The sequence below is a fragment of the Dermacentor albipictus genome, chromosome 8 (genome assembly GCF_038994185.2).
Source record: "Dermacentor albipictus isolate Rhodes 1998 colony chromosome 8, USDA_Dalb.pri_finalv2, whole genome shotgun sequence".
NCBI classification, from domain to species: domain Eukaryota; kingdom Metazoa; phylum Arthropoda; class Arachnida; order Ixodida; family Ixodidae; genus Dermacentor; species Dermacentor albipictus.
This window is the reverse complement of record NC_091828.1, coordinates 43378207-43450295: the sequence shown is the minus strand read 5'-3', so window position 1 is coordinate 43450295 and position 72089 is coordinate 43378207. Positions and strand designations below refer to the sequence as shown.

The window sequence follows — 72089 nt, the reverse complement described above, 5'->3', positions numbered from 1 at the left end:
AAGATTTTTATCCATCGCGAGAAGACGGAGAAGTTTCGCGCTGCCTTGACTCATCTGATCGGGTATCACAATGAGCATGACGACTTCTTGTTTGCAACTGTGATCGGGGACGAACCTTGGTGCCACTACTACGAGCCTGAAACACTACGGCAAAGCTTACAGTGGAAACATTCGAATTTACCACGCCCAAAGAACGTAAAGGCCATCACTTCCGCTGGAAAGGTGTTGTTGACTTTTTTTTTCGATCGACAGGGTCCATTACTGATAGAATTTGCTAAATCTTGAGAGGCTATCAATTGTTTCCGATATTGTGAAACGCCAGAACGGCAGCGTGTCGCTATCAAGAACGAACAACGTGGAAAATTGACGAATGGGGTCATCTTGTTCCACGACAATGCCTGTCCCCACGTCGCTTATGTGGTTAATACAAAACTGGCAAAGTTCAAGTGGGAAACGCTGCAACATCCGCCATACAGCTCAGACCTGTCACCTTGCGACTTCTACATTTTGGGGCAACCGAAAAAACAGCTCAAGGGAACCAGATACAGACTTTTTGAAGCAGCAACCCAAGGAGTTTTATAAGACGGGAATCACGCAACTCGTTAGTCAATAGGACAAATGTCTAAATTCTCATGAAGACTACTTTTAAATAAAGTACTCCGTTGTTGGCTCATTGCCCTCATATATCTTGCAGAACTCCTGCTTTTTATACGTGCTCTCTGTCGCGACTATAACTTCGGTGCAATTACTCACGATACACGACAAGGGACAGCTACTCCTGCGTAATACATTGGAACAAACGACAGCGTCATTGAGATTTTTCACTGGCCATTGCATATATACAAGAATGTGAGCACGGTTCTTGAATGACAAAGTTTCATTAACATATTTGCCCTCAACTTGTTAACTTCATTGCCTTTTAATTTTTCATATCAGCGGCATGCACTGCTTTCCTGGTTTCGAACTGATATAGTTCTAAAGTTCGTGTGATATTTTCTTTACTTAATAAATAGACAAAAAACATGGAAGCATTGACGTCAGTTATGTTGGGCATAATTTTTGGCACATACGAGTATAATATTTTACGAAAAAATACACATTTTACTTGTATTTACAGTGCGTAGCTTTCAAAAATTCATTTGCAGCATCTTTGGCAATGACAATGTAGTTATTATTCATGTATTGGATCCCTCGATAAATTGTTTAAGAGGAAGCTTTAGCTCGGGCCCAATCCGACGCGGCCTATTCAAATACTTGTAAAACGCAGAAACGCTTTTCTGAGATAATCCTGCTAATCGCTTTTATTGAAATTGGTTGCATTTGAGAGCGAAAGTTAAATCCTAGTGTCTGTTGGAAACAGAACTTCGATTTAGGGCCTGAATTTTGTTTAAAATATTTTGGAAAATTCAAAAGTTTGTAAACGTCGTGCTTCTATTTTCTCAAACTAATAGCTATGCATGAAGAACAGATATTGTGGTTCTGTAAACGGCATTTATTATAACAGTCAAAGCGGACAAGTTTGCTGTGTCAATTTGTATCTTACGTGAATTGGTTACGTTGTGTACAAGGGTTCTGCAAAAGCCGTATTTCCACAATACTGGATTTTTTTTTGAGATTCATGTGTAACATATCTATTTTGTCCGCTGTAGATGTACTATTAGATGCAATTCACAGAATTGTGATATCATTTTTCATTGTTGAGTCACGGAGTTTTAAACTTGATAGTTTCGTTTTCTGAAAATTTTCAATATTGGCCCATTTTTCATAAATAATTGACCACTTAAATGAAAAATTAGAATTCAATAGTCACTACAATTAAACTTTTTCTTTTAAATGCAACAAACCTCCTCAAATTTGGTTAAGTGATTGCAGGGAAAAACGAATTCCCCTTCTAAATGTACTTAAATAGGAGCACCCGAGCTAAAGCTTCCTCTTAAGGAGGAGGCTGAGCTGCAACGTGCAGCTATATATATATATATATATATATATATATATATATATATATATATCTTGGGCCAGTGGCGTAGCCCCCCCCGAACAAAATTTCTGGCTACGCCACTGCCTGGTAGCGTAGCTTCCATAGGAGCCCATACGTTCAAAACATGGCGGTCCATCGGCGGTCCATGGGGCTTAGCGCCATCTGTATGTGGTGGAAACACTTCCGGCGGAAGAAAAAATATTGTGACGCCATGTCCGTCGAAAGCAGAAGTGACGTCATTTTGTTTTCGAAGGCGCGACATTTGTTTTGTTGTCTTTCCTTTGGAGCTATATATTCAAATGCCCCGCCATTCGACTTGATGGGCGTTTCGAGCTTTCAGTGTAGAAAGCGATGCAGGAAAAGCCCAGCCGTACGCTTGTCGAAATCGCATCTCTGCACAGAACATACTTTCTTTGGAGGCCGACGAAAGCTTTAGGTGTAGAGTGCTGATCCTATTGTCGGATGCCAAGCCCGTCGGCCAGCGCAGTCGCACGAAAACAACTACACAATTATCTGGCGGTAGTAACTCACTACTTTTGACTGAACAGACTAAGAAGCGATGAAGCTACCCGCGTCACCAAATTCAAACAAACTTCGACAAGCAAAAAAGCACAAACGTTGAGGGGGGCGTATTTCAACAGGTGAACTTTACGAGTGCGCCTTTCTGCCCATTTCAAGACGTGCATTGCATTGCGAGTGATAGTGGCGTCAACGCCCCCTGTAGCGATGAGCGCTGAAAAGAAATGCATTTATTACTAGTAATAAAATAAAACTTGTATTTTCCTAACTCGTCACGAATATATAAAATTGACTACGAATTTTATTTTCGTTGAATGAATCTAACTGTGTCTCGTTTGAAATAAAAAAACGCTTTTTTCTTTCCCAATGCTTGTTCCCTCCAAACATAGTCGCGCTTCAATCGCTGCTCCCATAACCCCCCATGCTGATGTCGGTGACAATCTGTACTGAACCGCTTTTCGCCCGAAGCTTCGCGACCTATTTGAATCGACCTTGTAGACCACACGACGGTCACTCCGCTCGCTGCTGCTGCCGCGCTTCCTCACACCAGCGTTTTGACAGCGAGTGTCCGCGCCCATCGAGTGTAATGCGTTCAGGTTTGCTTGTGCACGCTGACACCACGCTTGTTAATTCAGTTAGTAAGCGAATGTTTCCAAGTTTATGCGGCCGATAAAACTACTATGATTACTTCGTATACCTGCCTACTAATTTGCTATCGCAATCGATGCTTCGCCGTTCGGGTGAAACTGTGACTTTTGAAACGTAGATCACCTTGGGGCTGCAGTAAACCTGAGGTGCTGCGATGAATTTGTAAATGAGCAATTGTGCAAGCGCTAACGCTCGCAAACATTATTCCATTTACGTAAAGTCAGAGATCTTGATGAAGTTTAAAGATCGCGAAATGTCGGTGGGTCGATTGCCGTTGGCGGCCAGCGGTAAAACCGAAGATGAGGCCGCGCAGGGGGACATGGGTAGGGCTTCTTAAAAAAAGTTTTCTCGGGCTTTACGAGCTGAACCACGATATGACCATGAGGCATGCCGTAGGGGGAGGGGGGGGGGGACTCCGGAATAATTTTGACCCTCTGAGGTTTGTTAACGTGCACCAAATACATGGCACACGCCGACGTTTAGGCATTTCGATCCCAATGAAATGTGGCCGTCGTGGCCAAGATTTCACACGCACCCTCGGCCACAAAAGCGCAACGCCAAAACCATTACACAATCATGGCAGGTCCTAGGGACTCTTTCAAGCCAGAGAAGTGTGGAGGGAAATTAGCTTTTGCACAAAGAATCAAGAATATGGATGATATCCAAGGGGTAGGGGGCTTAAATGCTGAAATACGAGGGTTGTTCTATAAAGGGTGTGACTGCCGCTCTGAAACCATTATCTTTGAAAATATTCTCAACAGGACGGGCCATGTGTCTGCTGTAGCTAAATTCAGGAGGCAAATCACATCACAACGGAATATGAAGATATTTACCCAGCAAGAACCGTGGCGAGCGTCCACCTTACAGAAGCGCTGCAACTTCAAAGAGGGTCAAACCAATAACGTTTGTAGAACTGGCGCAAAAGAACAGGAAAGAAATCATTAGCGCTGGGATTACTACAGGCATATGTGACTGTACAATATAGAGCATTATGTTTTGAGGAAGAGAAAAAATATCGAGAGATAGGGGAATGCTAAGCTGCAACGGAAGTTTTAAATCTTGGTTTGTTCAAGAATGGTATGTGATTATTCGTCGCCGCCTTTTTTTGCAAAAACAGATCGATAAATATCGTCATCAACAAATATTTATTTACGTTTTTTTCCCATACGTTAAATTAAAGGTTTTCACGGGATGTGTAAAGAAGCAATCCGCGTCACTTATTGTCGGGTTATGTCTCGCATTGGCGTATTACGCCACTTAAGGCGCCAGGTATTACTCCAAAGCTGTCGCTTGAATCATCAAGGTGACTTCATTTGTTTACCTAGCTGAACGCATTGTATTATTCGCATATGTTAATATATTTGCTTAGTAACAGAAACGGGAAATCATTAGATACATATAAAGGTTGGACGTAATAGTCGAGCGTATTAAGTGCACTGAGTTCCATGATTAGGCGGATCACGCAAAGCACCAAAGGCATGTCAATTAATTTAGAAGAAAGACGAAAGTGTCAGCACTGACTGTTTCAGTTACACGTTTCGATTTTCTCCGCTTCTTGTATTACGCGTGAGTACAGATGCATCTACAGCGATCGACGGGAGAGCCAGCAGTTCTTATGAATATTTTATATCATGTTTGCTTGATCACTTTTTTTTCTCATCCACGGCCATTGTAGCCCAACGCATGTGTAAAAAAAGTCAAACCGAAGACACACTGGAATTTCAGAGTAGTCATGGCGTCGTTTAAGAATTTCGCATAGACCAGTGTAGCCAGATATTGATCGAGTTAGCATCAGAAGAGTATGCGTGGCGCTGAACAGGCGTAAAAGATGCGTAAGTTTATTAAATACAATGTACCCGCTAGTGCTAGCATGGGTTAGCCGAATAATATCAACACTAACAGCTGATGTGCTAAGTAAGAATTATTGGTTGTGTCATACTATGCCGGAAGCCAAAAGCAGAGTCTCACATTTATGGCTGAATCCTTGAAAAGCCTATTTTTACCGGAAAGCTCTTAAAGGCTACTTTTCCCTCTGTCGTGTCCGTGCGTAGAGAAAAATCCCGAAGATAGTCCAATACAGGGCCAACCCGCTTCGTAAGTGAATCAGGCGTTAAGCACTCCCCATACGTGGGTCAATCCCTAAGATCACTTCAGAGCGATCCAGGCAGCAAGTAGCACCTGCCATGTGCTAAACCCGGACCTTGCATCTTTGCAGCATTTCCCAGTGAGCGGATCAACACGGATCGAGCGTCGCCGTGCCTGCTGAATCCTCTTCTGACGGCGCAGCTGTGAGGCATATCTACGAAAGATTGCTTAAGAAGAGAGTGACTCAACTGGTGGCCTACGACGGACCTATCACCCGAACGGCTGATCGCGCTGTCACCACAGCAGCTGGTGCGCGCAGCGGCTATTCTGGCAAACGACGCACCTTGGCTTTGCTATAAGAGCCCTGTCTGGATGGAGCCAGCATCACTTCAGAGCGATCCAGGCAGCAAGTAGCACCTGCCATGTGCTAAACCCGGACCTTGCATCTTTGCAGGTACGTAAGCGTTCAAACGTTCATCTCGAGTTCATATTATAGCTGCTGGATCGCTCTGCATTGTTACATTGTTGCTCTGTTGTAGGAAAATTGTAATGGGTGAAAATCCGCTGAAATCATTTGGACAGGTTCTTGCGGACAAACCGCCGGGTACCATTAAAGAACTAGCTAAAGTGTTGGTTGACATAACCTCAAAGCTGGAAAGTATAACAACAAGCATCAGAGCTGACATAAGAAGCTTAGTAGCAGACAACAAACAGTCCCAGAGGGACATGCAGGACATCAAGACATCCATGGATGTCATGAATAGGACATTTGAGCAACTAAGGACTGACGTGCACAACGTGCACCGCGAACTATCAGAAGTGAAACACAAGCAGGCTAGTATTATTGGCGATGTGCACCAGTTGCAGGGGGAAGTGAGGAAAATGCGACAGGAAATAATCGAGCTCAAGCAATACAGTCGTCGAAACAACTTGGAAATAAGAAATGTTCCAGTGTCGGCAGACGAATCGCTGCCAGACATGATGCAAAACATAGCGACTTGCTTGAAGATGGAACTTCGTACCGAAGATATCGATGTAGTGCATCGTGTTCCGACCAAAAACAAGGCTCAACAGAATATTTTGGTAAGGTTTACATCCATTGCAATCCGAGACAAAATGATAAGGAATGCCAAGAAAGAGAGATTGTCTACATCAGCCCTTGGCTTCCAACAGAATGAGCCCATATTCATTAATGAACACCTCTGCCAAGAGAATAAGATTCTTCTCGCAAAAGCTCGCCAAGCGAGAAGAGAGAAAAATTGGAAGTATGTATGGGTATCGCAGGCCAAAATTCTAATGCGGAAAACCGAGAATTCTCGTGTCTTGCACATCATTTCTGAAGAAGACCTGAAAAAGGTAGTTTAGAGCCTCTAGTGCTACGTCTTGTTTGCCACACCAATCATGGCGTTCTCAATCCGTGATGTTGAACGGGAATTCCACAAAACCCAGGGTATATCGATACTTCACTGTAACATTCGAAGTTTTCGAAGAAACAAAGATACATTGTGTTCCTTTTTGGCACAGCATAATTTTACCTTTGATGTAATTGGCTTAACGGAAACTTGGTTAAAAGAAGGTGAGCACATCTCCATTCCGGGATACAGTCTTGTTAGCAATCCCAGGAGTACAGTATCTCGTGGGGGTGGAGTGGCTCTACTAATCACGCAGACAGTACCCTTTAGGATAATCACCAATACTGAAATAAGTAACAATACGGTTGAATCTCTCTTTGTTCTTTTAGATTCAGGCATAGTTGTTGGTACAATATACCGTCCACCAAACTCGAGTCTGCCCATTTTTTATCAATCGTTGGAATCTATACTTTCCACCCTAAGCAGTAAAAGCTATGGTACCATCACTATTGTTGGCGACTTTAACATTGATATCAGCAAAGACACGAATTGTGAATACACGCACCTACTGGAATCATACAACTTCAAAAATACAATCCAAGAACCTACTAGATTGTCACCAAGTGCATCTACAACTATAGACCATGTATTGTGTAACAGTGATAACACACATTCTGGCGTATACGATACGATCGAGTCTCACGGACCACTGCCCTATTTTTGTGTTATTACACAGCGCAAATAATACCATTGCAAAAAAGACTATCTTGGCAAAACGCAGGATAAATTACAAAATACTGCGACAAAAAATTAAAAAAAAGCAATTTCAAGATGAATTTAGCAGTGACGCTCATATCGAATGCGCAAACTTTACAAATGCATTAGCCCACATGATATCTCAGAGTACCACATATAAACAAAACAAACACGAGGAACCTTTGTGCCCGTGGATGAATAACACCATACTTACAGCAATAAAAGAAAAGGACTGGTGGTACCAAAAATGGAAAAAACATAGAGATAACACCTATTATTTGCAAAATTATCGAATATCTCGTAACCACGTAGTAGCTGTTATCCGGAGGCGGAAAAAAGAATACAACGCATTCTTAATAAAACAAGCACAAGGCAATACCAAAAAAATGTGGGAAGTTATAAAAGCAGTAATTGATAAACCAAATAAAAAACCAATCGCTCCTGATCATGTCGATGCCAAGTGCGCCGACACTTTCAATGCGCATTTTACTAGCATTGGTCCAAAACTAGCGGAGCGTATTCCAGTTACTGAAAGCAATGTCGATTGCCCCATCATCCATGCATGTTTTTCCTTGGATCAAGTGGACGAGCATACCATAACCTCAATTATATCAGGCATGCCTTGCTACAAAGCTACTGGCCACGATGGCATTACTGTAAAAGCATTGAAAGACAATATGGATATTCTTGTGCCAGTACTCACTAAAATAATTAATAACTGTATAAGCCGAGGCACATACCCTGATATATTAAAGATAGCAAGAGTTTCTCCTATATATAAAAATGGTGACGTCAATGACCCTGGAAGCTATCGGCCTATCTCTGTGCTTAGCATAATAAATACTGTATTTGAAAAGGTAATCGCGGCTCAACTGAAGCACTACCTACACGAAAACAAGCTTCTAACAGATTCCCAACATGGATTTAGAGCCAATCGATCAACGTCATCAGCAGTGTTAGAATTAACCAAGAGTATATACACAGCTCTACACAAAAACGAGATTGCCGTAGGATTATTTTTAGATTTAAAGAAAGCATTTGACACGGTCTGTCATTCCATACTTCTAAGAAAATTACGAAATTATGGTTTTAGCGAAATTACAATGGACCTCTTTTCAAGCTACCTAAATGGTCGAAAACAATACGTAAAATTTGGCTCCTTTGTTTCCCAGTATACTACTGTAGTCACAGGAGTTCCGCAAGGATCAGTTTTGGGACCCATACTGTTCTCGCTATATGTAAACGACCTCCCAACAATACTAAAGTCATCAAAATGTATCATGTACGCTGACGATACCACGCTATTATTTTCGGGTAAATATCCTGGAATATTGCAGAACACTGTAAACAGCGAGTTATCCAACATATCAACTTGGTTTGCTTGTAATAAATTAGCACTTAACAGAGATAAGACAAAATACATAGTATTCAACTCCCGTTATTCCAGGGGTGACACAGTTGGCATGCACATTCACCTTCTAGGTGGAACAATAGAACAGCTCGATCACATAAAATATTTAGGGGTATTATTGGACTGCAACTTGAACTGGCGACCACATATATCTAGTATATGCGCGAAATTAGCTTCGGCTTGCTATTTATTAATAAAATGCAGGGAATATCTTGACCTGAGCGTACTTAAAGTTGTTTACTTTTCCATATTTCACTCTCACATCACATACTGTTCTGAATCATGGTCTAGCACATATAAAACATACATAGATCCCGTTTTTCGTTTACAGAAAAGGGCCTTGCGCATTATGACATACACAAGCCCACATGATAATACTGACATGCTGTTCTGTCGTCTCCGTATATTACCTTTATCTCTGGCATGCGAAATGAAAGTTGCCATTTTGATTAACAATATCTTACATGGGAATCACTCATTATCACCAAGCCTGTTTATTACACCTAATCGCAATACAAGGGGTGCAACAAATATAAATTTTAACCTACCGATCACTCGTAACACGTATGGCCAACGACTACTTGAGTTTCATGGTGCTAAAATTTGGAATACAGTACCTCTTGAGGTAAAAATGGCTAACAATTTCGTGTCTGCTGTTAAAAAGCTATACTTATCAAAAAGTACGTGATTTTTTTGTCAGTCTGATGCTCCACCTGTTTTATACTGTGCTGGATCTATTCAGAAAGCCTAAACACTTCAACACAGACCCTTGCAAATGTGTCACTTCTACGTAGAATATGCTATCTCGGTTTTTTTCATTGTGTATGTGCATGTATTCTCCTGACAGTTTCTGTTTTATTACCATTTATTGATATGCACTGTTTTTCTTTTTATTGGTTTTAATTGTATGTATCCACCTAACTGTATTAGGTTGTATTATTAAAAAACTAGATAAGCACATGACATTGTAGCTGCTACTACAAATGTGACTATGGGCCTACACTAGCCTTTGGCTACAGGCCCAACAGTTCCTTTGTACAAATTATTATCAATGAAAAATAAACTGAATTGAATTGAATTGAATTGAATTGAATAGTGCAACGCCCGGCAGACCCGCGGTGGAGCTGCAGTTCACCATAACAGGGCCCACATGCACAGCTTCGCTGGTCATCCTTCTTCACACAGTGGAAGGGCACTGATTTTTTTCTGCATATTCTGCAGCTTTGATTACTTGATTCACGTTGCTCTGATTTGTAAATTGAAAAGCTGAAGGTGTTCATGTACCGCTTCTTGAAAAAGGCCAGTAACTGTTTATGATAACCATTCATTTATGTTTTGCACTCTAAAAACAGTTGCGCCCTTTGAGGTTTATATTTGCGGCTCAACAATAATTGTCATCTGTCTTGCCCGCATTTAATCGCATCTGTCTTGCCCGGTACTTCCAAGTCACGAACGGCATGCGCGTTATCAGCATGACAATGCATTCTCGACAGGAAACTCATGAGCGCAGCATTAAAAAAAGAAGGAAACGCAAGCAAGACATATTACAATCATTGTTGTGTAGCAAATATACACCACAAAGAGTGCAACTGTTTTTAGCGTGCGGGACTACTATCAGTGTATAAAGTACGCACTGCCGCTTCTGCGTGGACCAAATCGACCTGCAGTATTTTTAAAGGAAATAGCTGTGAAACCTTGCCCTTCATCGTGAGTTGGGTATGCATGTCGGTAGCATACGTGCTCGAGGATCACCGAGGTCATTGGAAAATATTAAAGAAGGCACCATGTGCCTATACTTGTCGACAAGATGATTATGAAAATGCAAGATTTGAAGATAATCGCAGCTCTTTCAATCACAACTTCTTCGCTCAGGCTCACCTTGCCAAAATGGCCCATCGTCCTCCCCACATCTCGACGCACGCAGTCCTTCACTCTTGCCCTCGTAGACTTTGCGATGCCGATTGTCACGTCACGCTGACCTCACTCTCTGAGGGTGAAAGTTTATAGGGGAAGGACGACCTCATCAGAGCACGCCCTCACTCAACCTGTTGCGGACCGTGTTGAGCCCTAGGTACGTGCCGCGTAGCTGTAGCTCCGCTTATATAAAATACTTAGGTGAAAAAGCGATAGTTATTTTAAGCATACACACTTCTCCCTAATTATTATAAGGACACTCATTGCATGATATTGGTTAACCTCCCTGCCTTTCTCTCATTTGCCCCCCACATCTCTCTCTCTCTCTATTGCATGACACAGACTTAACAGAGTTCATATAACTTTATTGTTCATTTGCCTTGCGAAAACTCCTATATATTTGCCAATATATATATATATATATATATATATATATATATATATATATATACATATATATATATATAAACGAGAAGAAAGGGGGTTAACCGAGGGACCCGATATTTATTAGTCATATAATGAGAAGCCAACAAACACTGACACCAAGTGCAACATAGGGGAAATTGCATGTGCTTAATAAATGAAATAAAGTATTGATAAATTAATGGAAATTAAAGTGGATGAAAAAACAACTTGCCGCAGGTGGGAACCGAACCCACAACCTTCGCATGTCGCGTGCGATGCTCTACCAATTGAGCTACCGCGGCGGCGTTTCGCCATCCACTTTCTTGGGTATTTATGTGTACTAGTAGAACCCTGGGAGTGTTAGCCAGCGCCCCCACTCACAGACCTTGGCGGCGGACGTGGAACGTCTTTTTTGCCGCAGGCGTCGATCACGAGAACGTGATCTTTTCGGGTGAAGGCAACTGGTCAATAAACCCACATATGCTACCTGAAGGCATCAATGTTGCCGGATTCGAGACCCTCGTTAAGTAATAAACGAGAAGAAAGGGGGTTAACCGAGGGACCCGATATTTATTAGTCATATAATGAGAAGCCAACAAACACTGACACCAAGTACAACATAGGGGAAATTGCATGTGCTTAATAAATGAAATAAAGTATTGATAAATTAATGGAAATTAAAGTGGATGAAAAAACAACTTGCCGCAGGTGGGAACCGAACCCACAACCTTCGCGTGCGATGCTCTACCAATTGAGCTACCGCGGCGGCGTTTCGCCATCCACTTTCTTGGGTATTTATGTGTACTAGTAGAACCCTGGGAGTGTTAGCCAGCGCCCCCACTCACAGACCTTGGCGGCGGACGTGGAACGTCTTTGACGCGGACGCGGACGTGGCGCGGACCTTGACGCGGACGTGGAACGGCGGACGTGGAACGGCGCTGGCTAACACTCCCAGGGTTCTACTAGTACACATAAATACCCAAGAAAGTGGATGGCGAAACGCCGCCGCGGTAGCTCAATTGGTAGAGCATCGCACGAGACATGCGAAGGTTGTGGGTTCGGTTCCCACCTGCGGCAAGTTGTTTTTTCATCCACTTTAATTTCCATTAATTTATCAATACTTTATTTCATTTATTAAGCACATGCAATTTCCCCTATGTTGTACTTGGTGTCAGTGTTTGTTGGCTTCTCATTATATGACTAATAAATATCGGGTCCCTCGGTTAACCCCCTTTCTTCTCGTTTATTACTTAACGAGGGTCTCGAATCCGGCAACATTGATGCCTTCAGGTAGCATATGTGGGTTTATTGACCAGTTGCCTTCACCCGAAAAGATCACGTTCTCGTGACACCTGCGGCAAAAAAGACGTTCCACGTCCGCCGCCAAGGTCTGTGAGTGGGGGCGCTGGCTAACACTCCCAGGGTTCTACTAGTACACATAAATACCCAAGAAAGTGGATAGCGAAACGCCGCCGCGGTAGCTCAATTGGTAGAGCATCGCACGCGACATGCGAAGGTTGTGGGTTCGGTTCCCACCTGCGGCAAGTTGTTTTTTCATCCACTTTAATTTCCATTAATTTATCAATACTTTATTTCATTTATTAAGCACATGCAATTGCCCCTATGTTGTACTTGGTGTCAGTGTTTGTTGGCTTCTCATTATATGACTAATAAATATCGGGTCCCTCGGTTAACCCCCTTTCTTCTCGTTTATTACTTAACGAGGGTCTCGAATCCGGCAACATTGATGCCTTCAGGTAGCATATGTGGGTTTAGTGACCAGTTGCCTTCACCCGAAAAGATCACGTTCTCGTGACGCCTGCGGCAAAAAAGACGTTCCACGTCCGCCGCCAAGGTCTGTGAGTGGGGGCGCTGGCTAACACTCCCAGGGTTCTACTAGTACACATAAATACCCAACAAAGTGGATGGCGAAACGCCGCCGCGGTAGCTCAATTGGTAGAGCATCGCACGCGACATGCGAAGGTTGTGGGTTCGGTTCCCACCTGCGGCAAGTTGTTTTTTCATCCACTTTAATTTCCATTAATTTATCAATACTTTATTTCATTTATTAAGCACATGCCATTTCCCCTATGTTGTACTTGGTGTCAGTGTTTGTTGGCTTCTCATTATATGACTAATAAATATCGGGTCCCTCGGTTAACCCCCTTTCTTCTCGTTTATTACTTAACGAGGGTCTCGAATCCGGCAACATTGATGCCTTCAGGTAGCATATGTGGGTTTATTGACCAGTTGCCTTCACCCGAAAAGATCACGTTCTCGTGACGCCTTCGGCAAAAAAGACGTTCCACGTCCGCCGCCAAGGTCTGTGAGTGGGGGCGCTGGCTAACACTCCCAGGGTTCTACTAGTACACATAAATACCCAACAAATACCCATCTATTTGGTGCAAGCGGTGGCAGATGACTCTGAATACTGGTAAATGCTACCATGTGCAGTTCACAAAGAAAAAGAAAAAATTCCCCAGTTCCTATTGCGTAAATAATGTTGCACTCAGTACCGCTAATGATGTTCAGTACCTCGGAGTTACGTTTTCTGAAACGCTTGACTGGACTAATCATGTTAACTTAATTAGCGCGAAAGCTTACCGTCTTCTTCACTTTTTCCGACGAAATTTTAACTATTCTCCTTCATCACTGAATGCAACCTTGTATTTAACAAATATCAGGCCTATTCTAGAATATGCATGCGTTATCTGGGATCCATACACTAAAAACCTCACAGAAAAAATAGAACGCGTCCAAAAGCACGCAGCACGCTTCGTAACAGGAAATTATAATTTTACTACCAGAGGATCCAGAATACGAGAAGGGTTGGGTTGGAAAACTCTTTCTTCACGCAGGAAAATCCTAAGATTGAAATTCCTTTATAATACATATAAAAGTAAAACTGGTATCAACAAAACACTGTTCATCAAGGAGCCGCATTACGTTTCATCTAGGAGAGACCACGCTAACAAAATTAGAGCTTACCAGTGCCGTACCAATGTGTTTAAGTATTCATTTTTTCCTAACACGATTAGCGATTGGAATGAGCTCCCTAATGAAGTGATGGCAGCTTCTAGTTTTGAAAATGCTATTGAGAGCCATATTCTTTGATTGTTCTGTTATTCAATTCTGTACATACGCTACTTTTTTTCTGTTTTGTTAGTTAGTTACTTTGTCACTCACTTTGTTTTGTACTTTCGTAGTTTCTATTCCGCTTTTGCGAATTTCAGTGCTTAAACTATGTTGTATTTACTGATGTATTCTTTTGATGTTGCTAAATATGTTTCCATTGTGACAACCTGTATTTTAACCCCCCTACGATAATGCCGTACAGGCGATGTAGGTATACCGAATAAATAAATAAAAAAGTGGATGGCGAAACGCCGCCGCGGTAGCTCAATTGGTAGAGCATCGCACGCGACATGCGAAGGTTGTGGGTTCGGTTCCCACCTGCGGCAAGTTGTTTTTTCTTCCACTTTAATTTCCATTAATTTATCAATACTTTATTTCATTTATTAAGCACATGCAATTTCCCCTATGTTGTACTTGGTGTCAGTGTTTGTTGGCTTCTCATTATATGACTATATATATATATATATATATATATATATAACGAACCGCACAAGGACGGTACTGTGCAATAGTGGTGAAAAAGCAAGATGAAGAATACAGGGAGTGTTCGGGCGGCCAAGTTTATTTACGCCCGCAACCTTTTGCTCACGTCACACAAGTCGACAGGATAAAGACGTGGCATCCAGCTTATCAGCCACACATCAAGATGGAATTCGTCCAGGCCACGCTGTGAAGCCAAAGCACAGAGCTTCACCACCGACACAGGCCAACAGTATCACCGCCTCACTGTAAACCATGAGCGTCCCTAGGTACAGGAGATCTGCAGACGATGGGCCCGTGGAGAAATAGTTTCACTTTTTAGACTTTTATACAACTGCTGCATCATGGTCGGAGCGGGAGATCGCCGCCAACTTCAATGAATCCATGATCGGTGAGGCATTTCGCTTCTACCTCACGCACATATTTGAATACGATGAATCACGGAACTAAATCAAAGAGAAAATGACCAGCCAATTCAAAGTTTACGACCATTCCATTATCCACCAGCTGGAGACATTTTAACTGGGTTTCCGCATTCATACGCAGTTTCCACGTAGTGATCATCATCGGTGCGAAACAAAGTCCCATATTAGTAGATCGTCGGTGACTTTTCATTGCCGTGAGTTCAGCACGAAAAAGGACAAGCAATCGCACGCTTAACATGAACGTGACATTCCTACTAAAAGAAAAACCACTGCGTACTAAACGATCCGCACGCCTATATGTTCCTTTGAAACGCAATTCATTTAACGATGTTTGATCCCTGCATATTAGTCAACAATGTGTACATCCCCAACACGTTGCAGCGCTGATGTCGTCGTTGCAGCTTCTCACGCATCTACAGCTCGTCTCGAATGGGCGGTGCACTACGCACTTTCACGTCACACGAGTCCTCTATGAACATTGGACCGCAGTGCATACTTTACATGATTGAGCACGACACCATGACACCGCGGACACACGACCTTTCTTCGGAAGAATGCGGTCGAGCCACATCCGCTGCGGCACCATCCAGCATTCAAACACTAGTAGTTCCAAACTGCATGAACACAAACTTTGGTATCAGAAAAAATAATCGAGGAATTACCACAACAATCAGTTCTGATGAAATGAAACCAACTTGCCTTCTGCCAAGGCAAAATCAGAATACAAGTGTCAGCACCAACACACAGAATTTTCAAGAAGACAATTTGGAGCTTATTACGTCAGAAGAACAATCTGCTTCACGATTATCAAGCCTTCTTCTACGTATTAACCCTCAACAATCCATATTCACTACAGGGGCGTCGCACGCACCAAGCAACATCCCAGTGTCAAATACAGAAGTGTCCATTCTGAGTGACGTCGCAGACGCCTAAGAAGAGTTTTCTGAGAATACTGGCATGCTGCCCTCGCCACCAGACAAGTCTCACAAAAAACGGCAGTCCACCAGCTACCAATTGATCCCAACTTCAATGTGCGAAATAAATCAAAGGCACGTTTCGATAGAAGTGCCACCACAACAAATGTCGCAACAACGTCATCAACATCAACAACTCCAAGAACAACGGCAGCAGCCACAACGACTTCGAAACAGAAGGCGACGAAGACCGTCACCGAAATTTCAACAGATGCGACAAGAAGAAAGACATCAACGATCAAGCCCACTCAATCTGAGCCGACCTAAAGAATACGGTGTTTCCCCAGAAAAGAACGTCGCCGAGGACGGCTTGTGCAACAATCAAGACTGAGCCTAGGCCGAAGACTTTAACGGCGATGCAAATACGATGGAAAGCACACTGGCCATGTTCCAGCAAGATTTTTTTTTTTTTTTCAGCGAGAAGAAGAAGACCACAGTGTCAACACCGGCTCGCGTCGGGCTCCGTAGTTTCGTGAGTTTTTGATGGTGTTTTCAACAGAAAACGACACGAAACGCTTTCTCCAGCTTCCTAACGTTATAAGGACCGCATCGACGCCACCCCCATGGAAATCCGACCACCGAGGGCCCCAGGAGGATTCCTGAAAGTTTCATCACCACGGGTGAGCCGCTAACCCTAACCGGCGGCGGCAGCAGCCGCTCGCTTCGCCGACGGGGATTCCCGCGACGGCAGTTGGCCTAACCATGGTGAACGAAGTGACTACGATCGTTGACCCCCTCCATACAACTTCCGGAGGACACGAAGAAGAACGCATGGACCAGACTACCGAACCGGTGAGCCAAGAAACTCTGTACCATAGCACCGTGAGAGAAGATCTCAATTGGCAATCCGTACGAACACAAAAGCAACGCAAGCAAGAAGCCTTGGAGAGGCGACGCGGTAGTGTGAAGCCCTAAGATTCCGAAACTACCACTAAGACATCAACAACGCGGAGAGTCGCTAGACCTCCGCCGCTTCCGAAAAATGACTACAAAATAATCATTCGTCCAAACCAAGGTCTGCCATTAAGAAACGTGCTCACTCATACACTTGCACGAGCGATCATCGACGCGTGCCACAACGAGTTCACGGATGACAAATTCATACTGGGAATCAACCCGGGATCGAACATAGCCATCCTATCGACCCAGTACGAAGAGGTCGCCGAAAAAGCAACACACATCCACACCTTAACGCTTAGTGGCAGAAATCACGCAGTGCGCGCATACACCGCCCAGGAGAAGGCGCCCTCACCCAGGTAGCACACAAAGTCTTGAAAACGTCGTATTAAGGGATTCAACGTCTGAAATAGATTTTTGACCAAAATCGACGCATCAAAGACGTTCCAAACAAGATAGCTTAAAAACGAGGGGTGAATACGTTTGGATAACGTTGGAAGCCAGGCAGCTTAAAAACGAGGGGTGAATACGTTTTGAAAACGACTTCATATGACTCGCTCTATCTCTTTAGTTATCATGTGACCAAGGTGGCCACGTGATTCGTGATGCCGGGCAGCCGGGCGAGCCGGGCATAGTCGCGTCTTCATGGCGTCGTCGCGTCCCCGCACTCGCATTGCGCTGTGGTGTGTTTGCGGCTGTTCTGAGTGTGCTGCCGCTGCCCTTTGCTATGTAAGTGTTGCAGTGTTTTGCTGTCAAGAAAACGATATTCTGTGATTAGTTTGGGTTGTGCGAAATTGTTTGTGTGGTTTTAATTCGGAAATCAGTAGTGTTTTCAATTGTTATCGGACCATGGCGGCCACGTTATTCGTGAAGCCTGGCATAGTTGCGTTATCGCACTTGCATTGCGCTGTGGTATGTTTGCGGCTGTTCTGAATGTGCTGCCGCTGCCCTTTGTCATGTAAGTGTTGCAGTGTTTTGCCGTCAAGAAAACGACATTCTGTGATTAGTTTGGGTTGTGCGATCTGTTTGCGTAGTTTTAATTTCGAATTCAGTAGTGTTTTCAATTGCAGGGCGCCGAGTGGAGGGCACTAATCAGCTCTTCAAGTTCATTGTCATGTTATTTGAGGCGCCTTTTCACTGACGCTGTAATTCAGGCGTTAAGGGCAGTATAAGGACGAAAGTTAGAGGGAATAAATTGTGCCTGTGTGTCCCTAGCGTCGGGATCGGCCGCTATGCGTGATCCTAACAAGAAAGCATTTTGCAGAATGCGAAGAAAGATGGCAAAATTGCTGTCTGTGCGCACCTTGCCAATCTCCGCAATAGAGCCGTCATCGTGGTATTTTAGTCTCCCGTTTAGCAAGAGTGTTGCAGACAAGATAACTGGTTCAAACAGGCTTTTTTTGTATGATTCAGTACTAGTACGGTATCCCAAAAGGTGAGGTCAAGTGCTCGCCCTATTTTCTTCCCTCGCGCTACAGCGCACTGACAGAATTTTGCGTGCCCCATATATACCGTGCTTTTATCGTTTACGCTTCAGGTTCTCGATTGTGTTTTCGCCCCCTTTACCCACGTGAGCGGTATTTCATGGTCTTACGGGGTACCACGTGTGTCCATATATTGTGTCCAATATATGAAACGGCCCAACCCTATTTTATTTGACGCCTCAAATGGTATTAATGTATTGAGTCCCTTGTAGCTTTGTGCTTGTTATCAATTTTACTACTTGGCGAATGGATACAGCATGTACGCTGCATAACTCGCTTGTGGATACTGCGCACGTGAGTCGAGTATGCTTCAGGTAGTACCATTGTTTGCCGTTTGGGACATGTGTCGGAATGTACGCTGTGCGCCCTTCGCGCTTTAATTAGTCGGCGGCCTGCCGAGTTCGTGCGGGTGCAATGTGTGCGCGTGGAGTTAGCGAAGCGCTCGCGCGGTTTTTTTTTTTGTATGTGTTCTGTTCGCGCGCTTCGCACAGCAGGGCATGCCGCAGTTCTTTGTCCTTGTGCAACACATTTTCCTAGCGTACGCTTGTGCATTATTTGATACCGGTTTCACACGGGGCTCTTTTAACCGCTATCCAATCCGTTACAAATCGAATTTCTCGGTCGTGATTGTCTCTTTTGCGCAAGCTACGACAGTGAGCCAGTCGCATCGATAATTTCGATCCGGATCGGGCGTGATGGCGATCGAGAGTGGTCGTGTGACACCGGTTTTACACATGGCTCCCACATAGGGAACACTTTAAGTTCAATGCTACTGAGTGAAGAGCAAGTGCATATATATGCCAGTGGTGGTATGTGGGCAAGTCTTTCTGGTGAAGCCAATACTTGTGCATTCAAAACATTTCAACTACCAGCGTAGTGCATCAATGTGTCTACTTCACAAAACGGAGCACCAGTGCAGATATCTGAGCATACCTGTCCAGGGCAGCAAGTGTGTCTACATTTAAATCACTACCAGCTTGTGCGGCAGTTCTATTTCCAGCGGGACTGCAGAATAATCAGTAGGGTGCGCTCAAGCTGTTTATCTATGAAGCTCTGCCTCGACTGTGTGCCAAATATTTTTGGACGTGAAAGTGGGGGTGAATTGGTAAACATCAGTGGAACTATGCCTGGACTTTGTGGCAAATGTTTTTGGATGTGAAAGTGTGGGTGAACTGGCAAAGAATTTGCTCTGGGCTACATGTGTTAAACGTTTTTCTCATTCAGAGTGCTTTTTTTTTTACTTTAGGAGACTGAAGATGTGCGCAAAGTGTGACATGTCAGTGTGCTAATTAATGTATTTGCTGGTTTGCAAATTATTCGTTGCAACTTTGTCTTTGCCAGAGAGGTACAACATTGCCTCTTGTACATGGTTTTTTAGATAAAACACTTACTATTTATTACGAGCATTGCTTCCTTTGTTACACAAATGCAGCTTCCAGTGCATTCCAGTTTATTTCCATGTTTATGTAAGTTACTAATATGAGGCTTGCATATTCATTTCTCACGTTCTGGAGTGGCAAGATGCAGCATTACTGTCTCATCGTTCGCTGTACTGCAGTAGTGTTCACTTGTTACACTGAATCCCCCGTTTAAGTATTCTGTACTAATTTCACTTTATTGCTTTTTTGTTGTATGGTTATTTTTCTCGCCATTACCTTCTTTGATATATCCTAAAGGCGATATTTCCAATTTTGCATTGTTCCCATTTTTTTATTTCTGTCACAGGATTATTTTATGATGGTATGCGGTGGTATTTCTTTTTGTGCTCTTTTCAAGCTTCTAGCTGATTGGTAACATTGCTTGGAGGCAGTTACCATCCGACTCATACTCTTGCATTTTTCAGTCTACTTCCATTCGCTCCGAATGTCACTTCTGCATAACTCTAGTCCATCTAATAGCACGTGCTCTTTACTATGATAAATGAGAAACTTTAGTACACTCCAGGTTCTTCTATTCATTTTTGTATGTGTACTTGGAATTTTGTTTATGTGTTAGTGAATGTTCACTTTCGAGTTCATTATGAATCCTTAAATTTCTGCGACTTTTGTCATTGTTGATGTACTTTTACTTCTATTTGCATTTCTCACGCAGTTTGTTCGAAGCTTGCATAAGCATTACATTTTAATAAAGTGTTTTTGCTTGGTCACAATGTTCTCATTTCATTCACTTTTGGCATGAAGGGCTTGGTCTTGCCGCCTGCCAAGTCGTAACCATTTGTTCTTTGCAGGATGTCATTCCCATTTTGGTTGTAAGCATCGTAGCTTACTAAAGGTGGTATTAAGGATTCATTATTCCTAACAGGCTTATTTTCGTGGGACTTGGTAGAGGATACGCCGGCCATGCGGGGAACAGTGCTTGGCACGGCGCCATGGCTCTTACAGTCAACACGACGCTTCTACTCATCTGGGGCGCGATTGGAGATCGTTGTTCGAAACGCCCGATCAGTTTCACCTCACGCGATTGGCCTAGGCCGTGCCGACGGGTGCGGCTGACGACGTCTGCGCGGAATAGGCCAGTCGCGTGAGGCGAAACTAAACGCGTGTTTTGAACAACGATGTCTGATCGCACCCGTCACTCGCGAAAATTAGCTTCAGATGATCGTAAACCTTTCAAGACCACTTCTAGACCAGCTTTTTGATAACCTCCTAAAAACGTTTAGAAATTGGTTACGAATAGTTTTGGCAAAGGGATTACTTGTGTCTTTCCCAATCCTATTTCTAGACCAGCTTTTCGAATACGTCTTGCAGACCTGTTCTAGATCGTCTCAAGAAAGTAATTAAGCCGGACATTAGCAGAGATATACGACGTTTTCCCGCCGAAGTTCTCTCATTCGTGTCTTCTTTAACCCGTTTTTATCGTCTTGGATAAACGCTACGAAAACGTTACGTATCTCTTTTGTGCTACCTGGGCAGAGGAGTGGTACATGGAATACCGTTGCGCACAACCACTGAAACCCTCATGGCCCACCTCAGAGTGAGAACACAAGGCGTGGAAATCCTTACAGCCAGGATGATCGGTGCCACTCAAAGTGCAGCGCTTACCTTTATTGGTCCCCATCTACCACGATTTGTGTACTACTACGGAGGTGAACTCCGTTGCTACCCATTTAGACCGACGCTCCAAGTCTGCAAGATCTGCAGGGAAAAGGGCCACCGTACCGACGTGTGCCCAAACCCAGACAGACCCATCTGTAGATTGTGCGGACTGCTTAACCCAACCGACGGACAAAAATGCGAGATAAACTGCGCCTCGTGCGGGGAGGCCCACCCAACCAGTGACCATTCGTACAAGCAGCGACTCAAACCGGTTCGACCCCGACCCACACCATCATCAGCCCCGATGAAGTCGAAAGCCCCACGATGGTTCGCGTCGGAAGACGAAGAAGAGACCTACAGGGCGGACACTCGCGGCCGGCCGGTCAATACTGAGGAACGCTCCCGCTCCCAATCCCGCTCCCGTTCCCGGCCAGCGAGCCGGGAGCATCGGGCACCACCGACACCCAAAAGGAACCCGTCGCCTCCGGCAAGGAAGCAGAAGCCTTCACACGAGGTAAGCTGGGCGGAAGTCGTCTCTCCCAAGCCACAAAACACATCCATACCGATCACACAAAATCCAGAATACCAGAGAGTCATTGAGGAAAATAGACAGCAAAAACAGCGTCTAATCGACTACGAACACAAAATCGAAACTTTTATGAAAAGAGCAGCCATGCTTGAATCGGCACACGCTGCGACCTGTGAGCGATCGCCACAATCTCAATTACCACAGCCAAGCACTCTCACCGGACATCCGCCATTACAAACACAACTGCTCCCCTCCCCCCAAACAACACAGCCAAAGCAGCCTCAGGCGCACTCACCGTCTGAGAGCAACCTGGTAACCCAGGACCAATTGCAACTAGCACTGCAACAATCACAACAACAAATAATACAACAAATACAGCAACAATTTCAACAGTTCTTTAAGGAATTCCAAGAATTAAAGAAATACGTTAACGAATCCCTAACCAAGGAACCCAAGCGTAAACGAAAAAGTAGTAAAATACCCTCTCAGACAGATGACGGTAGCATGCTAACTTCCGACCCAGACAGCACAATACCCTCTAAGTCCCATCACGGCCCGTAAATGTCAAATGGAAACCGAAAGCATCACGATCTGGTCTTGGAACTGTAGGTACATTAAAAGCAAGCACGCATCCCTCTCGCTATACGTACAGGCGGCGCTAGTACCCCCGGATATTATCTGCTTGCAAGAGGCGGGAGAGCAACCGAAGCCAATTATGGGGTATAAAATACAGTACGACCCCAGCTACCGTAGGGTGGCCACGCTCGTCCGCAAAGATTTGGCAACAACCCTCACAGTGCTCCCCGGTGAGGAAATCCCACATCTCATCACCACGATATGGCCTGTCAAGAAGGGAAGACCTATACAAGTCGTATGCAACGTATACAGTCCCCCCCCCCCCCCGCGACAGAAAGGCTGACTTCGCGTCATTGTTCCGGCACCTACAGGGAATGCTGGAGATCCGCGATCGCCTAATTATAACCGGCGATTTCAATGCAAAGCAAAACACGTGGGGCTACTCGAAAGCAGACACCAAGGGCGCCAAGCTCTAAGAAGCCATAGAGCGCCACGAATACACACTAATTACAGTACCAGGTACGCCTACTCGAATAGGAAACAGTGCCAGCAGGGACACGACTCCTGATCTCACCATCACCAACGATACCGTGGGAACAAGCTGGAGGGTCCTAGACGACTCACTGGGTAGTGATCACTACATTATCGAAATAACCAGCGCCTCGGCCAAACTACGCCGACCCCTAGGGAAGGCCAAAATTACTAATTGGCCTAAGTTTAGTGAGAGGCAACAGCTCGATTTAGATACAAGTCTGCCCTTCCCGGAACATCAAGGCCGCTTAACCACGATCAAGGAGTGGGCCCAACGCATCAAAGAACTATATGACGCCAACACTAAAGAGTACCATACCGATACCGACACGCCGGCAATCGACAACCATCTAATACACTTATGGGAAGCATGCAGAGGCCTCACAAGAAGATGGCGCAAACAGAAGCTAAATCGCAAACTTAGACTTAGGATTTCAAACGTCACTAAACAGGCAAACGATTATGCCCTGAAGGTTCACAGGGACAATTGGCGCACGTTCTGCGATTCGCTTAAAGGCACGCTAAGCACCAAAAAGACATGGAACATACTCCGCAGCATCATCGATCCTTCAAATACCAAAACAGAAACAAACACAGCCCTACAAAAACTCGTAAGCGAATATCCGGGAACCGAGGATGAACTCATACAGGAACTCCAGCAAACGTACACGGGAATCCGGACCGGGCATCCGAAACCATACCCTCAATATCCGGGAGCTCCGAACGAGATACTGGATGCACCCATCACGTATGCGGAGGTATACGCGGCAGCACAGAGCTTCAAGAAAAACACGGCAACGGGTCCCGACGGGATCACCAACGCCATCTTGAGAAACCTAAGCGATGAAACCCTGCGAGCCTTTACAAAGCAGCTGAACGAAGAAATATGGGCACCGGGCGGAACATTACCCGGGGAATGGACTACAGCTCACATAGTCCTTATACCCAAACCAGGAAAACCGCGCAGGCTCGATCAATTACGACCGATCTCGCTTACGTCTTGCCTAGGCAAGCTTATTGAACGAATTGTACTCACTCGAATGGAACAACACATGGAAGAACATGGACTACACCCCAATTGCATGTATGGATTTCGGAAAGGCATGTCAGCAGAGGATGTCTTCCTCCGCCTCAAGGAAGAGGTCCTCAACCCACAACCGGGCAGCAACAACAACATACTCCTAGCCCTCGACGTAGAAAAAGCATTTGATAATATAGCAAACGAAACCATCCTAGATGGCCTCGCCGCCATAGGATGCGGAGAGCGAGTATACCATTATGTCGTAGCTTTTCGCAGCCACCGCGAAGCTCGTATCGGCATAGCAGGCGTACAATCGGACATATATGATCTACCGCAGAAGGGTACTCCGCAAGAGTCAATATTATCTCCTTTCCTCTTCAACATCGGACTTAGAAAACTTGCTTTACAACTGGAAAACATCCCAAAACTCGGATTTGCCTTCTATGCCGACGATATCACTCTATGGGCAACCAAGGGTTCATACGGCGACAGAGAAAACACGTTACTCACAGCTATCGGATACATCGAGTCATACCTAACCACAGCAGGAATGAGGTGTGCCCCACACAAGTCGGAGTACCACACAAGTCGGAGTCGGAGCACAAGTCCGGCCTAAGCAAACTAAGGAACATCGAGCCCCGCCAATACATCTCGAGATTGCCGGGCAACCGGCCTATAAAGCGCGTCCCGAGCGCACGCATACTAGGTATTCACATCCAGGAGAACAACGGCATACAGCTAGCCTCAGAGAAATTAAATCACGTTATAAGAAGCACCGCATCACTCATCGCCAGAGTAGCGCGCAACAAAGATGGTTTCACAGAGGACGAAACCTTAAGACTGGTACAAGCCCTCGTCATCAGCCGTGTCACGTACGCGCTACCGTATCAAGTCAAGCGCAAAAGCGAGACAGAACGCATGGACACTCTTATAAGAACGGCGTACAAAACGGCCTTACAGCTACCGTCAAGCACAAGCACAAAGAAATTACTAGCGCTAGGCGTATACAACACCTTTGAGGAGCTAGCAAGTGCCACGCTCATAGCGCAGAGGGAGCGCCTCAACAAGACTCAACAGGGAAGACAGCTTCTTCAACGGCTAGGGTACCCGCTGACACCTCAGTACTGCAAAGAAGAAACACAACTCTTGCCTAACCACATTAGAGAGAACATTGTAGTAGACCCTATCCCCAAGAACATGCACCCCACCCACAATCAGGAGAGAAGAGCAGCGCGTGCCCGCATGTTGCACAAACGTTGTTTCAGAGACCCGGATACGTACTACATGGACGCTAGCCCGTATCCCTCGTCGCCACGTTGCGGGCTCAAATACACACTCGCCGTTGTCAATCAGGGGAACCTGGTAGCCTTAAAGCCCCTCCATCCGCGCGCCACCGCCGCTCTCTTAAGTACCGCCAACCACGAGCACATCGAAAATGGATTTCACCGCCGTTTCTGCGCACGCGCGAGGAGCAGTAGCTGCGAGAGAGAAATGTGGGGACTTTTGGTGCTCAAGATTTCTCGTCGTTTAGGTACTACGGGGAAGAAAACCGTTTGCTCCATTTGTCCCTAGCCGAGCTTGCTGCACAGAATCGACAGGATGCGTGGCCGGCAAGGCGGAAAAAGCCGCGTCCCAGGTGAGTTTGTTTTATTTTGTTGCGACGGTAGCATGTTAAATTTTATAGTCGCAAGGGGATACGTTTGGAAGTGAGGTGTCTTCTCGGATGGCTTTAGTGGCAAAGCATTACGTCGTGCCGATGCATTAGTTCTCAATGTAACTGAGAATACAGCACACTTGGAGGTTCGTGGGAATGGAAATCTTGTACTCTGTATGTGTAAGTATAAAACTTGCGTCGTCATGCAATCTGAGCCGTAGATCGTTGTGAGAGCTGTATAGCCACACTGGCAAAACACTACGCCCTGCGGATGAATACGGAAGAAATGTATGCAAAAGAAAAGTGGTCGTCATGCAATTTCATAGCAGTAGACCTTTGTGAAATCTGTGCAGTGACACTGATATTGGCTAGTTAATAATCCCGGCTGTTACGATGTCTAGCTCATATACGGGGCGCTCTATGTGGGCGAAACAAGGGCTCAGATCACTACAACCGCATGCGAAATAGCTCTGAATGCCTGCCAGTACACTTGTTCGGCGTCTCTGTGGTCAGCCAGTGACAATAAACGCATTGCACGAAACAGTGAGACTTTGTTTAATCCGCAATGCTTATGTGGCGAACAGGAGAGCAAAAGGTGAAAACAATGTTTTCATACAAGGCAAGTTATCCATGTAGTGGAATTGCATTTATCGTTGGTGTAGTGTTGATGCACTTTCTGAAGTCCAACCTTTAATGCAACTTAGTTTTCGTTGGTGCAAGTGCTTCTACTGGAAACATCCAAAATGTGATTTAACAAATCAGGTTGCTGTCTTGTAGTTTTAGAAATTTTCCTCTGGTCTTAAGTCTTTTCTGAATCTGGAAGAGCTGGCTGATTGCACATTTCATCTCGAGATAGCTCGCACACTTCCAGCAGCACAGGTTAGCACACTTTGTTGAGTGCAGATGAGCAGTGCAAATTCAATCATTTTGATGAGGCACCGATCTAATGCCGCTCACTCTTGCCACAGCACTTTTTCAACTTGTACTGTACTTGTTTCTTCCACCTTCCATTTGCAGCACCAGGGCTAAGGCACAACAGCAATAACATTTCTAGCAGAAATTTCTTGCTCCTTGGCATCTGGGCTCCCCATTCATTTGCTACTTTCTTCAAATTTTTCTTTTCATGTGATGCTCTTGCCTTCACACACTGTCAGGCTTCTCCTTCATGCGTTTCTTTAATACTCCTTCTGTCTGCTTCTTGCTCGACATACCGTGCATGCCTTCAGTCATGTCCAATTGATCGATGCAGTCTTGTCCTTATCTCTCTCTCCTCCAGAATTTACAACTTTCGACAACCTAGCATTATTTTGCTTCTTTTTGTGATAGTGCCTGGCTATCTGTTGCTGATGCCACACATTCACTTTGCAATGGTTTATTAGACCACATACATAAATTAGTAGTCTGTACAAAACCTTCACTCTCCAGCATTTCCACAAAATTCATGCAGAAGTGGAAACACAGATTACACTTCATTCCTCACCACAGCTTACTATGTCTGCATCAAAGCTTGATATTACCTACACGTGTGCACTGTCTTTGTGTCTTCCTTTGTAGCTGTAGGTCACTGCATGAGCAGAAAAAGATTTTGTTGCTTAAATGTTCATGTGCTTAAGTAGGCAGTGTAGTGTACTTGATTTTCACAATGCTTAACTCAATTGGTGGTATGCCTGCACTATAACATGCACAAACTGAACAGCATATCCAAACAAGAAAATTGCTAGCCTATCACAGTTAGGTTTAGTAAATTGAATGAAAGTTGGGACAGTTTTTGTATGGGATGGCTGATGGCATTCAGGCTCATCATGTCAACATCAAAGTGGGAGCAAAAACGCAGTACATGTATAAAATATGAGCAGTTTTATTGGATTGTGGTGCTTTACATGCACCTCACTTCAAGCACAACGATGTCTTTGCGTGTCACCAGTGTCGAAATGGCCACTCCAGCTGGTGAGCAATGTGCTTGCAGATGGCACTGGCTACATTCCTTTGGAAAGGCATCCTCATGTTGCACAATGTAGTGAAGATGAAGGATTTTAAATTAATGTGTACTTTATTTTTTATTTACCTCTCACCTACTGTTGCCAACACAAATGATGTCTCCTGGTAAGCCGGATGCCTGTGAACATTGCAAGGCACAGTGTCAGGCAACCGTTTATAATCTTCAGCATAATACTGTAGAAGGCGGCCTTCTGGTTTGTATACATGAAAGCACCAGGAAAGCAAGCTAGATAGGCTAAAGACTAGCTGACTTGACAGCTCTGTACAGCCTGTACTGCTTACAGAAAGCAAGTCACACTGGTCATGGGACCTATAGCAGCGGCATGCAAATAGAGGTTTGTATTGCCTGTAGTACATATACATAGCCTTTCTTTGAAAAATATGTTTGGTCACTTTTAACTTTACCTAGTCAGGACAGGCATTATCACTTAAGCTGCTTGGTCTTCAAATAAAACGAGCATTTTCTACATAGTAACTTTTACTTACATGAAATATGTGGTGGTGTTGACCTGTAGAAGTGTACAGAATACATAAAATCTTGAAGCACTTAAGCAGAATTTATAAACAATGCTAAATTTAGGTAGACTGACAAACTGAACTGTACAACACAGATAATATAGGGCACTTGCAAGACAGTTTCTTGAGGGCCTAGTTCCTAGAAGGTATTAAGAACGAAAACAGCGTCAACTGATTGGAAAAGGAAAGGGGACAGACACAGTGCTCACTTATGACTCAAGGTTTTTTTTTGTGTGTGTGTGTATGCAGTAATATATACGAGGTGGGTTCAAAAAGAAACCGAACTTTTGAAATAGTGTGCCAATCAGCAGAGGGAGCGCGCTGCGGCTACTGAGCGCATGTAGTGGCAGGTTTAGACAACAAACTGCCATTGCCGTGTTTCGCTCTGACCGTAGTTGGCGAGCTACAGCCGCTGAAGTGAGCGCATGAACAAGCTGCTCTTCGGATTGGTGCCAAAGTGACAATGAAGAAATTGGAAGAACAGTGTGTGTGTGTGAAGTTCTGCTACAAACTTGGGAAAACTTTCACAGAGACTTTTCAGTTGCTTAGCCAAGCATACGGGGAGGACTATGCGAGTCGCACGCAGTGCTATGGTTGGTTCAAGCATTTTGAAGAGGGAAGAATGTTGGTCGGTGACGATCCCAAACCTGGACAACCTTCCACATCCACAGATGATGACCACATTGAGAGAGTTTGAACTGTGATTTGTGGAAATCGTTGTTTGACTGTTCGAGAAGTCGCTGATGAAGTGGGTATCAGCGTAGGATCATGTCATGAAATTTTTAGTGACAAACTAAAGATGCGTCGTGTCCGTGCAAAATTTGTGCCACGTTTGTTGTCTGGTGCACAGAAGCAGACCCATGTTGAAATCAGCCAGGAAATGCTTGCCACTGCCACTGACGATGAAAACTTTCTTAAGAACATCATAACAGCCGATGAGACATAGGTTTATGCCTACAATGTTGAAACGAAAGTGCAGTCGTCACAGTGGGTGGCCAAAGGTTCTCCTCGTCCAAAAAAAGCACGCATGGGTCGGTCAAAAATGAAGGTGATGTTGGTTGTGTTTTTTTACTGCAAAGGCATTGCCCATCAGGAATTTGTGCCACATGGTTAGATGATAAACAAAGTTTGCCAGGGAACCCTAGCATGTTTGAGAGATTCTGTGTGCAGTAAGAGGCCTGAATTGTGGGAAAATCAGGCTTGAATGTTGCATCATGACAATTCCCTGGCTCACATGTCGCTCCTTGTCCGCAGCTACTTAGCGAAACACCACACTTCTTTTGTGCCCCACCCACCATATTCTCCGGACCTAGACCCTTTCCAAATTGTAGAGGAGATCCAGGACAATGCGAGAAGAGACCTGCATGCCATTCCAGAAATTGCATTCCAGGAGGCTTTCCAAAAATGGAAGAAAAGATGGGAAGAGTGCATTGCCAGTAGAGGGGACTATTTTGAAGGGGGCAGCACTTAAGATGGTGTACCATAAGCAGCAAAGCTGTTATAGCAAAAGTTCGGTTTCTTTTTTAACACACCTCATATGCATGGAAAGGGTGGGGTTCAAGGCAGGTGCAACAAGAACGCCCAATGTGAGGTCGAATGTAGAGTTTAATGTCCAAACCACAGCAGTAAGCTGGTAACCTTTAAATGGTAAGCAGAACAGTAATGCTACGGGAACTGTCATGCCCTTCATAATTGTAACAACCGTCGGAATGTTGAAGTGTCTTTTCAATGTCCCATTAATTTTCACTATTCTCATTCTAAATGGGCAAATGCACATCCATTCATTTACCATAAGACATATCAAGAGATCAACCCCACTAATGCTAGTTCTTTCTAGGTAGCTGAAGCAAAATAGCATTTCGTTCAGTCAGTATTGATGCAAGTTTTCAAACACTCCTATCATGTGTAATGAAGCAGACGCGCCCCTGTGTATGTGCCGTCTGAAGAGGAAGACGAAGGGCCGTGCCGTGATCTCGAGCGACCCCGTGCTTCGGACAGCCCTTGCAGTGCCTTGTTTTGCCTAGCGTTCCACAACGTCGTGAACGAGAATAAACCTCATCGCATTTGGTGGAGGTTGCTGAGATCCTTCGCCTCGTCCTGGAGCTCCGCACTCGAACCCTGCCAACAAGATCGCCTTGCACTATGCCTGATCCCGCCACCTCGTTGCCCGCCCCACCGGCTGCCACTGTCATCTGCGCCGGCGTCCCTCGTCAGCGCGACCCACCCATTTTCAGTGGGACCGCCGAACACGACGTGGAAGACTGGCTCTCATCGTACGAACGTGTAAGTGCCCATAACCGATGGGATGACCAGTCTAAGCTGACCAACGTGCCGTTCTACCTCGCCGACGTAGCCAAACTTTGGTTCTTCAACCACGAATCAGACTTTACAAGCTGGTCCGCCTTTAAGACTCTGTTTGCAGAAGTGTTTGATCGCCCAGCTGTGCGTACGCTACGCGCTGAACAGCGTCTACGCCAGCGCGCACAGCAGCCTGGAGAAACATTCCCCAGCTACATCGAGGATGTTCTCGATTTGTGCAAGCGGGTCAATCCCAGCATGTCAGAGGATGACAAGATCAAACACATCCTCAAGGGCATCGAGGACAGCGCATTCCAGATGTTGCTGGCCAAAGGCCCAACTAGCGTATCCGTCCTCATTACCCTCTGCCAGAGCTTTGACGAGCTGCGCCGCCAACGTTCCATCGCCCGCCAGAACATCCAGCACGCCGATTCCGTCTCCAGCATCGCGGTTTCTACCGAATTCACCAACTCGACCCTCTCGCAGCATATCAAAGATTTTATCCGTGAAGAGGTGGCCAGGCAGCTCTCGCTGCTGCCTCACAGTGACGCACCTACGGCAGCTTTGCCTCCAACGCTGCAGGAAGCCATCCGAAATCACATATCTGAAGCGCTTCCTGCAGCTCCTACAACCCCCCCACCCAACCCTATGAGTGTGCCGCTGGCCCATACCAACTTTGCCAACCACCCTACGTCGCTGCCGCTCAGTTATGCAGCCGTGGTTGCACGGCCACCTGCGCAGACCGCTTCCTTTCCATCGCCCATGAATCCGGCTTCATTTCAAGTTGCCCGACCGTCACCACACTTTTTTCGTCCCACCGAGACGTGGCGCACTCAAGACAACCGGCCTATCTGCTTCGCCTGCGGCATTGCTGGCCATGTGGCACGCTTCTGTCGCCGCCACGCCTCAACTGCGTGTACCAGCTTTGACAGGCCCTGCTACGCACCACAATACGCCGCCACGCCTCCATTATCACCGCGACGTCTCGACACTGATCGCCGGTTGGAAACTCGGCGTTCCCCTTCCCCTCGTCGGCGTTCGATTTCGCCCCTGCGTCGTCGAGTTCCCACTGAAGAGGGAAACTGACTGCTGCAGTTCCTGAGGCAAGAACTGCAAATACGTCGATTTTCTTAAGACCTCAATCTTCGCCGCAAAATGTAATTACCGTTTTTGTAGAGGGAGTACCAGCAGTGGCACTAGTCGATACCGGAGCAGCCGTTTCCGTCATTCACGAGGGCCTTTGCCGCAAGCTACGAAAAGTGACTACAGCTCGCTCTGGCCTGGTGCTCGCCACTGCCAGCGCGCAGCGAATCCACCCTTCAGCTGTATGCACGGCCCGTGTCGTCATCAACGACGTTCTGTACATAATCGAGTGTTTCGTGCTACCATCGTGCTCTCACGACCTCATCATTGGTTGGGATTTCCTGTCACGTCATCATGCTGTCATTGACTGTTCACGTGCAGAAGTGTCGCTTTTACCACTATGTGAATCACTGCCGACCAGCTCTCCTCACTTTGCCGACAAACTCACTGTTGATGCCGACACAACCGTACCTCCTGAGTCGTCGATGGCTGTTGTCTTGTCGTCTGATTCCGCATCTGACGCCACCGTAGTGTTCACGCCGTCCGATGTGTTTGCTCAATGCAAGGGCATTGTTCTTCCGTTTGCCGTGCTTACTGTAACCTCTGGCTCAACTGTGATGCTGGTCACCAACTACTACCAGTACCCGATCAGCCTACTGCGTGGAGAGACGGTAGGATACTTTCAAGCGGTCGACTACGTCGACGACTTCGATGTTCCTGCCGCCTCCCTCCGTCACCTTGACGCCATCGCTTCGGTCTCCGGCTCATCACCTTCAGTGGGTTTTGACAAGGCCATCGACCCTGCACTTTCCCCATCTCATCGCCGCCAACTTCTCGCTCTCCTTCACAAGTTTGTCTCTTCTTTCGACTGTCATCAGACGTCACTGGGCCGTGCCACCGGTGTTTCTCACATCATCGACACTGGTTCCCACTCCCCCTTGCGACAGCGCCCGTATCGTGTCTCCGCCGAAGAGCGCCGAATCATCACGGAGCACGTGGACGACATGCTTCAACGTAAAGTCATCCGTCCCTCTCAAAGTCCTTGGTCTTCACCTGTCGTATTGGTGAGGAAAAAAGATGGCTCCATTCGCTTTTGTGTCGACTACAGACGCCTAAACAAGATAACGAGGAAAGACGTTTATCCTCTGCCTCGAATCGATGACGCTCTCGACTGTTTACAAGGCGCAGAATACTTCAGTTCCTTGGATCTGCGCTCCGGGTACTGGCAAGTTCCCATGGCCAAGCCTGACCGTCCGAAAACCGCATTCGTTACACCCGATGGCCTCTACGAATTTAACGTCATGCCCTTCGGGTTGTGCAACGCGCCTGCTACTTTTGAGCGTATGATCGACACCATCCTTCGTGGCCACAAATGGAAGACCTGTTTATGTTACCTCGACGACATCGTCGTCTTCTCAACCGATTTTCCGACGCACCTCGCTCGCCTGCATGACATTCTGACCTGTCTCGCCTCTGCCGGTCTACAGCTTAACCTCAAAAAGTGCCGCTTTGCTGCAAGCAAGCTAACCATATTGGGTCACGTTATCTCAAAAGACGGCGTCCTCCCGGATCCAGACAAGCTCCGCGCTGTTGCAGAGTTCCCAAGGCCCACGTCTATCAAAACCCTCCGAAGTTTTATTGGCTTATGTTCTTATTTTCGTCGCTTCGTACGCAATTTCGCATCCATCATGGCGCCTCTGACAAGTTTACTTTCCGCCAGTAACGGCATAGCAGCATGGTCACCTGAATGTGATGCAGCATTTCAGCAATTGCGCCATTTGTTGACCTCACCACCGATTCTTCGCCACTACGACCCTGATGCTCCCACGGAAGTCCATACTGACGCCAGCGGAGTTGGCCTTGGCGCGGTCTTAGCGCAACGGAAAGCTGGCTATGATGAATACGTCGTCGCTTATGCGAGCCGTACTCTAAAGAAAGCAGAATTAAATTACTCCGTCACAGAAAAGGAGTGTCTAGCGATCATCTGGGCATTAAGCAAGTTTCGCCCATACCTTTACGGCCGTTCTTTCGCCGTTGTTACTGACCACCATGCCCTTTGTTGGCTTTCTTCCTTGAAAGACCCGTCTGGACGCTTGGGACGTTGGGCGCTTCGCTTGCAAGAGTACGACATCCGCGTCATGTACCGCTCTGGTCGCAAGCACTCCGACGCTGATGCGCTCTCTCGCTCCCCACTGACGCCTGATTTGGCGTCGTTGTCAGCTTCCTCGTCCACCCTGTCACCGTTCACCATCCCTGACATGCTCACAGAGCAGCGCAAGGACCCATCCCTTGCAATGTTACTCGACTACCTTGCTGCTCCGTCTGATGTCCCTTCGACACGAGCACTACGTCGCCAAGCAACCCACTTCTCAGTGCGGGACAACATTCTATATCGCCGAAACTACATGCCCGACGGACGCAAATGGCTCCTTGCTATACCTCGTCATATGCGCTCTGACGTCTGCGCGTCTTTTCACGCTGACCCCCTAAGCGCTCATGCCGGCGTCCTCAAAACTTACACAAGGTTGCGTCAGCGCTATTATTGGAGAGGCATGTACAACTTTGTGCAAAAGTACATTCAGTCTTGCACTACATGCCAACAAAGCAAAACACCTACACAGCGTTTCACAGGACCGTTGCAGCCGCTGCCATGCCCGTCTCGTCCGTTCGACCGCGTCGGCATCGACCTCTACGGCCCGTTTCCATGCAGCGGGCGTGGAAATCGGTGGATTATTGTCGGCGTAGATCACCTTACTCGCTACGCTGAGACTGCAGCACTGCCAGCAGCGACCGCCCGTGACGTTGGTTTTTTCATCCTTCGCAATTTTGTCCTTCGCCACGGTGCTCCCCGAGAATTACTGAGTGATAGGGGCCGTGTCTTCCTGTCGGAGGGCATCCAAGCCCTCCTCGCTGAGTGCAGGATAATTCATCGCAAATCGACCGCGTACCATCCCCAAACCAACGGTCTTACCGAGCGCTTCAATCGCACACTTGGCGACATGTTGCGGATGTATATTTCATCCGACCACTCCAACTGGGACACCGTACTCCCCTTTGTTACGTTCGCGTACAACACCGCGACGCAAGCCACCACCGGCTTTTCCCCCTTTTTCCTTGTGTATGGCCGTGAGCCATCATGCCCTTTGGACACCATACTGCCGTACCAACCTGACGCTACAGAGTATACTCCGCTTTCCGAAGTCGCCAAATATGCTGAAGATTGCCGTCAGCTGGCACGTGCCCTGACTAGTGAGACTCAAGAACGTCAAAAGACGAGACATGACCGTGCTCATCAACCACCGCCCAACTTTGTTCCTGGTTCACTTGTGCGGCTTTGGATACCAGCCAACATTCCTGGCCTTTCTTCCAAACTCCTGGCGCGTTATCACGGTCCATACCGTATAATCGAGGCCACTTCACCGGTCAACTACATCGTCGAGCCGCTCACCGTATCACCAGACCTGCGTCGTCGTGGGCGAGAGACAGTACATGTCAACCGCCTGAAACCGTACTACGACCCGCTCATCTTCTCCGCGCCCTGAGTCGCCAGGATGGCTACGCTTAGCTCCCGGGGCATTGTAATGAAGCAGACGCGCCCCTGTGTATGTGCCGTCTGAAGAGGAAGACGAAGGGCCGTGCCGTGATCTCGAGCGACCCCGTGCTTCGGACAGCCCTTGCAGTGCCTTGTTTTGCCTAGCGTTCCACAACGTCGTGAACGAGAATAAACCTCATCGCACATGAAATAGCTCAGTTGTCCATCTTGAGCAAGGCAGTTATTAGCTGGTATAATGTCAGAATTTGTTTATCATTTACTGGTAGACCTGCTGATGATAATGTAAGCAGAATGCTGCTGAGACCAATGAGGAAGTGTGAAAAAGAAAATAATTATTACATTGTTCCAGCCATCATTCCCTAAGATGTCCACCCTGCCCCGTCGTAAGCAATCACTTCACATCCTAGCATGCATATCTTGCGCATTTCTTTCACTCTGTCTATTGTGTAGGACTGGCCATATTAGCTTAAAGCACTGGAAATCAATAACAATGACATCAGCATTGCCGCTGAGGAAAGACTGAAGTTAAAGAAAACAGAACAAAATCATACAAGGAAAGTAAGGAACACACACGAGTACCTATTCACAACTGGAAGTTTGTTGGTGAAAAAACAGGTACAACACAAATTGATAAGGAAAAAAAAATGTTCACGGAAAAACTGTACATATGTAACAGAACCTTGCGGGTGCATAAAGAAAAAAAGACTAAATGTTAACCTCATCACCCAAAGGGTCCCTGAAACTATTTTATTGGTGTGTTACCTACACGTACACAGTATCTCTCCTCGAATGGTTACTCAAAAAAAGCTTCATGTCACCACGCTATATAAAGAGCTGCAAGTGGTTAAAAATTACCCTCCTCTAAAGCCTTTCCTCTCCAATGTCACTTTTATTCTATGTGGCCTTGGCTATGTCCTGCCTCATTGGACACGACATCGTACAGTGACAGTAGTGTTGGCTACTTGCAGTTTACTTGAACCTAGTGTGTTCCCGTATGACTTAGAGATGCAGCTTTTTTTTTGTTATTGTGGTGATGATGGCCTCAAAACGAAGTTTACATAGAGCGCTTATGTTTTGTACAGTGTGCAGTCGCGGTAACTTACTCTCTGCACTCACCTGCAGTACAAGAATATAAGTGCAATAGGTACAGTGCAAGTTTCTGCCACCACATGTACCCCTCTGCTGCTTTGCTTTGCTTGCTGTCGTCACTGTGCTATTATTAAACATTGCATTCTTTTTCACTCTTTGCCTGCACATCTACAGCCTGGCACATCTATAGCAAAGCCCTGCTTTTTTGGAGAAACTCTCTAATTCATACCTTCCCTACCACACACATACAAATGTACTATCGACCCAAAAAGTTAACGAATGAAGGGATCTCACAAAAAGCTGAATATCTCCGCAGTCTCAAATTGAAGCCTGGTATTCCCATTTCCAGCCTCTACTAGTATATGCGAACATTGTGATGTACGGTTTTACTGGCTACTTTTAAAGGCTGCTCGGATATTTAGCGTTTTCTGAGATCCCGTGGTCCGTAAACTTTTTTAGTCGATAGTATGTGTGTAGATAACAGTGGCGGACAATCTGCTATCTCAGGCAAGTCTATCATTGGACTCGAGAAACATCTACATGTCTTACATTAGTGTGTTTACTTTTACAGGTACATCAATTACTATGCCTTCATATCCTACTAAAAATAAGCTAAATGAGGAGGCTTGCTTTGTGTATTCTTAATGATGTCATGTGGGAAGCCAATCCACTTCATGAAAAAAGATCACTTGTTCGTTCTACTAGAGGTGGCTCAAAACCTGGGGAGTGGTGCCGCTATGACATCTAGCAATGGTGATGTTTAATACCTAATAATTACACAACTGATGCAGAATACCTAAATTTTATTTCACCATTCATCATTAGTACAGAAGGAGGTCCCGGAGTTACAAAAACTGTCAGTGGGACCTATTAGTAGTTTAACAATATAGTAATTAATACATTATGGCAACATAGCAGTGATACACATCAGAATACATGAAGTTAATGAAGCGAGTAATCAAATACAAGGAAGGTGCTTACAAATACAAGCAAATGAAATAGATGCTGTGTATGAATAAATAAAAATGTAGTAATTGGCACGTTATGGAAACATAGGGATGACACATATCAAAGAACACAAGGTTAATGTACGAGATAATTAGAAACAAAAATGTGCTTACAATATGCAAAGTACAAGTGAAATATATACTGCGTGACAAAAAACTTAAAATTTCTAAATATAAGGAAGGAAAGAATAAAGACAATGGGATATAGAGAATAAAAGCGATACATTAGGCAAATACAGTTGCACTGAAAGTGGTAAAATAAATTTGTATATAATATATGTTCATAGTAATGAGTCTGTAGCCAGTAGTGTCGATAGTAAATATTTCTTCATATCTCTCTTGAATGTTAATGTTGTGCGGCAGGCTTTAATATGGGGTGGTTTAATTTAGTGTTTATTTGAGGAAGGAAAGAATTGTTAAAGGAATATCTCGTATTGTTAGTGTTGGTAAGAGCAGATATATTAAATGCTGAACCCTTGATGATCACCAGTAGGTACGCTACTGACGGTGCACTTGCACAAAACTCAAAATAATTTCAGAGCCCTAAAAACGAAGCTTTTTTTTCCCTACTCGTCAGGTGTTTCACTATCTGCACTGATGGTATTCTTCTCGAGTATGGCTGGAGTACATATTTGTGCTGTGCGAATGTTCAAAATGTCAAATGTAAATCAAATAGGTGTTGACCATTTGACTTGTATTCAACTGGAGAACACGCAATTAGAAGTTATCAAATCTTCCTTTCTGTCAATAATTACACATACTGGAATCTTTAGGGAGAAAGTCAGGTGCATGTGGTGACCATTCTCAAAGAGAACTGCTGTTCCTGAGCGGACATATACAGCAGGTACTTTTTTGCTTTGCTTAGTAATTTCTAGTCGCGCAGTAAGGATGCCTCGCCTTTAGGCAGCCAACAAATTTTTCTCAATTGAGGCTGTAAAAATTATCATTTGGACAATGTGAACATGTTCCTGATGTCATCTTGGTGCGGCAGATACTATCACCTTTCAGTCGCTCTCATTTACAAACTTATCAGTTGACCAGAGGCCTGGTTGTGACTGGCATTACATGTGTCAAACAATCTAAAAAACATCTCTTCTAAAGCTTGCCGCGGTTTCTTTTCCACCTATTGAGTTTCAAAACCCCCCATAATGCCTTTGGCATTGTGTGCTGCTAATCCCAAGGGCGCAGAATCAAATTCCGACTGCAGCAGCTGCATTTCCACGGGGAAGAAATGCAAGAACACCTGTTTACCATGCATTGAGTGCACATTGAAGAATTCCAGGTGGTCAAAATTAATCCGGAGTCCCCCACTATGGTGTGGCTCATAATCATGTCATGGTTTTTGCACATAAAACCCCAGACTCACCTCTTGTTCCCTGTAAGTAGCATTGGTTACACGAATTTAAGGCCATACTGATCCACTCAAGGCCTATATGCAGTAGGTGTTTTCATATTCTGATATTTCTGGATAGAATTAAATATGAATATTTGACGAAACTGGCCTATTGAATATTGAATAACAAATATGTTCACATTTCAGAGAAGTGTGGAGTATTCTTGAAAAAAAAAAACTTTACATTGCAAGGGTGGACTTTTAACATTGTTGGTACAACATTTTTTTAGTGCTTAGCGCTGAAACCATAGACAAGACAGACGAGAGAAGAGACACACACAAGTGGTACTTTCAACGATTTATTGGAAGTTGGATCACGGGTTTATACATGCAAGCATTTGCTAGCATTCTTGATAAACCTGGCCAGATTGATGTTATATTCCTGTATTGCAGACAGAAAAGCATTTGAGCTTGTTTGACACTCTAATTGAGAAGCTCTAAATCGCAAATCTTCTGCCATACTTAATTGGCTGAATCTCTGCATACTTAACTAAGCACAAACAATTTGTCAGCATAAGCGATTGCCCTTCCCATGAAGTGCCAGTTACTTCCAGTGTTCCTCAAAGCAGCATGCTTGGCCTCTTGTCATTTTTAATATTTATTAATGATATAGAAGTAGACAGTCACCCCTTTTAAATAAAGTTGTTTGCTGATGATTGTTTTTTATTTAATGAAATACATTTCTGTTATTTCAATCTCAAAATTGGCCTTCGTTGGATGATTCGAACCTCACTGGTCAGATTCGCCCAAATACAGCCGTGTTATGCGCTGAAGCATATGCAACTTACTGTGGTGAAGCATACCGAGAATGGAAAAGGGCCACTGTCACAGGACATCGCACGTGTTCCTTGATTATACAGGCATGCAGTTTCCTGTCACAGTAGAAGAACCTACCCACCTAATAAGCATAGTGGCAGCCATTCAGAGCTGTTTCTTACGTTTCAGTGGTGATTTGAGTCCTTTTTTCACCTTCCATACATGTCTCCTATATGAGACCGTTAATGAGGCCTAGTACGTCTTCTTTAACTAAATGTGCCGTGCACAGAGAAGTGGAAAACAATCATGTGTTTTGGGAAAGCTAGCAAAAAGGAAGGCAGTAAGTTGAAAAAACTGCGTTAAGCCGAGGAGATGTTAAAAGCGAACAAAAGAGTGTGAATATATCAAACTCTGAAGGCCTGTCCATACACCTATTAGGCATCTTGGTGCTCATACTGTGACTGGAGACTGCACATGTGCATGTATGTAAATTAGGGAACACGTGCTGTCTTGCAACAATGGTACCTTTCCCTGCTAGGTATGGTTCTATGCATAACATGGCTGTATTGCAGTGAAGCTAACATTAAGAAAAATAGTAAACTGGGCGAGTTGGTAGCTGTTGATGGTTGCAGGTGTAGCGCTAAACTGAAATGCGGCCAAAGTTAATTTTAAAGGCAAATACTGCAAAGTGAAGCAATGGCATGTTTCAATGTTTTTTTATGCCTTTTGTTTAATTCGACCAGTCTCAATGGTCCCGTCAGGATCGAATTAACGGGCATGCCTCATAATCAGAACTGGTTTTGGCAAGTAAAATCCCAGAAAGATGATCAAATTAATGGAAGTCGACTGTATATATGGCTGAGTAGAGCCAGACTGTCTAAAACCGGTACAACAAGAAAACACCAAGAAACCTAAATGACCCATTGCAAATGCAGTCAACTTTCATGGCATGCGCAAATAATCTAACTTTCTCACGGACAGTGATAGAGATAGTTTGCTGATTCATTGGTCAGCGGCCGATAGGATTTGCCCAGTTTCTACTATTAATCTTACACACTTGCGCTTATCCCTGTATATATTAGCGGTGTCATTTAGAAGAGGGCGACATGGACATGTATTGCAATGCAAAGCAAGAAAATCGTCACCTGATACGCTATATTTCTGTGCTCTCTTAAGTGTTCATTAATGCATCTTCCGGTTTGGCCTATGTAGCATCTACCGCATGACAGTGGAATATGATAGAACACTCCTACAGCGCATCCGACGAACTCATCTTTGCAATGCTACCACAAACCGGCTTATTTGTCCTTATTGGGTTAGTGGTTTTACACAAGGTGCTTAGCTTATTTGGAGCTGAAAAAACACCCGCACATTACCTTGGCGTCCTATCTTTTTCAGGCTATGTGATATCTGGTGTATATACGGAATCACAGCGGTTTTCACCTGGTCACGGCTGCTAGCTCTTGCATTTGCATGGAGGCATCGTCTCGAAAGTTCCTGTTTGAGCAGCCTTTCTGCCACTGACACCAACACGTGGTTAGGGTAACCAGCCTCCTTAAGACTTGCAGCCGATTGCTGGAAAGTGGTTTTCATCAGGACGTTTTTGAAACACATGTTAGTTATGAAGGGTGTAAGATTGGGCTTGTTGATAAATTATGCTTCAAAGTCAGGTTAACAGCGCAAAGCCACCAGAAGGGATAGAATAGAGAACGGAGTGCTGAACTTCCAACTGTTTCTTTTCTTTTCAGAAAGCATCGCTATTTATACAGTCACACAATAGCCCACCAGCCATGCTTAGAACGCGACGACAAAGCCACACAAAATTCAAAGTGGTGATAGCCCGAGGTAACTGATCTCCTTGTCAGTGAGAGCGATAGAGGGGTGCTTATGCAACTATCCTTTAAACGTAGAATTTCTCCCGCTTTGATTATCTCACATGTAACATGGTCCCCGTGTTTTGCAACAATAAAACATTTTTTGAATTTCGGCCTACATCCACATGCGCAGCAGTGGGCAGAAAGACATCCCTATTAGTTATGCCCCTCTTCACCAAATTCAAATGGGCTGAATGAAATTGGGTTTCTTAGCTCATGGACTGTAAGCCCAGCAAGTCCTACTATCAGTAGAGATGAGCTGAAAGTCAAGAAACTGAAACGTATTGCACTTCAAAAGTCACTTCAAGAGGTCTCAAACACTCGCAAAAAATCTTAGACATCGGGACATTTTTCTAGAAAACTATTACTAGGGTAATCCAGAAACACGAAAAAATTGTTGACCAATCTGAAAGCTCGCTGAAAAACTGTTAGTCCCGTGAGGTGGTCATATATGTGCCTATCTAATTGTGCTAAATATAGGTTGCTAAAGACGGGAGCCAGACACAACCCTATGCAAATGCCTTTCTACTGCAGATGCAGCCTATTGTTCCACTGTGCAAAGGTTGGCAACTTGTAAAAACACCATAATTCTAAATACCCTTCTACTGAAACAACCTGCTTCCTGTGAAAACCTTACGGCGCCATATTTGTCAATACAATCCTCGACACATTGAATAAGGTCATTGAGCAGGATAGAATATAATTCTTTGACCTTAGCTGAGAACGCCTTGAAGCCCTTTTTGCCGTGAAACCTAACAAAATCAAGGATTCGTCAGAACCTTTTACAAGAAACTGGTCATCAATCTCTTTAACGTTCAGCTTTGAAACCAGGTATGGGGCAGCTTGCTTCTGCCAGGTACCCCTTTCGGAAATTATGACCCGAAAAGGAACATCCTCTTTGTGCACTTACTAAAAATTACATCTTTGAACTTTTCCTTAGTTTATCGAGATTCAACTTTCTGTAAATTTCACTTGGTTTCGCTGCTACTTTCATAAGTGATACATCCTTACGCTCATTGAACACTGCAGAAATTGCTTGACTGGCTTTCTCCAAGAAACATTTAAAGGAAAAAACTGCAAAACACCCTCTTTGTCAGCTGGTATTACACACAATGAATTGCTCTTCAGGTAAGACTGCACATTTTACAGGTAACTTAGAAGGTTGGGGCTTACATCACAACAGGGCATCTAAACCTTCCGAGTTCATCCTCACACCATCTTCTTGCGGGGCTCTTCTGGACACTTTACTTATGATGGACAGGGAAGTTTCGGTTTAGTCCAGCTGGTAGCTTGGGCAAATTTTGGACCGAGGCCAAGAACTTTGCACACACTGTTGGGTAGGATGAAACCTTCAGAAACGTAGACATCACTTGTTGCTTTCTGTCAATCCTTGTTCACATGAGCCCGTAGTAGTCTTATTTGAGGTTGTCAAAGGAACTTGGTGACCTGATCAGCTAAGTGCAGGTGCCTCCACAGAAGATTCCTTGCGACGCACGGCTCATGCTGATCAAACATCTGCACGCTGAGGTAATCTCTGTGGAGACACGCCTGCTGAAGTTGTTTAGCACGTACAATCTTCAAAATTCTTTTTCCGTGACCGACATCCGAATAGTGCGCAACCAGTAAACAACGATTTTATATCCTGTGGAAGCTGCTTGCTATGAATACAGAACCTTAGGACACACATGCTGCTGGCAGCCATGGCAATGAGGGCAACAGTATGCCCGGAATCCCGAGGAACATATTGAAAAAAGCCTGTTGTACTAGAAATGAAATCGACAAGGGTGGCAATATGGGCTTGTTGGTCGGTCATCATGGAATGGTATCTGGGTAGTGCAGCAAAACACGGACATAATAAAAGAAAGCTAGAACTACCTGTGAGCGCATATATATGCACAAGTGCATGGTTGAGTAAACTCACAGGTGTTTAATTTGTTTTTTTCTGTTGCTACTTTTTCTTGCATTTTGATTGCTGCATATACTGTAATTCCCGCAAAAAGCATCAGCTGGTAGTCACCGCTGTATTTTGCTATGCAATTTGTATTTTGTTATGCAATCTTATCATCTCAGCGCGCGCCTGAAGGCGAAATTGTTGCCTAGGCAAACTATCGCTGAAGTGGAACGTTTCAGAAGACGTCCCCAAGTATGTGCACAAATATTTCACTGAAAAACATTTCAGGCGTATCTTTGCTTTGTTTTTACTAAAATTTCGCAGCAACACAGCATTTCTTTACTCCAAATTATTTATGAATCACTAGATGTCATTATCTACGTCGTTCATACGTACAATCGCCCAATTTTTTAACCTGAACGCGCGAGCATCGACCGGCCAGTCGATAAGCGCCGTATAACGGAGTACAGCGGCGAAGTGTGCGAGAATACGCGCGTGCGCGCAATGCACAGTCCAATGCAGCTTCCCTCTGCCAGGCGTATTCTCGCACACTTCGCCGCTGTACTCCGTTATACGGCGCTTATCGACTGGCCGGTCGATGCTCGCGCGTTGCAGGTTAAAAAATTGGGCGATTGTACTTTAGGCAGTGAAAACGGCACACCCACCTGCGAGCTTCTCCGATACCGACGTGTCTGTTATAAGGCGATGATATATATATATTATTCTGGACAAATCGGGCGAGGCCAACATGCTAAGCATATAATGAACGATGAGTACCAACAAATGGGATCTTGTTTTGAAATCGAACTAGAACTGGGGCCGTATTCTGTAGCGGTTCCTTTGGGAACCGGTTCCTTTCGGCTGTTGCCATTGGTCGGCGCTTCGATGTCGTCATCCCTGGTGGGCGGGACGACAAATTTTGATGACGTCACACAGGTTGCCAATCTTCTGGAAAGGAACCGGTTCCCTGCTAGGAGCGGAACCGCGGAGAAGTGGTTCGTTTGAGAGTCGCGCGCGGAGGCGAGCATGATGTCGAGGGTTGCTAGGGCAACCGCGGCTGCCGGCTAATCTCGCGCCAGCTGACGAGCCGGCACCTAGACGAGACGAGACAGAGACGGCAATGGCGGCTCCCTTGGTTGTGCTGCTGGCGAGTGCCGAAAGACAACGACGCGACGAGAGGCAACGACGCGACGCGTTCGGCATGGCCGAAGAAGAGTTTCGAAGGCATTTTAGTCTCTCCAAAGACATAGTGCGACGTCTTTGCGATGAGCTGGAAGGACATCTCGGACCTCAAAGATTGCGTGGTGTCGACACTACGATGAAAGTGCTGTGCGCGCTGCGGTTTTTTGCCACCGGGAGCTTTCAACAGTGCGTCGGGAATGAAGAAGCGATTGCACTGTCGTAGCCTTCGGTCAGCCGGATCATTACAGCTGTCGCCAAGGCCATTACGGTTGCGGGCAAGGAAAAAGGATGGGTTAGATTCCCATCCACGGCGCAACAGAAAGCCGCCGTCAAGGAAGGCTTTCTTAGCCGTGGAAAAATTCCAGGAGTTCTAGGATGTGTGGATGGGAGTCTGATAGCCATCGTTCGCCCTAAGAAGCTCGGCCCCGGCGAAACGGAATCGTACTGGAGCCGTAAAGGGTATTACACCCTCAACTGCATGGTCGTGAGTATTGTTCATTGACAAATATTTTCGATATGTGTTTGCGCGAGTGCACGTTGTAAAAAACTTCGTTTCGTTATTTTTCATCAATTGCCGGCAATACTTGCGTTCCTATTAGAGAAAGTAGCGTTTGTGTTGTATGTGTAATGACGACTTTGATCTTTGCATAGAACACGGCCGCACTTTTTCAGTGCTCTCCAATCACAGTTGAATAGCCTTTTCGATGCTACAATGTAAACTCATTACGCGCGACTTAGACCGGAATAGACGCCGTAGCAGTGAAGGGAGTCTTCGTCTGCGAGCGATCCTAACAGAAGACGAGCCCTTGTGATTCTTATTCGACGTAAAACTAAAGCATTGTGGCCAACAGACTGTAAACGCGAAAAGGAGCATCCCATCAATGAAAATGGTGTGAGGGAGAATGAGAATGTGTGGACACCCATTTGCTCTAGCTGTCAATACGGCACATGCTGTTTCCGCGTTCTTTCGCTTGTAATAGGCACTTTGTCTGAAAAAAAAAAAAACATAGGTTCAATCTTTAGCAGAATCTTATACAATATGGACGGAAGAAACCAAAAGAATTATTTTGCGCATTGTGTTGTTACCGCACGCCATACATGAGCATGTGAACACATGCCAACATTGCATTTGTAGGTTAAGATGACACTGTTATCATGCTGATCATTAGTTCAACTGCCTATTGCGTATATTGATATCTCCTTTTCTGTAATTGTGTTCACTGACTGAACAGTAACTGTTTGGCAAGTAGTGTTGTAAGCAAAAGGTTGTGCCACATATTTGTTGCAGTGGCACTGACACCTTCTCTTTGCTTTCCCTTATGAGGTGTGCGACGCGAAGCTGAATATCCTGGAAATTGACCCACGGTTTCCGGGATCGTGCCACGATTCATTCGTCTGGAGGCATTCTACATTTCGCCGCCGCCTCACTCGTGGCCTGTTACTTCATGGAGAAGTCTTGCTTGGTAAGTGCACCTTAAGTAGCAGTGCTTCTTCCACATGTAAAACATACACAGTCAAATAGTTTTGCATCCTAGCAAACTTTAAGAAAGCGTGATTTGCTAGAAATGTGTTGTGAATGCAGCGGTACCTAATGAACCTGCAGCGACTATCGAGAGAAACAAGTCTCTCTTAAAAGGCAGATATTTGTACCAGCATGTATACAACAGCTGACATGTTATGCTGTTTATTTATTAATTTCAATACACTGAATGCCAAGTGGAGCGCTACAGGCAGGGGTGGAATTCTACAGAACACGTCGAAATGGCAGTTTACAAGTATGGTGGAAAAGGGTTGGTGACAATGGACTCGGGGACCTGGTCCCTGTCCTTGGAACAAAGGAATAAGCGTGTGCGTGAAACTTTTGGCATCGACGTTAGTGATCGGTGTAGTATATATTGTAGAATGGTGCAAGTTGCGCTATTTTGCTTTGTGTCGCAATGTGTGTGATTTTTTTAGTTGCAGCGACATGTGGTGCTGGAGTGATTAGAAAGGATCAAACGGGTAGCTCGATTTTGGGTACCTTCATGAGAAGAGGTACGAAAGGTAGAGCAAGGATCCCAGATACTGGCAGCATATTCGAGAGTAGACCTTAGAAGTGTTTCATAAAATAAGACTTCTGAAGTTTTAGTAATAAGTTTTAGTGGAAGATGTACATTTAGGGAGGGGCAAATGGGATGAACGGAGCAGAAAACCACGAGTATGAAATAAATATTACATGTCCAACTTAACCTGAGATAGAGATTTGCAGCCAAGACAACAGGTGAAATAGGGCTTTTCTTTAAAATGAGTTGAACTTTCTTTACAACTTTCCGGGAAGGTCAATGTTTGATAGATATTGCAACAATAAATCCAAGACCCGCTCCTGTTGTAAAAGGGCCCTGGCGTAGACTGTGTTCTTGCATTGCGCCTTAATGTATCCATTTCGTTCACTAACATGCAACACTTTACAGGGGACTCTGGGTACCGGCTAGCGCCATGGATCACGACTCCTGTGCCTGGTCACCCAAATCGCCTCACGGCAGAGGGGCGCTATAATGAGGCACACGCATCAATGCGAAATGCCGTTGAGCGGTACATAGGAGTCGTCAAGAGCCGCTTCCGATGCCTGCAGATGTATCGGGTGCTCCACTACTCGCCTCAGAAAGCAGCCACTATTGTTGCAGCTTGTGCAGCGCTGCATAACCTCTGCCTTGCAGCAGGCGTGCCTCTGCCAGACGACCCAGATGATGACGGTGCACATGACGACAGCGCACAGCGGCCAGCCCAGGCACAAGTGCCGCTTCAAGTACAGGTGCCACCGCAGGCGCACCCTGTACAGCCTTCTCGAGCTTTGTTTCAATGAGGCCGTGCGGTGCGCGAATCCATAGTTGGTGTGTTTCGGCTGCCCAGAAATTTGCGCATTGCCTACCTGCAAAGTGTGCGCCGGCGCATTCGCTGGCAAATGAGGCGGAGACATGTGCTGGTGGAACATGTTTTATTTTTCTTTTCATGAAGTAAATAGGCCGTGCACTTCAACATAACACATTGCGTGTGCTCACATGTGGCTAATCGTAGTATGCTGCATACTGCGGTAGTGAAAAGCACATGATTTGTCTATGTTGAGCATGACAGATACACATGCAGTGACAAATAGCCATGTGCCATTATGTTACTCCTTTGCTTTGTTCACTGTGCTTTTAAATATTGTCTTGCCAGGGAATTTTCTTAAAATAAAGGTTATTTCCAAGGTGAATGGCAACCAATCTTGCATAGTTGAATATTGCCTTGCGATGCCTATTTTACTGTGCAGTATGCATTGTTCCAAAGCTGAAGGTGTCTGTTCATGTGTGACACACAAGCACAGCACAAGTTGCACAGCAACTGAAATGTCGTTCAAAGCAATCTGTATAGCACATATTGAAACGTATAGCAACAAACGAGACATGCCAAGCACTTTTTGGAGCAGGATTTCTTTACATAGCAGACACTCATGCTTACTACTGCTTTGTTTAAACTCAAGAGTTGCTTCAACATTGCATTTCTTGCACGCATGATTTCACATAATGCTCGTAATTGCTGCTTAACAAGGTGCAACTACGCTATAACACAATATAAACAAAATCATGACAATGAAACATTATTTTATTCACTGGGTACCTGCTTCGCCATTCAGGCATTACAGCAGGGAGGGTACAACTCATATAAATGAACACTCAAAATTACATTCATAAAGCATGGAAGAAATCATCATTTGAACAAATACAGACAGTGTCAGGTGGTAGAGTATTTCAATCTCTTATAGTACGAACATAGAAAGAGTAGCGGAAAGCGTCGCTTTTAACCTTCTATTGCATGACGTCCCATATTTGGCACATACCAGTTACCATTCTTTTTCGCTTGTGTGAGATTCCCAGTTGAGAATGTGATACCATCAGAGTAAATCTCATAGTTATGCGCACTTATTATGAGCAAGTGCTGCCATCTCTTGAGCGATACGCAAAACAGAGGTGAAGTAGATTTTGGGATGCAACGTGAAACTTGGAGGGGGGCAAACACGAGCAATTGTTTTTTTTTTCTCTGAAAAATTTCGACCGCAGAAGCATAGAAAAATTATTTTGGCATATTTTTTGGTCTCGTCAATTCAAGGCAGTTACTAGTTTTCTCAATTTTGCCTGCAACTACAGCAGAGAAACCGAAATCGGTGTGTGCCATATTGGCACAGTATGAACTTGAAATACAAAATATGGTAACGTGCTACCATCTGTTCAATAGCCCGAAGTTGCAGGTCACTCTATCACAAGATGGAATTTTGACGATCGGTACGGTAAGGGCGAATTGTCTACCAAACAGCCGCCTGAAAAGCGAAAAGGAACTGAAATGTAAAGGACGTGGTGCTTCAGAGGCACTCACAAACGCGATACATGACGTGGAGTTATCGTGTGTGCGTTGATACGATAACCGCGCAGTGACATTTCTGCCGAGCTTTGTTGGGAGAGATCCAGTCCAAAAGACTAAGCGCTGGTTTACCTCCGCCAAGGTGTTTCGCGAAATTGATTGCCCCAGCGTAGTAAAGGTCCATAACAGGCACATGGGTGGTGTTGACCTGCTGCACTCACTGTTTGGACTTTACTGCATACATATCAGAGGTCGAAGAAATGGCACTTTCGAATTTTTACGCCTATGCTAGACTTATCGGTAGTAACAGCATGGGTCTTGTACAGGAGGGTGCAGGAGCAGCTTAGGAGGAGACAAGTACTACCGCTGGCTCATTTAAAAGCAGAAATTGCAGAATGCCTTACCTCGCATAACAAGTGCCTACCCAACTAGCGACCAGGAAGGACTTCTAGTCAGGACATCGAATTCCAGGTTCAAGTCGAAAAAAGCACAGGGACCAGCGGCCGCAATGCCACCCAAAGACGACCGATCTGACCAAGTCGGCCACTGGCCAGAATTTGACAAGAAACAAAGATGTAAGCGGCCACCTTGCACAAACAAGTCGTTGGTAAGATAGAGGAAGTGCAACATTCATCTGTGCCTGAACGCAGCAAACAACTGTTTCATTTCATTCCCCACATCGCACTAAAAAGACCACCGTCCGTGAAGGTTTGTTTTCCGCCCATGGCTGCAAGAGCGCTCAGCCATCTTCATGGTGTGCCATATTTGGCACAAAGCTTTATCTTTATTATTACAGTCGTGTTTGCTCATTCAATCAATAATGAAAGCTGAAAAAAATGACTTTTCATAATTCATGCAATAGAGCGTCAAAAGGAATCTCACATATTTTTAATTTGTGATCTCGCCTTTGAGAAACATGTGGGCGGCTGAAAATACAATTACCTGGCTATCCCCGCATTAGAGTGGTATATGTTATGAAGAAATTTTAATCTGAGGTTTCGGCGACGGTGTTCGAGAAGATGCCAATTTAATGTCTTTTTGCTTTCTGTCATGCTAAGCATCCTGTCATAATTGCCAAGGACAAACCGAACTGCCCTGTTCTGCACTTTTTCTCGTTTATCTACAAGTTCTGTAGTATATGGATCCCAGCAAACACACGCATACTCTAGTGTACTGCGCACATGTGTGAAATACAGTTGCTCCCTAAGTTTCTGTGGCAAGCTACTAAAGATACGTTTCAAGAAACCTAATGCTCCGACAGCATTGTTCCTAACATGAGTAACGTGTCTGTTCCACCTTAGATCAGCAGAAAAAAATACACCTAAGTATTTATATTCTGACACTTGTTCAAGAGTAGCATTATTTATAGTGTTACGATTGCTGTCATATGAGCGCTTCCCGGTAAAGGTGACGTGGACACTCTTTTGCTCATTCAGTGACATTTTCCATTTTTCACACCATGTGGCAATCAAATCCAAATCATATTGTAGTGCTTGTTGGTCAGATTCGCTGTTGATGACCTTATATACAGTCATCTGCAAACATTCTAAATATTGATTTATTTATTTACGTGTACCTTACAGGCCTTCGAGAAGGCATAGTGTAAGGGGGAAATACGGTAACATAGTAGTATTGAATCGGGAAAGAAATAAACATCAGCATAATGAAAGGAGTGCACACAGAACATGGAAAATTAATACATTAGCAAATACAATATGTAGAGCAATAACAATAAATGGTAAACAACAACATAATAGCATAATAACATTGTAAACGTTTTTACATGTTATACAGTAGTAAGTATTGTAAAAAAATTGGGAGCGCTGAAATTCTTTAACTTGTAGAAAAAAATTCAAGTAAATTACAAAAGACATGACGTGTTTAGACGATTGAAACGGCATATTGATTGCTTAGCAGATTGCGAAATGCAGTGTGTTTAGATTGGCATGCAATGGTATCTGGTAGTGCGTTCCATAAACGGACCGCACGGGGCAAAGTTGAAAAATTAAAAGCGTTGTGTGTTGCCATAAATTCGGGTGTAGCTGAACTGATTGTTCAGTCGTTGTGACGTCGAGGATGCTTCTTTCAGGTTTGATAAGGTTAGGCCAACTGTGTGAACAAATCTGTGAAATAATAATCGTACAGAAGATGATATATTGTTCGGCAAGTCGTTAATGTAAATTAAAAAGAGAAGAGGCCCAAGTAAACTGCCTTGAGGTACACCAGAGGTGACGTCAAAGAGGCCAGAGGAAAAGTTAGCAACAACAGTGAACTGTTCGCGATTAGTAAGAAAATTGCGAATCCATGATAGGGTTAGTGAGTCGAGTTTAATTGCTGAGAGCTTTGATATCGGGTGACTATGGGCTACACGATCGAATGCTTTCGAGAAATCCAAAAAGATGCAGTCAATTTGTTTATTACTGTTCATATGAAAGCGTAAGTCTGACGTGAATTCTAGTAGTTAGGTTTCGCAAGAAAATCCTTTTTGGAAACCATGCTGTAAATGATGATGTAATGCCTGAAGTGGTGCCATGAATGTGACTTCTGGGGAACCCCAGAAGTCACAGGTACGTATTCAGAGGAACATCCGTTGAGAGCCACAGACATCTGTCTTGAGCGAAGATACTCGGCAATACATGCGATAACCTTCTCAACCAATTTGTAAAGTCAAAGTTTAGCGATCAGTAGACTATGCGTAACGACGTCAAAAGCTTTTTTGAAATACAGAAATATACAATCAACAATTTGTTTCTTGTCGACTGGTGAGACTAGCTCATGAGTGAATGCAACCAATTGTGTCGTACACGAAAAACCCTGCCGAAACCCATGCTGACTAGGATGAAGAAGGTTATTGTTATCAAGATGAGACATGATGCAGGTATACACATGTGCCATAACCTTACATACATAAAATGCTAGTTAAGGATACTGGTCCGTAATTCTCAACTCTGTTCCTCTGTCCACTCTTATGAATTGGCACCACTCGCGCTAGTTTCCAATCACCAGGAACAACGCTGTTATTTAAGAAATTTTGAAATAAGCGACAGAAGTACAAAGATGCCCGAGCAATTTATAAGGAATGATGTAGGGATATCATCCGGACCACACACTTTTGTTCGTTTCAAACTCTGTAATAATCACTCGATGCTCGTCACACTAAATACAACCTCAGACATTTCGCCGGCTCCGACCGGAAAATCAACTCTATTAACCCCCCAATGTTTGAATGAGTAGACTGAAATACTGATGAAAGGTATTAAACAAAAATGTCGACCTTACTTGACGCAAGCGATACTAAATAGCTTGACGATTTCCGCTCAAGCTCGGGCCATCTTCTGAGCGGCAACACTAGCGCGCGACCACACATCAGCCATAACGGCGGTGACTGAGCGAATCGCGACAGCACGTCGACTTGGCGTTGACCTATTGAAACCCATGCGCCTGATGTTCACCTCTTCGTCGGGCTCAAAGAACGGCGGGCAGACTCCGATGGCGCTCGCCCGCCCTCGCGGTCCGGGCAGGCTGCCTCCTCCGGTTCCTCTGTGATTAACACGTTTGTTAGAATATGGTGCGCAAAAGTTCCGTCAACGAGTGTGCTTACCTGGCTGCATCACGGCGGACGTTATACACGTCTTTCTTCCACACGCCGCGCCATTGGGCTGCAGTTTTCACTGCCGGGCAGCAAGGCAATCACTTGCTGCGAGAGCTCCTCCTTGCGCGCCGCCGTCAGCTGTTGACCCAGCACACACGACGCCTTCGCAAGGTAGGGGTGCTCTTCAACAAATGACACGAGTATATCGCGTTGCCTCGCTGAAACATGAGGACCCAGCAGCCTAACCTTCTGCGAGGACATCGTTTTGGATCCGCGGCGCGCAAACTGGCAAGTCCAAAACGTAAACAAAGCGAGGCAACTTGTTTGCATAGCGTATGGCACACCACCTAGCGACTAAATAAGAAAACAACAGAAATAAACTTACAACTCCCAGTAGCGGTCTGCGCCGCAAGCTCACATTTATTACTGAAAATATATTTGCAAGTGTTCTGTAGAAACCAATGTTTTTTTATCAAACCAGCAACATCCTTTAATTGCTATACAGTCCCCCAAGTACAAACAAAAATGATGACGTGATCTTCCAGCAGACCGCCGCTCGTTGATTGGTTCCCCTCACGCCGCCCCGTTCCACTCTTTCTCCGAGTTACGTAATCCAGACGTAACAGCCAAAAGGAACCGGTTCCCAAAGGAACCGTTACAGAATACGGCCCCTGAAGGAAACGAAAACGCAGGTTAAGATTACGGTAGAGATTACGGTTACGGTATTACCCATGTAGTGGTTTCAATACCACTTTTCATCAGGCCAATAAGAAAGTGGCTGTCAGATGCAGCTGTATACCGATAAAGCATGTAGTTAAATTACAAATATTGCCCTTGCAACGAAGGTCGGCGCATGCTGGCTGAGAGGGTTTGCTTACCTCCAGAGATGGCGCGTATACAAAGACACACACGTATCGATGCAGGACTTTCTAGAGGCTCCACAAATGCACACAGCATCTATTTAATGACATTGCGTTATGCTTAACGGCACACGAAAGCTTCGAGACTCAGCTGCGTTAGTTACGCCAACTTCGAAAAGTAAACAGGAAGCTGCCATGGCACTTCTTGCAGGAAGCAGGCGGCGCTTCATGCATCAGAAACCGAAACAGAAACTAGCAAAACCATTTTTTTTTTTGTAAGCGTTAATCTTGTTTTTCGTGCTCGGAAGTTATTCCATTGGTTTGTTGCAGGACGTCCGTGTCATTGAAGGATTCAGTCCCAGTTTTAATGGTTTAAATTCTTCAAACAGTTTCTATTTTTTGTACCGCCAGTACACAGAAGCGTTTTATAACAGTCTTTATTGATAAATCGATATGTGGCCATTGTTTATTGCGTTTTGAAGAGCACTCGCTTCGTCTTTCCAACAAGACGCGTAGGTTCGACGCTCCGATTTGCATTTAAAGTGAGCTTTTGATAGCCTTACTTTATCCATTTACGCGCTGTATATGCGTTGTGACGCCTTTCACTAGTTTGCGACGACGCAGGTAAACAGCGGAGTCCCGCTGTTTACCTTTAACATGTTAAACGAAGCAAAACCTCGGTAGTGCATCGTAAATTTTTTCTAAACATAATGCAGGCACCACTCGCACCGTTGAAGCATGACTGTTAAGAAGCATTTGCAGCAGCTCATTTGTCACTACGTTGGAGCGAGAATATTGCTCATCTGCCGCTTTACCTTTCTTTACTGCTCCGTATTTTTGTGTATCCGGATATTTTAATTTTATGCAAACCACCCCTTCCGTGTGAAAAAGAAAAGAATTTAAGGAAAGGAAGATGCAACAGTTGCAAGGAAGGTGCAACAGTTGTGTGAAATAGTGCTTTACTAACATCTGTAGTGACCTGGTGATCGTGCGCCTTGGGCGAATTCATTTTGTGTAAAAATGTGTTCCGGCTACTTAAAAGGTAAGCGTGACGTTGTGGCATCAACTGCTATCTCTCTTGTTGAATGAATTTTTGACAATACATCATTGTCATGGTACCGAGGCAAAACACAACTGAAAGTCACCTTGCAACCAAAACGTTGCCTTTCAACATACGACAGGAACACAAACAAAACATTAGTGTATGCTTCAGTATACCTTATTTTTACAGCTATTTTGAGCTATAAAGCTAGGGTAGTTGTGAAAATGAGAGGCAACTGTGATGAATATAGAAGAGCATAGTGTGCTTGCATGACCAAGAAATTTTTTAAGGATGAAATTTCAGTACTTGAAAACAGTGCATAAAAGTAGAGCACTGCATGGACACTTTTCCCTGGCCTGACCCGAGCCAGTGCCATGCACTGGTCCACCCTTGTCTAGCTCAGCTAGGTTTGTCCAGTTAGCCCTTGAGCCTCAGTGTAGCATGATCCACCTCTCTGTTGTTATGAAGATGCCAACTGCATATGTATTTGCTAGATACATATCTTGCTAAGCAGTTTTCCACTTGCGTTGCTGCCTACAAGTGGCAAAAAAAAAAATTTAGATTTTTGGCAGCAGTGAATAATTTACCGCCTTGCATTACTTTAGCTGTGGTCATAGTAATGCAAGCACAAAAAAAAATTTAGAAAATTTCCGAGAGCAATGAAATTAACTGGAACTGGACTGGACATTAACTGGACATGGAAGGAAATAAATTATGGATATACATTCACCAATTATGTTGCACGTTAAGGTGTAGTCCAACCGACTAATGGTTTCCATTTAATTTCTTTGAATGAAGTTCTGTAATTCATTGCATAATTACATCAGCATGAATGAATTCTTGATTGAAAGTTTTCTTCAATAAATACTTGAAGGGGGGATGCTGCGAAATTTCTCATTAGTGAAGGGGATTTGGAAAGCAGAAAAAATGTAATGTCACCGCAATTTCGATGGGATCGGTAGATGAATAGGCGACCAGAGTGTAGTGGCTCCAGTTTGAAGAGGAAAGGCAGGCGGCGGCAGGTGGTGGTGGCGTTCTGGCCAGGCAGCTGGGCGTAGAACTCAGGCCCATAGCCCGACTGCTATCGTTCTGCCCATGGGCGCAAAAACTTGCCGGTTTCGAGCAGCAGTTCATGATCGGGTAGAGTGGCGAAGCCCAGGAACGGGTTGGCAGGAGGTCCCGGTTGGGTGAAGTCCTAGTGGCTCGGGTCCGGAACCTGCCAGCTGGTCTTGAACTCCCGGTCCGGTGGCCGACGTTCTCTTGGCGTCGCTTCCTGGAACTCTCCCTTCTTCTGCCGGCGCACCTCGCTTTTCTGCCGCTCTGGTCGATTTGTCCTTTCCTGATTGGCCCCTGGAAGCTCCATGTTTTCTTCTGATTGGATGCCTTTTCCTTTTATTTTTTTCTTCTAGTGCTGCGTGCTCACGTGCCGGACGCTCTTCAACATTGTCTTCCATCCAGTACAGAATTCGCCTCTGCGTGCACATTCTTTCTCGTCTGCTTCTTGTCTCTCTCCATCTACCGTACCATGTCATGCACTACACACCACACTATGTAGTACAGACATTCATATTATGATCTCATTGAGAGATGCTCAAGAGACGAGCCGCCGCGAGGAAGAGATGAAGTGTGTCTGGGCTCATGGCGTGAGCGAGTGTTGGCCTGGCTGTCTGGCTACAGTGTAAATAGCATGTAAATAGCCTATTTCATCTCTGTATTTCGTCTGTGTCTGTGCAACATTCTGGTGGAAGTTAGCGATCCCCGTCCTCGTCACGGCGCTCCGAAGTGGTCGGCATATCGAGCTTGTCACCATACCTCCCGGTGACGAGACCGCATCTGCAACGGCTTCAGCTTGTCTGACTGCTCTTACCGTCATGGTTGCCCAACGTCGTGACCCTGGTCTCTTCTGTGGCCTGCAGGGACAGGATATTGATGAATGGCTCAAGCTCTATGAATGCGCCCGTGCTAATAACAGTTGGAATCCAACAATTATGCTTGCTAATGTAATCTTTTATCTCGGTGGCACCCCACGCGTGTGACTCCAAACACGTGACGAGATAATTAGCTGGGACAGTTTCAAAGTAAAGCTACGAGAACTGTTCAGTGACCCCTTCAGGCGCAAGGTTGCCGCGAGAAAGGCTCTTGCGCCTTGTGTCCAGACATCCACAGAGCCATACGTTTGATACGTTTGGTCTTGGCTCTTTGCCACAAAGCCCATGATACTATGCCTGAAGCAGAAAAGGTGGCTAAAAGGCATTGGCGACGATGCTTTCAATTTTTTGTTTTCGGCAACGTCTTTCCTATCGGTGCCATGATAAATGAGTGCTGTCGCCTTGAATAAGCTAAGAGCCGCCGTATCACACACCACATCACGCAGCTACCCAACACTGCTGCTAAGTCGACATGTGAGGGTCGACCACATCAGACGACCACCTGTGATGACCTAACCCGTATTGTTCGCCGCCAGCTCGAGGCCACCTGTTGGCCAGCCTTCTCCGCGACACCTCTCGACCCGCCAGCAACCACAATTGCCAGGATTCAGGTCGTCGTCAGACAGGAATTTGAGAACGTGGGTCTGAACTCTGTGTGTTTAACGACTCAACCCAGCGTTCCCCGTTCTCTAGCGGCCCTCCTCGTCCCCGGCACTCCTTTTCTGCCACATATCGCAACCCGTCCAAATGGCGTACCCCTGATGACAAGCTGATCTGCTTCCACTGCTGTCGCATCGACCACGTCGCTCGTCACTGCCGCAACCAATGGACATACACCTGCGCTTATTCCTGTACCTTTGGACCTACTGTTCCCTATGCCACCCGTCTAGAACCCACTGCCACTGATGCTCCACCTCCGAACCTTCGCTACAGCCACTCGCCCTCACCTCAACGCCATCAGTCTCGTTCGCCCCAGGCCCGTTGCTTCTCCTCGCCGCCTATAGCCTCCTGGATGCAGCCAAAAAACTAGGCACTACAGCTTCTGGAGGTGAAGCTGTGTTGTCAACCCTGCCCTCAAATTCTCTGCTCATGTTACCTACGAACCAAAACTTTCTTCGCATTGACAGGTATCCTGTGTTACGTTCGACCAGCGGGGGCTGGCGATCTTTGAGGAAGGGACCGACGGAAAGGCGCCACCAGGTCTGCTGTGACGACTAGCTTTGAAAGGACGGCCAGACATCAGTCCCCAGCCCATCGGCGCCACCATGGCAGTGGCGGCGACTGGTTTTGTAAGGAGGACAATGAGCCGTGTCCCCAACGGAAGGGCGCCGAGATGGCTAGACACAGTGGGCGGAGCAAGTATTGTTAGCGTGTACACCGTGAAGGTCTGCTTGGAGCAGGGGAGCTCCTGGAAGATATTTTGTGGTGCCGTCTCATTCAGCTTAGAACCCGTCTCACGCGGCAGTCAACAGACAGATGCGGCAGCCACTGACTGCAGGGTCAACTCTGGGATAAAGAGGCGCCTGCTCGGGTCAAGCACAGTGTCTGCGAAAACCCTCTCACCTCGGTGTGGTCAGTGCAACCTGTGCAGAAGTGAGTGCGTAAACCCTCCCCCTAAAAGGCGGGTTGGTTATGATGACTTTGGACGCTCTGAATTGGTCGGCGGTGAACTGCTGTGTTCCGTCACCTAGGGATTTCGGGAGGACAGTGTAAGGAGCTGTTGGCGGCTCTTCAGGGTGCATTCCTTTTTCAGTCATGTTAGACTGATGAAGTATAACATTCTCATGCAGATACTGTAAATAAATCCGATTCCTCGTTCTTGATGAGAACAAGTCTCTCCCTTCAACAACGTCCTCAGTGTGGGTAAGTTTGATGACCGCATGGGCCAGCTACCATCTATTTCATGCCCGACTCCAACCATTACATCTGTCACTGCACTCATCGATGCAGGAGCACATCTTTCTATTATATTATAAGTGCTGCCTTCCGAAGACGACTGAAAAAGCACTTCACCCCAGCGTCAGCACGCGTTGGTCGCGTTGCGGATGGCGGTACTGTGCCTATCATCAGCATATGTACGGCATGTGTCAGCGTTGCCGGCCACCACACTCCTGTCCTCTTCACCGTGATTGCTCATTGCCCCATGACCTAATTCTCGGGCTCGATTTTCTCTCTGCGCATTCTGCTCAGATTGACTGCTCTGCCAGTACCCTTTGCCTTGAGGTGCCGATTCTCATAGAACCTTCTAACGCACCCCAGTGCCGCTTACGCCCCACCTGCTTTATTCGCCTGCCACCGAAGTCAACAGCCTATACTGAACTGTTGTGTTGTCCACCTGTTCCTGATGGCGAGTACCTCATCACTCGCCTGCCCAACATTCCACTACAGTATGACATCACCGTGCCTCACAGCATTCTGACTGTTACTGCTAACTATACTCGCATGCCTATCTTTAACTTTGGATTGGGAAAGCAAATCCTACTGCAAGGTATTTGCGTCGTCAACGTTGATTGTCTCGGCGACCGTCACGTAGCAGCTTTATCATGCCCCTCGCACCAGCCTAGGGCACCGATGCCAACATAAAAATGGTTGCGGTGGACCTGTTCTCTGCGCAGGCTGACAGCCTTTGCAAAGTATTATCGTCCTACCGAGATATCTTTTACTTCAAACGATCGCCCTTTAGGCCAGACACTCGCGGTCCAGCATTGGATTTCTACTGGCGATGCTACGCCTATTCATCGATGACCATATCAAGTTTTTGCATCGGAACGCTGAGTAATTCTAAGTGAAGTGAACAAAATGCTAGATAAAAACATCATTAAGCTTTCTTCGAGCCCCTGGGCGTCGCCTGTGGTTTTGGTTAAGAAGGACGGCACGTGGCGCTTCTTTGTGGACTACCGTCATCTGAACAAAATTACTAAGAAGGACGTCTACCCGCTCCCAAATATAGACGATGCCCTTCACTGCCTCCACAATTCCAGCTATTTCTCTTCTGTTGATCTTCGTTCTGTATACTGGCAGATTGCTGTTGGCGATATGGACAGAAAAAATATGCTCAATCAGCTTGGTAAGTTTAAAAAAGTAGGGTACACTGTTCACTCCATAGAGAAATGTTTTGCGTTCCTGGTTCATTGGCCTTGAGACGAAATTGCCCTCGCTGTACAGAACTATAACATGGTTGAACTTAAAAAGTTCCTCCCATGAGAATGCAAAGAAGCTCTTCAGTAGGACGGGTGCAGTTGTCTAATGTGGCTATCACTAATATTACCCACAGTCAAGATTCTATGGCACATATATTTCTTTGATTAACAAGGCCAACTTAAAGCAAAATGTGTGTTTTTACACCATAGATCAGCAGCACATAAGCTCCACCTTAAATGTGATTGTTCACCTAAATCTGCCTGCATTTGGAAAGGTAGTGCAAACCTTAAAATTAAATTAAATTGTGGGGTTTTACGTGCCAAAACCACTTTCTGATTATGAGGCATGCCGTAGTAGAGGACTTTGGAAACTTGGGGTTCTTTAACGTGCACCTAAATCTAAGTACAGGGGTGTTTTCGCATTTCGGCCCCATCGAAATGCGGCCGCCGTGGCCGGGATTCGATCCCACTACCTCGTGCTCAGCAGCTTAACACCATAGCCACTGAGCAACCATGGCGGGTAGTGCGAACCTTCTGTGCTGTTAGAACCCAATTTCGAAGTGTTTGCCCAGCCCTGTGCACTGTAACTTGATGGTTCCAAATTGCTGGTTTTTAGGCCCTTGCCCAACTGGTTTGTTGAATTAGATGTTAAAACGAATGACAGCTACGATTGCCTGGACACTTATCAATGAGATTCCACTGTAATTTCAGTGATGTTCACAGCAACAACAGATTTGGTGAAGTAAGGGACAGGCAGATTGTTAAAGAGAACTGTGAAATCCATCAAACGGATATGTTGAGCTAACAATGTGGACTGATTGTATAAGGCGAGCAAGCTGCAGAGAATTGCTAAGCTTGATGTGCAGACCTCATTTCTCAGGCAAATAAACTGTGCAATGTCTTGTTTTATTATTGATGACTGCTCTGCCAGACTGCCCGAGTTGTCATTTTTTTGTATTTATCATAAAGCAGGCAATTTCATGTTTTTGTAGTTGTGTGACACAGAGTCATTTGTTTCTTACAGCTGTCGTGTTCTCGGAAGCAGGCACTCATGCTTGGAGACCTGCAGAGCACAAACTGCAGCATGTATGCCGAAATAAATAGCTATTGCCTATTTCAAATAGAACCAATGTAAGGCAAGGCCCCTTTTTGCTGTACTGTGCTTGCAAATTGCAAAGCAATGATAAGACACAATGTAGAAAGAAACATTTTCTTTTATTTGGCGGACATTAGAGTGGCATCAAAAAAAATATATATATATTGAGCAGCCCCAAGTCAGTCACTACACTAAGCAGCTCCACTGCAATTCACATGACCTAGGAATCCCAGCCATACAACCGAATGATTATTCATATAAGTGACGATCAAGATCATTCTTCACTTGAATGCCACGGAGCGCTGTTCAGTAACAGCAATCAGTTTGTGTTCCTGCAAGCAGGAATATTAATTCGTGTTTTGGTTATTGGTGACATATTGAAATTTATAGTTTTCTGGCCCATCAGATGTTTGAATCAGAAATAAATTCTCCAAAGATGTACACCTTGTCAGCGGTACATGCAGGATGATTTGCGGTGGCCAGAGACTTTTGAGTGGGACTTCGGTATCAATGGAGGTATAATGTGTGTGCATGCTTCAGTACAAGGGAGATTGGAGGCAGCATCAAGGCAACCCATAGGCACTGTGAAAAATTTTGAAAGCTACGCTATTTGCTAATGCTCTTGTGCCCTCTGCACTTGATAGAATACTTTCCAGCTTTAATTTCAATCAGAAAAGAAATTTAGTATTTTCTGATGCTACCTTGACATGCAAATAAGTTTTTGTCATGTAGGAGGAGGAGGGGGTTACGTTAAACTACAACACAATTTATCTAAGTTTTTCAGCGTCCTATTTCATGTGTGGTACACTTTCTTTAATTCGGCTTGCTGACCTGGCAATTGCATAGTCTTGGGCCAGGGATGACTGGATGGGAGAATACAATGAGGAGTACTGTTCATTGTTTAATATGCGCTTGTGCAATATAATATTTAAAAATATAAAAAAACTAGTGATATTTTTATGCTTTAAGCGTTTTGCAGAGTAAAGTAATAAGGAATTTTTTTTTTCTCTAAGAGATGAGAGAAGATGGTGTTGCTTGCTCATGATGTTGCTGGGATACCCTAGTACCTAGCTCATAACTCTTTAGTGCAGTGAAGATCACCAGGTAGAAACCACATCAATTTGTAAGAGTTATGAATCTTCAGCATGAAAGTAAATTAGTGCTTTTTTTTATTGGATACATTCCCCTTTTGGAAAGTTCTGTGAACAAAATGAAAATTAGCAAAAGGAACAAATAAGAATTTGGAACAAGCATGCTATCAACACAACTAATGCAGAAGCAGAATTTAGTCACACTACATACCAATAAGGACAGTGTAGATGTGAGAACGTTGCTGATTACTTTTCCACCTATGACAAAGGAAAAAGTATACTCCAGTAATTCAGATGAGAACACAATTCTTGTTACACCAGATGTGGCGAGCCCGGGAGACAGCAAGAGCCGCAGGAGTCCTGGACTAAGGGCGCCTCCCACACAAGCAGAAAGACACCTGCTTTTCCTTTCTTTTCTGTAATAAATGTTTTTTCTTCTCCTCCTCGTCCTTGTGTTCTTTAATACAATGGTTTACCTGACTTGGAGGCAGTTTTATCTCGGGAGCTCCTATCTGAATACATGGGAAAAGAGAAATAGTTTTTCTCTGAAGCCCGCAACAGAATTCGATGAGGTTGGTTACATGTTTAAAAAAAAAAAATGCTGAAATGTAGCCACTGTTTTAGGGGGCAATGTTTTGTGGCAGGAAATTTTGAAAATTGTGAAATTAAAAGGACTTCCGTATGAAGTTTACAACTTGATACAAAAGCTATGACATTGTAAACTTTGTGCTTAAATTTTTTAAGCTTACTGACTCTCAGCAATTTTTCCTAAATATTCAAGGTCCTAAATCAAGATTATGCAGCCTAGAATGACTAAAATTTAACTTTTTCTCTCAAATGCAACAAATTTCATTGAAATTATTCGAGTAGTTGTCTCAAAAGCATTTCTGCATTTTACATGTATCTGGATAAAGAGATTAGAGTTGGCACTGAACTAAAGCATCCTCCTCAAGGTAAGCACGTCAATTCTGGCTGTAAGGCCAGTTATCAGTCTACACTCTACACTATAAAAGAGAATTGCCTTTTTTTTTACACCTTTCCAGCAATTCCAACTTAGTAGCATGCTTAACTGAATGCAGCTAGGAAGAAGGAAATTTGACAATATTTATTTTATGTGCAGAATTATTGCATTTGTATGTCACTGAATTTTGGCCTTCATGAGCATTCATATCCTTGAATTTTTTTCAATGTTGAATCTAACATTTGAATCAATTGAATCAAAGCAGCCATCAGGCCACCAAGCAACGTAAGGGCAAATAAGAACTTCATGTGGAAGCACTTAAAAGGTCTGTTCAATTCATCTGCACAACTGTGAACCAGTTAACGGAGGTTCACAAGAAGTTCAGATATTGTGCAGCTTGTTTCTGTGGTGCAGGCACAGCGCAATACTCGAAACGAATGGCAAGGTGCAGATGCGGTGCAGGTGTTATGTTATGCCCGATTAATGTGCACAGAGTGCGTACATTTGAAAGATTGTGAACTACAAGTATCAGCTTGTGAGCCTAACTACAAACCACACTTGTAGACACATCAGACGTGCGTAAGTGGGCTTTTAATGGCGCTTGTGCCCATGTGCTGGATTTTCTGCTGCACTGCTGCGTCGCACCTGTATGCCTGTACCAAGTCGGCACCGACAGCGGAGTAGGTGCAGCAAAATCATGAACCAGCCCTGCACCTTTGAAACGAACGGAGTGGTTCAGCGGGCGCCACTGGAACAAATGGCTGGGTGCAACACGTCGTGAACTCGTTCAGGCGGTGCAGGCGAATCGAACGCACCTAAAGTAAAGCACATTCAGGGGCGCTATAACATAAAATGATTTCAAACTGTTTTGATTCCAATCTTCTGACATCAAATTTACGTAACCACCGGTGCAAGCATTGCGCGGTGACCTGCAGCGTGGTCTGAACAACCCAATCAAACACGCTCCTCGTTTATAGGAGGTCACCTTTGTTCACTTTCAAAACCAATAACATTGCCTACACTCAGCGGTTTTTCTTATCTAATTGGCTGACAAGAGGCGAGAAGTACGCCCTAGTGGAGAGGGTTTCGATGGGGCTGAGCCAGCACAGTGAAAATGGATAACCGCATGAAGAGGGTGGTGCTGGCTTCTCCGATTGGCCCGCTTCACCTTACTTAGCTTGCGGTGGCTGGTCGAAAATTGCGGCGGCTTGCAACAGAAGGAGAAGAATGCCGCTAAAACGGATCCTCAGCAAGGAAGAGTTGGCAGAGTGATGCTGTATACATACCGCAAGGGCTCGATAACGTTTTACTGTCATGCAAAAAGGTTTATCATGTGCAAATAAATACATGCTGACCGGCAGGTGCGAGTAGCGAGGGCCTGAGCGATCGGCGGGCAGCCATATTCTATTCCTTTCAGAACGGGGCAGTTTCTGGCTATTCAGAAAAATTTTCAGTTTTGTTCGGCATATTAATGCATTTTTTTTCGCATACACATCACTTTGATGCAGTGAGTTTTTGCTGTTTTGTGAGGTCGCGTGACAGACAGGCGAGGTGGGTGTCGCCCAATAACATTGAACCAATAGCAGAGGGCTAATGGTGAAAAGGCGTTGAATCAGGAATAATTATTTTTCTTTTGTGTGGTTTAATCATTCATTATCAGTGTGTACATGTATATCAGATGGAGAGCCATCACGGTTTTCGTGACGTCGCGTGACAGACGGGTGAAGTATGGAGTGGCCTGAAAAAGTTTTGACCAATCGTGGTGGGCTGATTGCAGAATTGGAATAGAAAAGTTTCGAATCATTTTATGTTATAGCCAACAGGATTCTACAGGGGGCCATAGAATTAGACTTCCATGCAAAGATGGCCAACCTCACAAGGTTCACACGGCTGACGTAATGAAGTCAACCTAAGCTGATCTCAACCTCCCAAAGTGATGCAACATTGGTTGGCTGTTAAAATTTTTTAGCTATGGCAATGGCAACCTCATGGACAAATTTGAGGTTGAGTGAGGTCGAATGCTCGGTGAGGTTATATTTCACAGCAGCTGATGTGCACATTTCCACCTCATGAATAAATATGTGGGAAGTTTTATGATTTTACTGATATGAAGGGGTAATTATTTAATACAATAGTCCCAGGCAGGAATCTGGAAGTGGGCTTCACCCCAAGCCACCTGAGGCTTTGTTTTCAATTTGTATAGACAGCTCTCATCACATATGAAGCATAGGTGTACACTTCTTTTGCTTTACTTCAGATGTGTGACACCACCGCAGTTGGATATCTTGCATCGGCCTGTATCCTCTGACCTTACTTTTAGAAGGCAGTGAGTCACATGCCAAACTTCTTCCTCGTCGAGTATTCCTGCTCTAAACTAACAAATGACAGTTGCTGCCTCTCATTCAGTGTTGGCTAAAGACACCTAGCCAGAATTTTGGTACTGAACAATGAAACTAGGCAAGACAAACATACTTCTGGTATGTTGCCTGTAGGCAACAAATGTCAATAAAGGGGTAATGAGAAATAAATTAAAAACTGAAATACAGTAGAACCTCGTTGATACGATCTTCACAGGAACTGGAAAATAAAGTGTATCATAGGAAAATCGTATCATCCAACATATTATCCAACCAAATCGGATTTCCGGGAAAAGAAAAAAAAACAACATTTCGAAAAATGTATTAAGCAGAATCGTATCGAGGTTCCACTTTATAAAAAGAAACGACACTGAAATTGGCTGTAGAAAAGTTAGTAAATTACTAACTGTGCTCTGAAGCTTGTCACAATTTTTTGCTAGAGTTTAGAAGTCTAGGACCTTGATTTAACGCAAGAAATGAATAGTCAAAAATATTGTTACGGTGAAGGGAAGGAAGAAGTTGGATTAGACTAGATGAAGACGAAGTCTGGCAGTTGCCTGAATACCATTAACATCAGTTGTAAATATACATTATTTTACACTTGTGGGCCTGCTTTCTTCCTGCAACATTTTGGTGGAGGTGCTGGGTACAATCACGGAACTTCGCAGCGGACGTCATCTACCTGCCGCCACAATGGCAAATCAACCGGACGATACTGATGCAGACTCGGACATCAGTGTACTATCCCCCTCCGGCTTCCTCCATATTGGCAACGAGCAGCGGAAAGATCCTGTTCTTCGAACACTTATGGAACGCCTAAGCTCCTCGCCCAATGAGCCGTCCCTCCGGATGTTCACCTTGCGCGATGGAACTTTATACCGTCGCAGCGTTCGTCCAGATGGCCCGGAGCTCCTCCTAGTCGTTCCCAAGCACCTTCGACTCGCCTTGCTCCAGCAACTTCACGACGCTCCTTCTGGGCCGGCATTTATTGCTCTGTGCGCCGTTATGTCGCTTCTTGCGACCTATGTCAGCGCCGAAAGACGCCTGCTATGCCTCCCGCTGGTTTGCTACAACCAATTGATATCCATACAGAGCCCTTCTACTGGGTGGGCCTAGACCTCCTTGGCCCCTTTCCAATTTCCATCAAAGGAAACAAATGGATTGCTGTAGCAATGATTATGCCACGAGATATGCCATCGCACGAGCGCTACCAGCCAGCTGCGCTACAGATGTCGCCGACTTCTTACTAAACGACGACATCCTGCACCACGGTGCCCCTCACCAGTTGCTGACGGATCGCGGCCGCTACTTTCTATTGAAGGTCGTCAACGATCTGCTCCGCTCCTGTTCTATAGAACACCAGAGTGCTACCGCGTACCACCCTCAAACGAACGGCCTCACCAAGCGACTCAACCGCAAGCTAACTGAAATGCTGGCCATGTACGTTTCCGACGATCACCGCGACTGGGACGTCGCTTTACCATACATCACTTTTGCATACAACTCGTCCCATCACGACACTGCTGGATTTTCACCATTTTATGCTAGGAGAATGCCAGCAAACTTTAGAGCAGGAAAAAATCGAGAGGCAGACATAGACAAAGAGACAGGAAGGTGGCTCCTTTCAGCCACCTTTCTGCCTCTTTGTCTATGTCTGCCTCTCGATTTTTTCCTGCTCTAAAGTTTGCTGGCATTCTCCTAGCATAACCATGTACCAACTAGCCCAACAAGCCACTCTCATGAATTCACCATTTTACCTGTTGTATGGCCGCGACCCCACCTTGCCCTTTGATATATTGCTACCTTCCGCAGTACAATCACCCAGCACTGGTTACGCTCGCGATGCTATTGACTTAGCCGCCCAGGCCCGAGAAGTAGCCCATTATCGCCTCACAGTCTCGCAAGCTTCTCAAAAGCAACGCTACGACCTTCGGCACCAAGACTCCCATTTTTCACCTGGTTCCCTTGTCCTTCTCTGGACGCCTTCATGTCGCGTCGGCTTGTCGGAAAAGCTACTTTGCCGTTATTCTGGTCCATACCAGATCTTACGCCAACTTTCCAACGTGACATACGAGATCGCCCCAGTCGGCCAGCCTTCAGTGCCTTCCAACGTCACCAGCGATGTTGTTCACGTCGCCAGGCTGAAGGCCTATGTCCCCCCATTAAGTGATGCTCTATAACTTGCATCGGGACGGAGCTACCCCGCCGGGAGGGTGACGTTACGGTGAAGGGAAGGAAGAAGTTGGATTAGACTAGATGAAGACGAAGTCTGGCAGTTGCCTGAACGCCATTAACATCAGTTGTAAATATAGATTATTTTACACTCGTGGGCCTGCTTTCTTCCTGTAACAATATCATGTAAGTACCCCTTTAAAGTTCAACATCTTGAGACGTATTTCTGCACATTGAGACGTAATATTTACCAAAGCCATAAGACTCTTAACAAAGCATGTTTCAGTCTTGCAGGCAAACCAAACATTTACAGTGGTGCACCTTCATATGGTGCAGTCAATTCTATGGACCTAATGCTTGCATCTTGCACACCTGCTTAAGCCAGAGGCAGGAAATTAGGACAACCTCCAAAACATTTCAATTATCTCTTTCTGAAAGAGAGAAGTGTGTTTTATCCAGCAATTCTTGACATAGCCAGAGTGGTCTAAAGGTAAAGTGACAACTATGTTCCTCACGAAGGCCTGATTCCCACAGGTGTTATCGGCCCCATCACGGTACACGCGTCTGTCAGGACAGAGCATTTCCTTGCTGATTTCTCTGCAGAAACAAGACGCTATCGACATTTGCTGATGCTCTAAACATCATCAGTATCCTGTTTTAGAGGAGAAAATGGTGTGAAAACCCTCTATTTTCACAGATACAGGTTCCGTAACATTTTGTGCCGAGACATGACAGGATGGGTCAAATGTGTGAACCAGAATGAACTTACAATGGCACTTGAACATAAGATAAGTTAGAGAAACATTGCTGTAAACAGATGGCAACACAGGTGAAAAGTTTTAGATAATGATGCCAAAGGACAGACACCATTGCTTGTAATGCTTCAGTAGAAGCACAAGGCGAGATTTTCAAGATCATAAGCTGGAATCTAAACCACACAAGGCAAGCAAAGCCCACTTGCCAACTGTGTTCACAGCAGCCTACACATATTGTCAACCCACGTGACATTTCTGTGGCCAACATACCATGGCGGTTGTGCCAGGATGACTGTGGACGCAGATGGCAACGTAGCCAAAGCATTCTCGCCTTGAGTGCCTGCTGCATAAATCAGTCTTGCGTCTGGAAGCGTCCGCAACCTCCATGAAAGTGTTACAGAGGAAAAGAGATGCACCAAATATATTTACTGAATATTTACAAAAACTGTAGCAGCTGACAAATAGTAGTTAGCACGCAAAATACAAAAGTGTTCCCTTTTTCATCAGCCTTTTAAACTATGCTCTCTAGATCACTAGACTTTTATCTAAAGTAGGAACAATCGATCAATCCTCTTCAAAAAAAGACAATACAGCACTGACATGGGTACTCACATGAATGAGCCCACTTCATGTGTCGACCACTCGAATCTGTTTTAAACACAGGCCTATTTCCAAAGCTCCAACTGCAGTGCACTTGCTTTTATGAGATATGTAAATTAATTTGGGCTAGTTGATGGATCTGAAACGAATGCACAGTGCAAAACAAAATATAGATGGAAGTGACAATGGTGTACAGAACCGTCTTCCAACTGTTTCTATTAGAGCATAACCTCCCTATAGCGAAGCAACATATAGGGAACTGACAGTTAAAGTGAAAAAAGTTCCAGTCCTGATTACACTCCCTTAGGGCATTCACATATTTTTCAATGATATCCCATTCATGCACTGCGTGCACAAGAGACTATTTAAATATGACAAGCCTTTGGTGTAACTTAGAATGATCAGGGATTCCCTGCAGTGCGATTAGGTGACAAGTTTGGTTCAGTACATATTGAGTGGTTTCATTGCATGGTATTTATATAATTGTTATTTTTACAATATATTTCGCCAACTGCCTAATGCGAAATTTGAGTGCAGCTCTATACATGTTTCCATTTTGCAATATATTGGCTAGCATGGACAATCTGTCTCGTTTGGCACTTCACAAACAAAGTGAAGTGTGGCGCAACTGCGTTGCTAATTGGAAGACCACGAGAGCAGCACATGGGTGATGCGTGGGCGCAATTCACAGCAGCTGCCGCAGACAGACATGTGGAAACAAAGCGCTGCATGAGCAGAGGCTCATGCAGCGCTTTGTTTCCATACAGATGATGCGCACTAGTGTGGTATAAAGGCATCCAAGATTTTCCTTCCTAGGAAACATCTAATGAAGCAATAGATCCTAAGAAGGCCACTATCCAAAATAATCAAGAAAGGAATAGAGAAAAATGTCACAGAAAATCGCATCAAACTAGGTCAGAGCATCAAAAATTGACCAACATTCTAGGCCTTGCCCTTGGAAAAAGTCTTGTAGCAAGGTTAATTGAGCACAAATGATATGCAGGTATTCTATGGAGTGATGTCAAGGCTCGAACACTGAGCTCTGCTCTTCTGCAGGACCTTGGTGATGCACATTTTAAATGCCATTCTTCTGGCTACTATGGTTTCCAGGAAAATTGGTCATCTTTAAGAGGACAGGACACCACCATAGTACATTTTCAGGCATATTACTTGCACTAGCATACAGAACAATTAAGGTTTACTGACAATGAACATTTGCGGCAGGACACAATAGCAATGACAGTATTTGGCAGGATGTTTAGACAACAGACTAAAGAGAGTGGACTGGAGGTGAAACCAATTCTTTTGGTGAAGTATTTAGCTTGGCTTTAAACAGTGCATTGCTTGCATATAGGGTAACATACTTGTCATGTGCAATTTTGTAACAGTGTACTTATGATGGAAAATTCTGATCAAAACCACATAGTGGCATGGTGAGGCAAGTGGACAACACAGTGGTCTTAAAGCATTGTTTCGTGCTGAGTACTAAGTAGCAAGTTTGGTATTCCCGCACAGCAGCCAGGTTAATGAGATCAAAAATGGGAATAAAATGTCAAACCTAGTGACAAAGCATGAAGCAAGACTTATATCAAAGTTCTTTGAGTCGTGTGTGCACCTTGTTGGAAAATGTGTGAACTTTCGACGCATAAAAAATGTTGTCATTGGAAACAACTCGTCAAAGATAATCACTTGTTTATCAACAAAGCGAGTTTTATCACACAAAAGTTCAAAAAAGCCTGCTTAAAAAATGAAAAACACCACTAACTTTGACCTTCTCTTACATTGAACACCCGGTGATTAAACTGTCCATGGCATCTCCAGCATGTCATGCGGACCAACACCTAGGCAAGAGACAATGGCAGCAACTGCTGCAGAATAGGCGAAAGCAGAGAAAACAGTGATGGCACGAAACAGGCTGTGGCATTACAAAAGGAAAATGCACAAGTTTGATGACAAATGATAAAAAAAAATACGATTCAGAGCCCTTCCACTATGTGAAGATGGAAGACCAGCTGAAGCTGTACTTGTTGACAAGTATATTGAGTTATATATGATTAATTGCTACATTGATTAAATAAAGAAACATACACACAACTTCATTATCTTTGATATTTTATTTACTTTGTCACCATGGTAACCATTGCTTTGTGGTCGCTGTGATATACTGCAATTGATCGCCGATGCTATCGTGCCCACTCCCGCTTCTGTTTGCAAAGGTGATCCTCACGGGCACGCTGTTCTTCATCAGTCACAGAGCAGCTATCCGACATTACAGATCTGCAGACAAGACGGGTCTGGCTATAGCAGCTGCCCGTTGCCTTCACGCTGTTGCTCACACCGGTGCTCTTAACATGCACATCGTTCTTCTTCAGTATGGACTAGACGCGTCCTGGCCATAGTAGGACCAAAGTAAAACTGCTGATAACGTCGCTAGAGCGATGTCGACTTCACAAGAAAACGAGGCACAGACATTGGTGGGTACACAATGACGTTTTATTATTCTGCCATCCACTCCAGAGCCACTGAGCACTGCTGGCGCACAGCAGGCTACTGTGGATTCAATTTTGTCGACGCAACTTTTTTCTACACACCCTGTCGATGTATGCACTATTGGTCGTGGTCAGAACCTAGCCATATACAGCTTCGCTGTAAAAATAGCAGGGGAAATGGAAGCAGACACGTTCAATGCATCACAAAGGAATGCAGCAAGCAAAAAGATGCGGTTTCTGCAGCACAAGCCAAGACCTTGTACAGCTTGTGGCAACAAAATGCAGCACAAGCAGATAGCTCAATCACTTCGCAGTTGTTCTAGCCTTGTGAACTGGAGCAACTGGCTTTCCTGTCCAGGAAGCACGGGCAACGACACTGCACACATGTTGGTAATATCAAGCTTTGATGCAGACATAGTAATGTGTGGTGAGGAATTAAGTGTAATCTTTGTTTCCACTTCTGCATGAATTTTGTGGAAGTGCTGGAGGGTCAAGATTTTATACAGCTATTAATTTATGTATGTGGTCTAATAAACCATTGCAAAGTGAATGTGTGGCATCAGCAACAGATAGCCAGGCACTATCACAAAAAGAAGCAAAATAATGCTAGGTTGTCGAAAGTTGTAAATTCTGGAGGAGAGAGAGATAAGGACAAGACTGCATCGATCAATTGGACATGACTGAAGGCATGCACGGTATGTCGAGCAAGAAGCAGACAGAAGGAGTATTAAAGAAACGCATGAAGGAGAAGCCTGACAGTGTGTGAAGGCAAGAGCATCACATGAAAAGAAAAATTTGAAGAAAGTAGCAAATGAATGGGGAGCCCAGATGCCAAGGAGCAAGAATTTTCTGCTAGAAATGTTATTGCTGTTGTGCCTTAGCCCTGGTGCTGCAAATGGAAGGTGGAAGAAACAAGTACAGTACAAGTTGAAAAAGTGCTGTGGCAAGAGTGAGCGGCATTAGATCGGTGCCTCATCAAAATGATTGAATTTGCACTGCTCATCTGCACTCAACAAAGTGTGCTAACCTGTGCTGCTGGAAGTGTGCGAGCTATCTCGAGATGAAATGTGCAATCAGCCAGCTCTTCCAGATTCAGAAAAGACTTAAGACCAGAGGAAAATTTCTAAAACTACAAGACAGCAACCTGATTTGTTAAATCACATTTTGGATGTTTCCAGTAGAA

General features: G+C 44.9%; 1 protein-coding gene, 1 long non-coding RNA gene and 1 other non-coding gene across 3 annotated transcripts; 2 read left to right on the top strand and 1 right to left on the bottom strand.

The window, feature by feature from the left end:
* The first annotated feature begins 12072 nt into the window (after positions 1-12072).
* TRNAS-AGA (transfer RNA serine (anticodon AGA)) lies at positions 12073-12145 on the top strand. The gene has a single exon. It is a non-coding gene; the product is annotated as a tRNA-Ser (tRNA).
* A 31948-nt stretch (positions 12146-44093) lies between these two features.
* Positions 44094-48829, top strand: LOC139048736 (putative nuclease HARBI1). The gene is made up of 3 exons (XM_070523284.1): positions 44094-44933; positions 45774-45912; positions 46900-48829. The coding sequence occupies exons 1-3, from the start codon at positions 44928-44930 to the stop codon at positions 47289-47291; spliced, it is 537 nt and encodes a 178-aa protein (XP_070379385.1). The 5' UTR covers positions 44094-44927; the 3' UTR covers positions 47292-48829.
* Positions 48830-50367: 1538 nt separating this feature from the next.
* Positions 50368-53431, bottom strand: LOC139048737 (uncharacterized). The gene is made up of 3 exons (XR_011507885.1): positions 53294-53431; positions 52425-53086; positions 50368-52363 (listed from the first exon to the last, which is right to left on the bottom strand). It is a non-coding gene; the product is annotated as an uncharacterized lncRNA (long non-coding RNA).
* Between the last annotated feature and the right edge of the window lie 18658 nt (positions 53432-72089).

Coding starts and splice junctions, on each gene's coding strand:
- LOC139048736 (XM_070523284.1), top strand. Junction 45,913..46,899: donor TCATGGAGAAGTCTTGCTTG/GTAAGTGCACCT, acceptor AACACTTTACAG/GGGACTCTGGGTACCGGCTA.